This window comes from Lepidochelys kempii, chromosome 28 (assembly GCF_965140265.1).
Source record: "Lepidochelys kempii isolate rLepKem1 chromosome 28, rLepKem1.hap2, whole genome shotgun sequence".
Lineage (NCBI taxonomy): Eukaryota > Metazoa > Chordata > Testudines > Cheloniidae > Lepidochelys > Lepidochelys kempii.
In genome coordinates, this window is record NC_133283.1 from 1,377,604 (window position 1) to 1,448,169 (window position 70,566).

The following is a 70,566-nucleotide window of genomic DNA, read 5'->3' on the forward strand; positions in this document are numbered from 1 at the left end:
GCGTCTCTCCCTTGGAGTCAATGGGGCCAGACCCCGGCTGGTGTCAATGGGCGTCTCTCCCTTGGAGTCAATGGGGCCAGATCCCGGCTGGTGTCAATGGGCGTCTCTCCATTGGAGTCAATGGGGCCAGCTCCCGGCTGGTGTCAATGGGCGTCTCTCCCTTGGAGTCAATGGGGCCAGACCCCGGCTGGTGTCAATGGGCGTCTCTCCACTGGAGTCAATGGGGCCAGACCCCGGCTGGTGTCAATGGGCGTCTCTCCCTTGGAGTCAATGGGGCCAGACCCCGGCTGGTGTCAATGGGCGTCTCTCCATTGGAGTCAATGGGGCCAGCTCCTGGCTGGTGTCAATGGGCGTCTCTCCCTTGGAGTCAATGGGGCCAGCTCCCGGCTGGTGTCAATGGGCGTCTCTCCCTTGGAGTCAATGGGGCCAGACCCCGGCTGGTGTCAATGGGCGTCTCTCCCTTGGAGTCAATGGGGCCAGATCCCGGCTGGTGTCAATGGGCGTCTCTCCATTGGAGTCAATGGGGCCAGCTCCCGGCTGGTGTCAATGGGCGTCTCTCCCTTGGAGTCAATGGGGCCAGACCCCGGCTGGTTTCAATGGGCGTCTCTCCCTTGGAGTCAATGGGGCCAGACCCCGGCTGGTGTCAATGGGCGTCTCTCCCTTGGAGTCAATGGGGCCAGACCCCGGCTGGTGTCAATGGGCGTCTCTCCCTTGGAGTCAATGGGGCCAGACCCCGGCTGGTAAATCAGCATTGTTCTGTTGGTAGCAGTGCAGGTCTGACATCTTGATCAGGACTCCCAGAACTGCGAGATACCCTGTTACCCCTCACCGAGGACTTGCCGGGTGACATTTTGATGTCTGTGTTGGGCAGGGAGGTCAGTATAGGTGACCGGAGTGGGATTAACTTCCAGGAATCACTGAAATCACCTCAGTGCTGTTAGCAGCATCCTGCCACCGAGACAAAAATCTCGGTGTGGAATCCCTGTGTGAGGCAAACAGCTCACAACTGAAGCTCTGTTAGGAGATGTACAATATGTATTCCTAGTCCTGTGGCACCATCTAGTGACTGTCCCACAGCACTTCATTCTCTGTCATTTATTATTTCATTGGGGTTTGATTCCTTTCTCACTGCCCCCTTGTGTAAATGAGGAGTAACTCCACTGGAGTTACTAGGGCTGGTTCCCCTCTGCTCACCCCGGCGTGACCCCGGAGTAACCCCATTGCATGCGACCTGGCTCACTGGTTTCTCCTTTGACCCCTACAGCTTTGTCTCTGGCATCACTGAGCTGCACTACCAGATCGACTCCACTGTCGAGAAGGACTCCGAGCGGCAGGCCTGGGTGGCCGAGATCTTCACCGAAGGGTTTATGGGCAGGAAGTGTGGCCGCACTGCCCAGGGAAGGAACCGTGGAGGCCTCTCCTTGTGGTCTCGCTGCTCCGGGTGGAGGCCAAACCAGTGTATAAGGACCCACGTGGGGAACAAAAATTTGATAACAGGCTTTTCGATCTAGCAGAGGAAGATCCAGTGGCTGGAAGTTGAAGCCAAACAAATTCCCACTGGAATGAAGGTGTAAATTTTTACCAGGGAAGGGAATCAACCATTGGAATAACTTCCCAAGGGCTGCAGTGGGTTCTCCACCACTGCTAATTTTTAGCTCAAGAGTGGATGTTTTTCTGAAGGCTCTGCTCTAGCTGAACCAGGAATTAACTCCGGGAAGTTACACAGGTCAGAATAGATTGTCACAGTGGCTTTAGCATCTAGGAAATGTTCCATTTCAACAATCTCCAAAGGAAACATTTTGATTTTCATTATGACCTTTCAGTTCATGAAAAATTTCAGTTTTGGATGGACCTGGAATTATTTTTTCCCCCTTGTATGGCCTGTGAACCAAAAACTCCATTATTTTCCCCATTCCTCGTTGCGGGGAATCGTAGAATCATAGATTAGGGTTGGAAGAGACCTTATGAGGTCATCTAGTCCAACCCCCTGCTCAAAGCAGGACCAACCCACACTAAATCATCCCAGCCAGGGCTCTGTCAAGCTGGGCCTTAAAAACCTCTAAGGAAGGAGATTCCACCACCTCCCTAGGGCACCCATTCCAGTGCTTCACCATCCTCCTCGTGAAATAGTGTTTCCTAATATCCAACCTAGACCTCCCCCACTGCAACTTGAGACCATTACTCCTTGTTCTGTCATCTGCCACCACTGAGACCAGCCGAGCTCCATCCTCTTTGGGACCCCCCTTCAGGCAGTTGAAGGCTGCTATCAAATCCCCCCTCATTCTTCTCTTCTGCAGACTAAATAATCCCAGTTCCCTCAGCCTCTCCTCTTAAGTCCTGTGCTCCAGCCTCCTAAACATTTTCGTTGCCCTCCACTGGACTCTCTCCAATTTGTCCACATCCCTTCTGTAGTGGGGGGTCCAAAACTGGACGCAGTACTCCAGATGTGGCCTCACCAGTGATGTGTACAGGGAATAATCACTTCCCTCCATCTGCTGGCAATGCTCCTACTAATGCAGCCCAATATGCCATTGACCTTCTTAGCAACAAAGGCACACTGCTGACTCATATCCAACTTCTCCTCCACTGTAATCCCCAGGTCCTTTTCTGTAGACCTGCTGCTTAGCCAGTCAGTCCCCAGCTTTTAGTGGTGCATGGGAAGGGGGCATTGAGGCAGCTGTTTGTGGGTGTGTGTGTGTGTAGACGTGTGTTGTTCCCCAGGGCAGAGATGATGCTAGGTGTTAGCTCACTGCTTGTCTCATGTTCTCCGCTCATCAGGTGTCCCCTCCACACTGCAGACCAGAGCTGAGCTTATCAAGTTCCTCGCCATGATCATCTACTGGAGCTTGGCCCAGCATGCCGCTGTCAACAGCAGGCAGGTAGGGGAGAGACTGGGGGAGCTGGGTTTGAATAGTCCTAAAATATGCTGCTGTGCAGATTCCCTCCCCTCTGGCACCCTGGGAAGTTCAGCTGATTTGGCGGGTGGATCTCTGCACTGGTCCAGAGGGCAGGAAAATCAGTGTCACTCCATTGACAGCAGCTGGGGTCTGGCCCCATTGACTCCAATGAGAGACGCCCATTGACACCAGCTGGGATCTGGCCCCATTGATTCCAATGGAGAGATGCCCATTGACACCGGCTGGGATCTGTCCCCATGGACTCCAATGAGAGACGCCCATTTACAGCAGTTGGGATCTGGCCCCATTGACTCCAATGAGAGACGCCCATTGACACCAGCCGGGGTCTGGCCTCATTGACTCCATTGGAGAGACGCCCACTGACACCAGCCAGGATCTGGCCTCATTGACTCCATTGGAGAGACACCCATTGATACCAACTGGGATCTGGCCCCATTGACTCCAATGAGAGACGCCCATTGACACTAGCTGGGGTCTGGCCCCATTGACTCCAATGGAGAGATGCCCATTGACACCAACTGGGATCTGGCCCCATTGACTCCATTGGAGAGACACCCATTGACACTAGCTGGGGTGTGGCCTCATTGACTCCATTGGAGAGACACCCATTGACACCAACTGGGATCTGGCCCCATTGACTCCAATGGAGAGACACCCATTGACACTAGCTGGGGTCTGGCCCCATTGACTCCAATGGAGAGACGCCCATTGACACCAACTGGGATCTGGCCCCATTGACTCCATTGGAGAGACACCCATTGACACTAGCTGGGGTCTGGCCCCATTGACTCTAAACTGGAAGTAAAGTGCCCAGTTTTAGCTGGGTGGGTAATTCAGTTATGGACCTTTAAGACCTTTACCCAGGATCGTGCATCTGGTTCTAGCCCCTCCAGAGGTTGTTGGCCTCCATTCAGGGATCACTGTGCTAGGCAGGTCAGACTAGGAGCTGGGAGCGCCAGAAGCTGGGAGTGGACGGCAGCGTATGGCTCACTCTGTTCCTCCTGGCCTTAAAAACCTACCCGCCCAATCTGCATGGGGTGACCCATCTGGGGAACAGACCTACCCAGCACCCGTCTGAGTGATTTCCCCCGGGTCACACAGGAAGTCCCTTGCATTGAGCCCAAGCCACCTCAGGGCGAGGTGGGTTGTCCCGCTCTGGGCCCATGAAGACGTTGAGGCTGCACCACTAATTCTAGGTTCACAGTGTTGCATGTTTTTGATCCAGTTGACTAGTCAAATTTCAGAGCCATCGGTACGTTCCAGGTCGATGCAGAAATCGATGGAGTCTGGGATTCCTTTTGATGCAGTCTGATTTATTTACCAGGAATGGATAACGGCTGCTTCTCCAAATGTAGGAAGAACCCAGGCTTCCTTAGTGAACAGTCCCCAAAGATCCCTCTCTTTCTAGCTTTTCCCAGGGACACACTGGGTATGTCTACATGGCACATGAAGCCCAGGGTGTAACTCAGGTTTGAACCCAAGCCCCCCTGTCATCCACACACAGACCAATCTGACTTGAGTCAGGACCCAGATCCTAGGACTTCGCTGGTGGGGTAGGTCAGAGCCCGAGTCCTGCTGTGAGTCAGATCCAAGCCCTGTCATTGGGCAGTGTGGACGCAGCTCAAGCCGCAGGCCCGAGTCAGAAGGTTTGTGTAGTGCAATGTGGGCTGGAGGCTGGGTAGCCATCAGTCATAGCTGGTGTAGACACAATAAATGCTGCAGCTCGGCGGGGGTTTGACTCGATGACCCTTGCGGTCCCTTGTAGCCCCGTGGGTCTATGGATGCGCTGGCATGGCTGAGACCTGGGGCCAGGAATTGTCAACCAGGTTTACAACGCAGTGCAGATGCTCCAGCATGGGCTAGGGCCCACCAAGTCCATAAACCAGGGTCCCACCGCCCCAGGGTTACACTGCGGTGTAGGCATCCAGGCCATGTTTGGTTTTCTGGCTTTTTTGCCTCTGTCTCTCGTTCCGTTCTCCTCTGGTCACAGTTTGCGTTCTCTGTCACACACCCCACACACACACAGACACACACGGTGCTAGCCAGGAGGTCAGAGGAGATGATCCAATGTCCCCTTCTGGCCTTAAACTCTATGACGTGGTGAAATTTCCCCACCCCACCCCTAGGACAGTCCCGAGACAGAGAGTGGGGAAGGGACGGTGCAGCACTGGTCTGAGAGGGCTCTGCCCCTCGGCAGCTGCGGCGCATCCTCCGAAGGGAGGAGCTGCTCGAAAGGGGCCGCTGAGGGTCAAGCGGGGGAGAGAGTGAGGGAGACGCTCTCCGCAGGGTGGGAGCCAGTTTGCAGCTTCTGGGCCTGACGTGGTGCACAGGAAAGCATCTGAACCCAACCTGGAGGGCAGCGGCCTGCCCCTTTTCCCTCCCCCACTCTCTGCTGAGGGAAGATAACCGGTCCCAAGGACGGGGCCTGGGAAAAACTCACATGGCTGAGGCTGAGTGGGAGCTCTCCATTGTGGGGGGCTGCGCCCACGCCCCAAAACAGGGAGATAGGAGACTAGTCACTCACATCACTAAGAGGTAAGCGAGACATTTCACACCTCTCCCTCTTGGGCCCTGGGCCCAGACCCAGTGGAGCAGGAGGCCCAGGTCCCCCTACCCCTCTCCACCACCTGTTCGGGAGAACTCTAGGGCTTGACCATCTGCTACTTGCCTGCTAGGCCTGCTGGCCACTAGGCTGGCCCGTTCCCGTGATACACCAGGCAGGGTCTGTTCCCTGCCCTCGCACTGTGAGTCAGCTACCACCCCTCAAGGCATTTTGGGGAGTATGGACTGTCGAGCCTGCGGGCCCCTGAGTGAAACCCGCTATAGAAGGGCGAGCGCTCCCACAATGCACTGCATGAGCATTCGCACGGGGGGCTCAGCTTGCTGTGGTGCTACAGTCCGTGAGACGTGCCCCCCTGAAGCCTCAGCCGCCCCCTCGCACAGGGCAATATGGCAACTCTGCCCATTCTGCAGCACGGTGCCGCCTGACACGAGGGAGGTGGTAAGTCCATCAGTGGCTGTTAACCAAGATGGGCAGGGACACAACCCCATGTTCTGGGTGTCCCTAGCCTCGGAGTGCCAGAAGCCGGCGGTGGACGGCAGCATATGGCCCACTTGGTGATTGCCCGTGCTGTTCATTCCCTCTGAAGCACCTGGCATTGGCCACTGTTGGCAGACAGGATACTGGGCTAGACGGCCCATTGGTCTGACCCAGTGTGGCCGTTCTTATGAGTAAGTCGAGGTTGGTTGGCTTGTGTTAAATCTGTTGCTGCTAAATTGTATAGTCAATTGCTTGACCCCACTTTGGTTCATTATGAAATATACTCAAGAGACCAAATACCCAATGTCAGTCAGGTTTGTTGATATGGTACAGGAAAATGGTTCTGTACACTACCAACCTCTGAGGAGCCATCCCATGCAGTGATGTTACGTTCACCTCATGCAGACGGTGCGCTCCCCGATTTACACATTTCAGCTGGTATCACTTCTGTGATTTTACAAGTTACACCTCTCTTTGCACGTCACAAAAATCCAATCCACCAGGTCATTCCGGTGCTCTAACTTCTTGTTCTGTTCATTTCTTTGTCCGGGATGCTAGCATTCCCAGCACTGAAGATAATTCACTAGCTTGTTTCCCTGTTCCTTCCTCGTCTTTGTTTGGGATGCTAATATTCCAGGCACTGATCCGTGAAGAGAATTCCCTAGGTTGTAATAAGACAGAGAATGAATGTATCTTGATTTTTGACAATTTTCCCGTCTGTGACAAACATTTACTTCACCAGATGCAAGGTGTTATGGGATACTTAGCATCAGTGAACAGGATGATGGTATTAGGCCAGTTTGGGTAAGATCACTGATATAATATCTGTACCTAATGTTATTGGTGCTTAATACATATATATGGTGCGGATAATACATACTATTAATATGAGTTATAGTTATATGCTAGCCACCATATTCTAGTCAGCACTGGCATGCCTTGCTTGCAGTTGGCCGGGGTGATCGGCACTCTGTTTAGCCTAGCCTGGGTGCGAGTGGCCACACTGCAAATCCAGACTCAGGTTACTGGTGCTGTGCCCTCCCGTTTGTGTCTCTAGGGCATATGAGGGGAAGATCCCCCAGTTCTCTGTGCTGTGCCATGGGGTGAGTCCGTCTCAGTGGACCGAGGGAGACCTTGTCTCTCCCTGCTGGGTATGATGGGTTGGAAATGGTGTGACTCCACATTCGGGGCATGGCACTGCTGTCTCCCGTGGGCACCAGAGGGGGAGAAAAGGGAGGCTACGGTCATGAGGGTGCAGGGGGAGTCATGGGAAGGCACTTGGGGGGCTGAGAGCAACCGAGTGGTTTAGCCTGCGTTCTGCTTGCGAAGTGTGTGCGTGTGTTGGGGGAGGGGGCAGGGGGGTTCCCTGCACCAGGATTCTCACCCCCTAGCGAGGCCAGGCACCGGGATTTAAAGCCCCACCAAGCCCAGCTGGCAGCATGTAATCTGTGGACAGGAGGCGGGTCAGGAGGGTGGGGAAGCGCTGGAAGGGGCTCCCCAGGGACGGGGTGGAAACTCCTTGCTTAGCAGTTTTTAAGGTCAGGCTTGACAAAGCCCTGGCTGGGATGATTTAGTTGGGGTTGGTCCTGCTTTGAGCAGGGGGCTGGACTAGATACCTCCTGAGGTCCCTTCCAACCCTGGGGGAGGGGTAGCTCAGTGGTTTGAGCATGGATTGGCCTGCTAAACCCAGGGTTGTCAGTTCAATCCTTGAGGGGGCCGTTTGGGGCAAAAATTGGGGATTGGTCCTGCTTTGAGCAGGGGGTGGGACTAGATACCTCCTGAGGTCCCTTCCAACCCTGATATTCTATGATTCTAGAGCAACACCCAGGTGAAAACCTGGGAGAAGTCTGCTGTGAAGACAAACTACCACCTAAATGCTGTGCCTCTCAGGTCTAATCAGGATCTACAGCCAACTTTGTAGCCTCTAGGGTCCCTAACCCTAACCCCTCCCGCACTCCAAATTACTCAGCGCCAGCCCGGAGCCCCCTCCTGCACCCTGAATCCCTCATTTCTGACCCCATGCCAGAGCCTGCACCCACAGCCTGTACCCCCTCCCGCACCCCAACTCCCAGCCCCAGCCTGGAGCCTCCTCTCACACTCCAAACCTCTTGGTCCCACTCCCCACAGCAGAGCCCCCTCCTGGACCCCTAATCCCTGGCCCCACCCCAGAGCCCACACCCCCAGGCGGAGTCGTCCACCCCCTCCTGCACCCCAGTCCCCTGCCCCCCAATCTGTACTTCACTCCTGCACCCCTAACTCCCTCCCATACCCCCAGCCCCAGAGACCCTCCCGCTGATCCTAGCAGCTGCCCCACCTAGGTGGCCCTTCCCCCCACAAGTGGCTGCTTGGGGAGGAGGGGGTCAGGTGGAGATGCTCCCAATTTGCGGCTCCCATCCCCAGTAGTCCCTACCTTGGAGCCTCCTCATCAGCCCCGCTGAGCTCTCTGAGGTACGTCTACACTGCAATTAAATGCTCTGCTGGCCCGGCTTGGCAGCCAGGGGCTGTAACATGTGGGTTTCTGAGTCCCTCCCCCTTCGGGGTTCTCAGAGCTTGGGGCTCAGCTGGCCCAGACACAGCCCCACAGCGAGCCTGTCAGCGGATGGGGGCAGCCAGCTTCAATCGCGGTGTGGACACGACCACCCACATCAGCTCCCGGCAAGTGGGACACAGCAGCCAGCCCAGACCAGTCTCACCCTGCAGGAGGGGCCTGTAGGCTAGTGTAGTTTGGGGCATGTCTCTGTCAGTGCATCCGGGGCCCTGGGACTGGGCTGGGCTTTGCCACTGGGGTGGCCACTGCATGCCCCAGTCAGCAGGGCACATTAGGAGCCACGCCAGCAGCCAGCCATCGCGGCGTGCCAAGCCTGGCACGTCGCACTGGTGGGAGCCGGCCCGAGTCTGCAAACCGTAAGTGGGTCAGATGGTGCCAACCCCGCGGGCGGCACAAAAGGGGCCTGGCAGCAGGGACCGCACAACTTCCCTAACGCTGATGTTCGCGGCTCGGGTGCGGAATCAAACTTTGTATCTAGAGCCCTGCCAATCTGCAGCTATCCGCTTGATATCCACGGGCCATTTCTGCGGCTCGGACGTGGACAGAAATTTTGCACCCGTGTAAATCTCTAACCATTACACTCATCTAGTCTGACCTTGTGTCTAACGCGGGCCGTAGTAACACACCCAATAATATCTCCGTCGAACCCAGAGCGTCGGCCTAGGCTAGACGATCTCTTTTAGAAGATATCCAGGCTGGATTTATGAAGACGGCGAGGGGTGGAGAATACAGCCGGCCTGCAGACCGGCCCAAAGTGAAAAGTTAGGACCTGACAAATTATTTCTCATGTTAGAAAAAAGCCAGAGGTTGTCACAGAAACGTCAAAGAATGACCGAGATGCATTGGCACACGGCTTCAGGGGAGGTCCAGGAGCATCAGTTGGCTGGATTATCCATCTAGCTGGGTGCACCCAGGCTAAACCTGGGTTCAGAGGAGCCCCTGGCGGAAAGTCACCCTCAGGCGTCAAGCAGCACAGCCCGAGGCTCCCAGCTCCCGGTGGGGAACAAGCCAGACCCTTCTGCGCACTGGATCCGCTGGAATTCAGCTCGGGGGCGGTGAACAGATTTTCATCCTCCCCCGGCCAGGGCAGCTGCTGCAGCTTCAGCAGAGCTGACTGAGCACGTGTGTGAGGCTGACCCTGCTCCGGCCGGAGTCCCCGGGCCCGATCCTGCGGGGGAGGGGCCGGAGTCCCCGGGCCCGATCCTGGGGGGAGAGGGGCAGGGGTCCCCGGGCCCGATCCTGCGGGGGGAGGGGCAGGGGCTGGAGTCACCGGGCCCGATCCTGCGGGGGGAGGGGCCGGAGTCCCCGGGCCCGATCCTGGGGGAAGAGGGGCAGGGGTCCCCGGGCCCGATCCTGGGGGGAGCCTGGGTCCCCGGGCCCGATCCTGCGGGGGTAGGGGCAGGGGCTGGAGTCACCGGGCCCGATCCTGCGGGGAGAGGAGCCTGGGTCCCCGGGCCCGATCCTGCGGGGCGAGGGGCTGGAGACCCCGGGCCCGATCCCGCGCCGCCCCATTGTTCCGGCCGCAGAGACATTTTGTATCTGGAGCCCGGCCAATCTGCGGCTCCGCCCTGGTCGCCTGGCTCCGCTCGCCCCGCCCCAGGCCCGGGCCGCGCCGGAACAGCTGGGGGGGCGGGGCCGGGAGAACAAAGCTCAGAGCCCGGGGGCGGGGCAGCTCCTGGGGGCGGGGCTCGGGCCCGGCCCGGGGGCGGGGCAGCTCCTGGGGGCGGGGCTCGGGCCCGGCCTGGGGGCGGGGCAGCTCCTGGGGGCGGGGCTCGGGCCCGGCCCGGGGGCGGGGCAGCTCCTGGGGGCGGGGCTCGGGCCCGGACCAGACGCTGCTGCTGCCTCCGTGGGACCCGGGAGACCGGGCTGGGCAGCGGCTGCTCCCCCCCGGGGTCCCTGCGTGGGGGGCCCGTCATTAACCCCTCCGTGCCCGGCCGGGGGGGGGTTTCTCCAGCCGGGACCAGACCCCGGGCAGCCCCGGGCTCTGCTTGCCCCAGCCGGAGCCCCCCCGGTGAGTGAGACCCCCCGGTGGGGGGAAGCGACTCTCTGCCCCCGGGAACCGGGGAGAAGCCTCGGGGCTGCCTCAGCCCCAGCGGAGCCGCCGCCAGGATCTGCCCCCGGCCCCGCTGGGATGGGGGGGGCAGAGACTGGGGCCCGGCGGGGGGGTCCCCTGGGGGGTGTCGGGCGGGGGGGGAGAAGCCGGAGTTGCGGGGGGGGGGAAGGTGGGGGGGGGTTGAACTGTCTCTGTGCAGCCAGGAAATTCCCGGGGGGGGAAGTGGGGGGCGGGGGAAGGGGGGAAGTTAATTGGATCCTGTCCCTGTTTGTGCCACTCGCCTCTCAGCCCCGATACAAATTCCCTCCGGCTTTTCCCCTTTTCTCTCTCAGCATCTCACACGTGGCTGCAAACTCCGGGGCGATTCCCCCCCTTTCCCCTCAAATGATCCGCTCTCTCCTCTCTCCTCATCCCCCCCGTCTCTCCCTAATTCTCAAATGTCCATTTAAAATCTCCTCCCATTTGGGGGGGTTTTCCCACCCCTTTTATCTGCACTAATTTGTGTTTGTTGACGTGGGAGATCGTTGCCCTGGGTCAGGGATCGGGGGCTGTGTGGGGAGCCCTGAGACAGGCTGACTCTGGGGTGGGGATGGGGTGTCCCTTCTCTGCCAGCAACAGGGCCGGGGTGGGGAGGGGGGAAGGGAGGAGCCAGTGTCCCCCATGGAGCCTGCCCAGTCTCTTTGGTTCTGCTCTTTTCTAGCATTTAATTCAGAGAATTTGTTACTGGGGAGGCTGAAAAATCTCTCTGTGGGTTTAGCCTGGCAGGAGGGGCCAGGTCTACACTGGAATAAAGAGATCAAGTATTTTACCAGCATGGCAGAATGTAGGGTGTCTGTCTGCAGGGAAAGGGCCTGGGGGAAGCCTGATGTGAAATTCACTAAAGCCTGTTCTGAAACCCCCACAACTGCCCTTCTCATCCAGCCAGGCCGTAGAATGACATCCATGTTTCCCTCCAGTTCATCCGGTACTCCCACGGGACAAGGGAGAGAAATGGCTGCAGAGGAGCCCGTTCAGGTAGGGATTATTGGGGGGTTGCTGGTGGGGTCCTGCAGGAGGGAGAGGGACAGCAAATACCCCGGAGAGGGGAAGGTTTGCACCGTCTGGGTTGGAGCGGGGCAGGAAATGCACAGGGTGAAGAAAGGGAGGAGGCCAGGGAGTGGCAAAGCTGCCAGGACCAGTTTAATAAGTGGCCTAGATTCTAGGAACAGACCCATGAGTTCAGCGGTGGAAATGCCCTGATTTGTGGAACAGGAAATAACCCACCTACATGGGGCTAGGAAAACTGACCAGACTCCCAGTGCTGGAGCCTGACCCGACTAACCAGCGGGTGCCGTGACTTATGAAGGGGGCCCCCACTAGTCAGGTTTGGGGAGCTTCCCCTCCCTTCATATCCAGCTCCATACAATGCAGAGGGTGTTGGGCTCCTTACCAGGGAGCTCTCCCTGGACCCTGCTAGGGGCTCCATCTCCTGTATCAGTCTGTGGCTAGTCGGCGTGTGATGGTTCTGCTGGGCGTGTGATGATTCTGCTGGGAGAGAGGAGGGGCTCTCTCTTCGTCCCCTCACCCTGGTGTTTCCTGGATGCTCTGAGCATGTGGTCGGACAGAGACATCCCTTAGGGGAGGATCTATTAATGGAGATTCTCTATGTCCTAGTAAGGAGGAGAGGATGGAAGGTAATAAAATACAGGTAGGATCTGATGAGAAAGAGTCAAATGGAAAAAAAAGAGACCCTTTCAATTACATCATATAATGGCAGACAGCTAAAAAGTGACACGTTTTTAAAGTGCTTATATACCAGTGCTAGGAGTCTAAATAATAAGATGGGTGAAGTAGAGTGCCTTGTACTAAATGAGGATATTGATATAAGGCATCACAGAAACTTGGTGGAATGAGGATAATCAATGGGACACAATAATACCAGGGTACAAAATATATCGGAAGAACAGAACAGGTCGTGCGGGTGGGGGAGTGGCACTAGATGTGAAAGAAAGCATAGAATCAAATGAAGTAAAAATCTTGAGTGAACCAAACTGTACCATAGAATCTCTATGGATAGTAATTCCATGCTTGAGTAATGAGAATATAGCGGTAGGGACATGTCACTGACCACCTGGCCAGGATCATGATAGTGACTGTGAAATGCTCAGGGAGATTGGAGAGGCTATTAAAATAAACTCAATAATAATAATGGGGGGGTTCAGTTATCCCCATATTGACTGGGTACCTGTCACCTCAGGACGGGATGCAGAGATAAAGTTTCTTGACACCTTAAATGACTGCTTCTTGGAGCAGCTGGTCCTGGAACCCACCAGAGAAGAGGCAATTCTTGATTTAGTCCTAAGTGAAGCACAGGATCTGGTGCAAGAGGTGAATATAGCTGGACTCTTTGGTAATAGTGACCATAATATAATTACATTTAACATTCCTGTGGTGGGGAAAACACCTCAGCAGCCCAACACTGTAGCATTTAATTTCAGAAAGGGGGACGACACAAAAATGAGGAGATTAGTGAAACAGAAATTAAAGGGTACGGTGCCAAAAGTGAAATCCCTGCAAGCTGCATGGAAACTTTTTTAAAGACCCCATCATAGAGGCTCAACTTCAATGTACACCCCAAATTAAAAAAACATAGTAAAAGAACCAATAAAGAGCCACCGTGGCTAAACAACTAAGTAAAAGAAGCAGTGAGAGGGGAAAAAGGCATCCTTTAAAAAGTGGAAGTGAAATCCTAGTGAGGAAAACAGAAAGAAGCATAAACTCTGGCAAGTGAAGTGTACAAATATAATTAGGAAAGCCAAAAAAGAATTTGAAGAACAGCTAGACAAAGCCTCAAAAAGTAATAGTAAATATTTCTTTAAGTACATCAGAAGCAGGAAGGCTGCTAAACAACCCGTGGGGCGACTGGACGATCAAGGTGCTAAAGGAGCACTCCAGGACGATAAGGCCATTGCGGAGAAAGTAAATGAATTCTTTGGATTGGTCTTCACGGCTGAGGATGTGAGGGAGATTCCCAAACCTGAGCCATTCTTTTTAAGTGACAAATCTGAGGAACTGTCCCAGATTGAGGTGTCATTAAGGGAGGTTTTGGAACAAATTGATAAACTAAACAGTAAATAAGTCACCAGGACCAGATGGTTTTCACCCAAAAGTTCTGAAGGACTCAAATGTGAAATTGCAGAACTGCTAATTGTAGTCTGTGACCTGTCATTTAAATCAGCTTCTGGACCAAATGACTGGAGGGTAGCTAATGTGACGCCAATTTTTAAAAAAGGAGGTGATCCTGGCAATTACAGGCTGGTAAGCCCGATATCAGTACCAGGCAAAGTGGTTGAAACTCTAGTAAAAGAATAAAATTGTCAGACACAGATTAACATAATTTTGTTGGGGAAGAGTCAACATGGTTTTAGTAAAGGGAAATCATGCCTCACCAATCTACTAGAATTCTTTGAGGGGGTCAACAAGCATGTGGACCAAGGGGATCCAGTGGATATAGTGTGCTTAGATTTTCAGAAAGCCGTTGACAAGGTCCCTCACCAAAGGCTCTTACACAAAGTAAGCTGTCATGGGATAGGAGGGAAGGTCCTCTCATGGATCGGTAACTGGTTAAAAGATAGGAAACAAAGGGTAGTATAAATAGTCAGTTTTCAGAATTGAGAGAGGTAAATAGTGGTGTCCCCAAGGGGTCTGTTGTGGGACCGGTCCTATTCAACATATTCATAAATGATCTGGGAAAAGTTGTAAACAGTGAGGTGGCAAAATTTGCAAATGATACAAAACTACTCAAGATAGTTAAGACCCAGGCAAACTGTGAAGAGCTACAAAGGGCTCTCTCAAAACTGGGTGACTGGGCAACAAAATGGCAGATGACATTCAATATTGATAAATGCAAAGTAATGCACATTGGAAAACATAATCCCAACTATACATATACAATGACGGGGTCTAAATTAGCTGTTACCACTCAAGAAAGAGATCTTGGAGTCATGGTGGATAGTTCTCTGAAAACATCCACTCAATGTGCAGCGGCAGTCAAAGAAGCCAACCGAACGTTGGGAATCATTAGGAAAGGGATAGATAATAAGGCAGAAAATATCATGTTGTCTCTATATAAATCCATGGTACGACCACACCTTGAATACTACATGCAGATGTGGTTGCCACATCTCAAAAAAGATCTATTGGAATTGGGAAAGGTTCAGAAAAGGGCAACAAAAATTAATAGGGGTATGGAACAGCTTCAGTATGAGGATGTGCTGCATCCGAGAGTGCTAAAGGAGTTGGCAGATGTGATTGCAGAGCCATTGGCCATTATCTTTGAAAACTCATGGCGACTGGGGGAAGTCCCAGATGACTGGAAAAAGGCTAATGTAGTGCCCATCTTTAAAAAAGGGAAGAAGGAGGATCCTGGGAACTACAGGCCAGTCAGCCTCACCTCAGTCCCTGGAAAAATCATGGAGCAGGTCCTCAAGGAATCAATTCCGAAGCACTTAGAGAGGAAAGTGATCAGGAACAGTCAGCATGGATTCACCAAGGGCAAGTCATGCCTGACTAATCTAATTGCCTTCTAGGACGAGATAACTGGCTCTGTGAATGAAGGGAAAGCAGTGGACGTGTTGTTCCTTGACTTTAGCAAAGCTTTTGACACGGTCTCCCACGGTATTCTTGCCAGCAAGTTAAAGAAGTATGGGCTGGATGAATGGACTATAAGGTGGATAGAAAGTTGGCTAGATTGTCGGGTTCAACGGGTAGTGATCAATGGCTCCATGTCTAGTTGGCAGCCGGTATTAAGTGGAGTGCCCCAAGGGTCGGTCCTGGGGCTGGTTTTGTTCAATATCTTCATAAATGATCTGGAGGATGGTGTGGATTGCACCCTCAGCAAGTTTGCAGATGACACTAAACTGGGAGGAGAGGTAGATACGCTGGAGGTTAGGGATAGGATACAGAGGGCCCTAGACAAATTAGAGGATTGGGCCAAAAGAAAACGGATGACGTTCAACAAGGACAAATGCACAGTCCTGCACTTAGGACGGAAGAATCCAATGCACCGCTACAGACTAGGGACCGAATGGCTCGGCAGCAGTTCTGCAGAAAAGGACCTAGGGGTTACAGTGGATGAGAAGCTGGATATGAGTCAACACTGTGCCCTTTTTGCCAAGAAGGCCAATGGCATTTTGGGATGTATATGTAGGGGCATTGCCAGGAGATCGAGGGACGTGATCGTTCCCCTCTGCTTGACATTGGTGAGGCCTCATCTGGAGTACTGTGTCCAGTTTTGGGCCCCACACTACAAGAAGGATGTGGAAAAATTGGAAAGAGTCCAGCGGAGGGCAATAAAAATGATTAGGGGACTGGAACACATGACTTATGAGGAGAGGCTGTGGGAACTGGGATTGTTTAGTCCACGGAAGAGAAGAATGAGGGGGGATTTGATAGCTGCTTTCAACTACCTGAAAGGGGGTTCCAAAGAGGATGGATCTAGACTGTTCTCAGTGGTAGCAGATGACAGAACAAGGAGTAATGGTCTCAAGTTGCAGTGGGGGAGGTTTAGATTGGATATTAGGAAAAACTTTTTCACTAAGAGGGTGGTGAAACACTGGAATGCGTTACCTAGGGAGGTGGTGGAATCTCCTTCCTTAGGTTTCAGAGTAACAGCCGTGTTAGTCTGTATTCACAAAAAGAAAAGGAGGACTTGTGGCACCTTAGAGACTAATCAATTTATTTGAGCATGAGCTTTCGTGAGCTACACTTCATCCGATGAAGTGAGCTGTAGCTCACGAAAGCTCATGCTCAAATAAATTGGTTAGTCTCTAAGGTGCCACAAGTACTCCTTTTCTCCTTCCTTAGAAGTTTTTAAGGTCAGGCTTGACTAAGCCCTGGCTGGGATGATTTAATTGGGGATTGGTCCTGCTTTGAGTAGGGGGTTGGACTAGATGACCTCCTGAGGTCCCTTCCAACCCTGATATTCTATGATTCTATGATGATAAGACTGGGACTTTTCAGCTTGGAAAAGAGATGACTAAGGGGAGATATGATAAAGGTCTATACAATCATGATTGGTATGGAGAAAGTATATAAGGAAGTGTTATTTACGCCTTCTCATAACACAAGAACTAGGGGTCACCAAATGAAATCAATAGGCAGCAGGTTTAAAACAGACAAAAGGAAGTATTTCTTCACACAACGCGCAGTCAACCTGTGGAACTCTTTGCCAGAGGATGTTGTGAAGGCCAAGGCTATAACAGGTTTCTAAAAAGAACTAGATAAGTTCATGGAGGACAGGTCCATCAGTGGCTATTAGCCAGGATGGGCAGGGATGGTGTCTCTAGCTCTGTTTGCCAGAAGCTGGGAATGGGCAACATGGGATGGATCACTTGCTGATGACCTGTTCTGTTCATTCCCTCTGGGGCACCTGGCATTGGCCACTGTCGGAAGGCAGGACACTGGGCTAGATGGACCTTTGGCCTGGCCCAGTGTGGCTGTTCTTATGCTCCTCTCCCCCACAACCAGTGGGGCTGTGAGTGGGGCAGCAGGCACTGAGTGTGGGACTCTTGCTCTTTCAGGGGCCAGTGACCTTCGAGGAGGTGGCTGTGTATTTCACCAGGGAAGAGGGGGCTCTGCTGGACCCCACTCAGAGAGCCCTCTACAGAGACGTCATGCGGGAGACCTATGGGAATGTGACCTCGCTGGGTAAGGATTCCTGTCCCCTCAGTTCTTAGAGGGGGAAATGCAGAGTTAAGGTTCACAACACCCCACAATTACACACACACTAACATGTACTTCCCTGCTACAGAACACTCTGGGTACTGCACAAAGTCCAACACCGTCTCTTTGCTAAAGCCAAATAAGGATTTAGGTCCAGCGTAACAAACCGAAGCTTCCGCACTCAAACACTGAGCCTACTCTACACTCACCGGCTCAGACTTGCAAACCAATACCACTGTGCAAGCCCGGTCTCTCTGGGTCTAGCCCTGGGGGAGGCCATGTTTCCGCGCTGTCCAGCCCTTAGCACTGCAATCAATTAGTGGGGAATTAGCAGTCTCTAGACTGCTCAGTCCACTTGATCCTGGCTGAGTAACAGTGAGTCTGTGAACACCTGTCCTCAGGCAGAGCGGGGCAGCAAGCAGTTAGGGGCTCTGGCTTGCAAACAGGGCAGAGGACCACAGTCTATGAGCCCAGGCCCTTAGTCAGGGTGGGCTAGCAGGCAGTTAGGGGCTCTGGCAAGGGTAAGCACCAGACACAGGCCTCTGGCCAAATGTGGGGAGGCTGCCACCCCAGGGGTGAGGTGGTAGGGGGGACCCAGGCCAACCCTGCTCCACCGGGTCCCAGCCCACGGCCCTAACAGTGGCAGAGTGCTGCACCACCGGGTCAGCGGGGATCTACCCACAACACGCCAACCTGTCAGGCCAAGGCCCAACCAGACGGTCGTGTAGTTTCCCTGGGCTACTTCCTACCTCCCCATAGTCTGCTACCTCCATGCTGTAGGTGTCCTCTGTCTCCCCGGGATGGGTGGTCAGCAGTAGCCCCAGGCATTTGTCAGCACCTTGCTCAGCCAGCGGCCCTGGGAGCTCTGGCCAGGCATCCTGGAGCTCCCCATCAACGTCCTGCTCCGGCAACAGGGGGGAAGCGTCCATCTCCCTTGGCAGCTCCAGCGCAAATAACGGCCATCCTTTTGTACTTCCACTTCCTGTCCTGCCCCTCCACGTCCGGTGGGGTGGGCATGGCTTTCCTGATTCTGAAGCCCAAAGGGCGGGTTATGGTCCTTCCAGGTCTAGCTCTGAGGGAGGCCAGGCCTCCTCGCTACACACTCCCCTCCCCTCACCGTGAGGTTTCCTTCTGAGTCATTGTCTTCACTTTGCCATTGATCAACCTTGGAGTCTTCTAGAAGTATGCCCCCAGGCTGCTGGCAATCTCCGTGACAAGAACATGCCCTGGTGCACCTTCACTGACACAACCTACAAACACAGCGCGGAAATGAGGCACGCTTGGTCCCTCAGGGTTCACATGGACCTCTCTTCATCCCACAGTCACAGCTCTGCCAAGCTGCTCCAGCTAATCCCTCCACCTTTCAATTACGGCTATGCTTTCTGCATGTGATCTTTAGAGCACTTTAAAATAGAACTCTGAACCCCCATATTTTGGAGTCAGAGGGGAAAACTTCCAAGAGGAACTTCTGCAGAATGCAAGAAAAAGGCACAACACACATTGTCTGAAACTATCAGCGGTCGGGCTCCATCTCAAATTCATGGGTGTGGTTTAGGTTCAAAGGCCGCAGCATAAACCCTCTTGAGCCAACTCAAAGAGGCAGTGGGGGCTACGTACTACCTGAGATAAATGCCAAGTGAAAGAAATCAGTCCGGGGACAATGAGAACCATCGTTTCAGCCCCAGCTGTGGGTAAGAAACTATGACAAGAGAAAGATGATTTTGTAAAACAGCTGCCAAAGGGAATGGGGGGGCCTGTATCTTAGGTATCTCTTTAACAGATCTCCCCCAAGTTGAGCCACTAACCCTTCCCTGAATGCCCATGAAAAATGTACCCTGCTAATTTCAAGAGACTCCAAATACACATGTGGAATTCAGGGTAGTTCGAATAGTTGGTCTTTAAACAGAAAATAATGCTTCCATCGAGCTGCTGCCTCTCGCGGAGGTGGATGGCCTACGCTGATGGGAGAACCTTTTCCGTTGCTGTAGCGAGTGTCTACACTGACGCACCACATCAGGACAGTCGCAGGGTCTCAGGTGTAGACAAGCCCTGGGATACGACATTCAGTGACACCCCCAGTCCCTCCTTTTCCTGACTGCGCTGAATCCCTTCAGTCCGTGCTCACCAGTCCCGGCTTTCCTACACCTCTCCCATTGTCTCTGGGTTTCTCTCTCTGATTCAAAAGCAGGACTTCCCCTCTGGCTGGAGTCTTTAATTCCTGGAACAGGGAGTTACTGACTCTGTGTTTTAGGAGCTGCCTTGCCAAGATGGCCAACGGCATATTGGGCTGCATTAGTAGGAGCATGGCCAGCAGATGGAGGGAAGTGATTATTCCCCTCTATTCGGCACTGGTGAGGCCACACCTGGAGTTTTGGGCCCCCCACTACAGAAGGGATGTGGACACATTGGAGAGAGTCCAGCGGAGGGCAACGAAAATGATTAGGGGGCCGGGGCACAGGACTTACGAGGAGAGGCTGAGGGAACTGGGGTTGTTTAGTCTGCAGAAGAGAAGAGTGAGGGGGGATTTGATAGCAACCTGCAACTACCAGAAGGGGGGTCCCAAAGAGGATGGAGCTCGGCTGTTCTCAGTGGTAGCAGATGACAGAACAAGGAGCAGTGGTCTCAAGTTGCAGCGGGGGAGGTTTAGGTTGGATATTAGGAAAAACTATTTCACGAGGAGGGTGGTGAAGCACTGGAATGGGTTCCCCAGGGGGGTGGTGGAATCTCCTTCCTTAGAGGTTTTTAAGGCCCAGCTTGACAAAGCCCTGGCTGGGATGGTTTAGTGGGGGTTGGTCCTGCTTTGAGAAGGGGGTTGGACTAGGTGACCTCCTGAGGTCTCTGCCAACCCTGTGATTCTATGAGCAGTGTCTGGCTGTGTGTGTTCCCAGCAGAGATGGGGATGGTTAAATCCCTCATACGCAGAGCGTCCTGCACCTTTGAGCACCTGAGGAGCTGCCCCCAGGATTTGACTGTTTTAAAATGGGCTGGGGTTAAAGTAATAGACTCTTTGTGACAAATGTCCCATGAACTCCCCTGATCTCCCTTGTTTTCTATCCCCTGAGCAGGGTTTCCCGTTTCCAAACCTGATGTGATCTCCCAGCTGGAACGAGGGGAGGAGCCGTGGGTGCTGGATCTCCAGGGCTCTGAGGAAGGAGAGATCCCGAGAGGTGCCTGCGCAGGTGAGGGATCATTAAACCAATTCAAATACACTCTGTGGCTGAAGGAAATACCTGGGACTCGCTAAAAAGGCCTTGGGAGCTCTCGGAGTTCAGGAGTATCCCCAGGAGGCCTTGTACCCTATGGGCAGCTATCGCTCACGGCTTCCCACCCATCCTGACTGACACCCAGCAGCAGCTCCCTCCCTGATGGGATGTGGAGGCAGAATTGTTCCCCTCCTCTCTCCACTAAGGAGAAGAGTTTTGGAGAATTCAGCTACTAGATTTTTTTCTGTCTCTCCAGCTCTAATTTTGATTTGTTTTCCCCTTTTCCATCCCTGTTTCTGATGTTTCTCCCTGTGTCCTAGCAGGTGCTTGGATGGTGAATGAGAACGAGGAGCTGAATCCTGAGCAGGAAGATGCTGAGCAAGTGGAAGCGCACAGGGAATTATCACAAGGATCGAAAGGGAATGTGTCCAGGTGTTGTGTGAGGGGGAAAGCCTGTGAGAGCCAGCCCAGGCCAGAGAGGCAGCAGGGAAACCAGCCCAGGGAGAAAGTGGGTAAATCCATTAATTGTCAGGGGACTCACCAGGACTCCAAGGAAATCACAGCCGAGCAGAGAATACCTACAAGAAAACACACATGCACTGAGTGTGGGAAACACTTCAGTAGCCACTCAGACCTTATGAAACACAAGCGAATCCACACGGGAGAGAGGCCCTATGGATGCGGTATGTGTGGGAAAAGCTTCAGCCAGAGCTCTCACCTTATTCGGCATCACAGGATCCACTCAGGAGAGAGACCTCACGAGTGCAGCAAGTGCGGGAAAAACTTCACTCTGAGTTCTGCCCTTATTAGACATCAGAGGATCCACACGGGAGAGCGACCCTATCAGTGCTGTGAGTGCGGGAAAACCTTCACTGACAGCTCAGCTCTTATTAATCACCAGAGGACCCACACAGGAGAGCGACCCTATACATGCTGCGAGTGCGGGAAAAAGTTCACTCGGAGCTCAGGTCTTATTATACATCAGAGGATCCACACAGGAGAGCGACCCTATGAATGCTGCAAGTGCGGGAAAAGCTTCACTGTCAACTCAGACCTAATTAATCATCAGAGGATCCACACAGGAGAGAGGCCCCATGAATGCTGCGAGTGCGGGAAAAGCTTCACTCAGAGCTCAGCCCTTATTAGACATCAGAGGATCCACACAGGGGAGCGACCGTATAAATGTTGTGAGTGCGGGAAAAGCTTCTTTGTCAAGTCAGATCTTATTGGACATCAGAGAATCCACATGGGAAAGATCCCCTATAAATGCTCTGAGTGCGGGAAAACTTTCACGCAGAGGTCAGCCCTTGTTACACATGGGAGGATCCACACAGGAGAGAGACCCTATGAATGCCATGAGTGCAGGAAAAAATTCACTGTCAAGTCAGACCTTACTAGACATCAGAGGATCCACACAGGAGAGCGCCCCTATGAGTGCTATGAGTGTGGGAAACAGTTCAGTCAGAAATCAAACCTTAGCGCTCATCAGACAAGCCACACAGGCGAGACACCTTATCAATGCTGTGAGTGTGGGAAAGGCTTCAGTGTGAGCTCTGCCCTCATCATACATCAGAGGATTCACACGGGTGAGAGACCTTATCGCTGCTCGGTGTGCGGGAAAGGTTTCATCCGCAGCTCACACCTGAATAGACATCAGAGTCTCCACAGGAGAGAGAGACAGCACAAAAACTTTGTGTAGGGCTGAGAAGTTTTTTTTGTTTGGTGGTGGTTTTTTTAACCATATTTGCTAATTCCCACACAGCAATCTTTTGGTTTGTTTGCACCATTTGCATCACCCTGTTCTCTCAGCTCCCCCAGGTTAGTTGCCCTCTTTTGCCTTTTCACAGATCGCCCTTCTCTGGGGTGACTCCCGTGGTCCTTTCTACCAACTCCTTTCTCCCAGGAGTCTTGGGAGCGTGTGTCTCTCTGGCCAGGAGTTTCCATCAGCCCCAGGTGGGGGAAATAGGGGTGACCTCAAGTAGCTACACTGAGCGAAAATCAACCTGGGCTTTGTCTCCTCTAGGATTTTCCAGCCTGCTGGAGGTAGCGATCCTCATGTAAACACCCTGCTGTATGTGCCGTGCTGACATAGCCCAGGGGCTGGGGTTAGCTCGCACCTTCCCCTTTGACCTGTCCTAATCGACACCAATGTTCCTGCTCTGGAAAGGCCCTGACCATCACCTTTATACTGGCCCCGCTCTAGCAGAGCGAGTCTTAGTCACCAAGTTCCCCCTTTGGCAACAGATTGTCTCATCCCCAGTTGTTCTCACGCTGGTCCAGGTTGTGCTGGGCAGCAGGTATTTTTCTTTTTACCATTTTTCTTATTGAAAATCTATTTCAATATCACAAAGAGGAGGAGCAGGAGTGGGACAAATGTATCATTTCAGTCTTTGCAACACTGGCAGGAAATGGGGTGAGTCGACGGGATTCCCTCCTTCCCCATCACTGTCACTAGGCCCGCTCACTCCAGCAGCGCTGGGGTCTGTCTGAGCCACAATGGAGCTTATCCACCTATATTCTACCCCTCCACCTCCCAAACTTAATAGCACCGATTTGATCCTAAATTTGACTCGTTATGGAGATGAAAGATGAAAGTGTCCCAGACCTGGCTGGGGAATTCCAATGGATCCCAAACACCATGCGATCATTCCCAGTTTAAATCCCAGTTTCTGTCTATTGACAAAGCCACTCCTGGGCTTTTTCCCTCTTGAGCTGGGCTCATTTGCAGATGAGAAGGTCAGCAGTTTTTCCCTATTACGATGCTTTTTTCTCAATAACACAACTCTATAATAATGAAGGGCTGTTGAGTGAAGCAGGTGTGAATGGATCAGTGGAGAAAGCGATGGGGAAATCGGCTGTCTTGATTTCTGAGTAATCAAATGTAACCTGCTCTGGAATTTCATGTTGTATGAACAAGAAAGTGACTTATACCGCTCTGTGTTGCAGGTTTTTCTCTCTCTCCTGGAGGCCATTTGGTCACATATCTGAATATTAGTTTTGTAGCTCAGATTTATCAGGGACTTTTGGAGAAATGACTGTTTGCTAAACAAGTACTGTCTTATTTTATTTTTGTCTTTTCCCCACCACTGCATGAGGACATGGAAGAAGCTCAAGTGGTGTTCACTCACCAGGAGAGGATGCTCCGAGCCATCCAGCTTGCTAACAAGGAAACAGTAGTGGGTTTAGGGCTCTGCTCCAAAATGGTGAACAACAGCACACCCCAGATTGTGCAACTAACTGAAATAACTGGGTGCGTGTGGCCTATGATTTGGGAAACGCTGTCCCTGCCTGTGTTGATGTGGAGAAAACAAAAGTGGAATTTTTGGCAAACTTGCACTTGGGAGATGCTGCAAATATTCATTACAGTGAAATCAGTAGCTACACACTGTCTTTTTTTATATATATTCTGCTCCTTTGGTGACTTATAGGGATTCTGCTGCAGCTGTATATCATTCTTGGGGGAATTCTGCACCAAAAATTGAAAATTCTGCACACAATAGTTTAAAATTCTGCATATTTTATTTGTCAAAATAAGACAATGTAATCATGCCAGCTTCAATTATTTTGGTAATTTATTTCCAATTATCTGTCAGCAAGTATGTCTCTAACAATACAGACCCAAAAAAAAAATTCTGGTGATTTTTTTTTGACAAATAGATTCTGAAGTACAATATCACTCCAAGGCTGAGGTGGGGGGAATGTGAAAGAGAAATAGTGTATAGGAGAACACCGACCCAAGCTTCAGTTATTTCAAATGGAATTTGTTTTGACAAGCTCTAAAGTAAAATTACTGAAGGAGACAAGTTGTGTAAACTTTTACTCAATTAGACTGTACGGGTCACTGAGTTCCTCGCTTCTCTGCAAAGCAAAGATGTAGAACGTCTGTCAGGAGAGGCCCACGGTGCTTTTTATGAATGGCAATGGATGCATGAGGAAATAGGTAGCTTGGTTTGGATTTTTTGGGGGTTTTTTTTTTGGTGGGGGGGGTTGGCTATCCATTATTTTTATGGGAGCCGAGACCCCTTTTCCTTTTTTAACAAAGCCCATTGTCACAGCTCAGACTTTTAACCCTCAAGCCGGGCTACGGAAACCTCCCCAAAACTTTCCTTGGTGTTTTCACTTTGGAGATCTTTGGGGTTCAAACCTCAACAGTGCCTGTGGTTCGGAGCAACCGATATTTTAAGAAAACTGCTGGGTTAATTCAGACTCTTCCATGAGGCAGACTTTGGGCTATCGTCAGTTTGGATCAGACCGTGGTGTCTGTAACCAAGGCGTCCTTCACTCCTCACATGCCTGGAGACTTCAGGGGAGTGACCGCAATGTTGGGTGAGCTGGAATCCTCAACCATAAAGACCAAGGTAAAGGTGGAAGCCCTTTTGCACCAGCACCTGCCTAAGAAAGACGGACATTCCAGGACTCCCAGACTGATCCCCTCTGGGGAAGGAAGTTGTAACCTCAACACCAGGCTGTGCCAGCCTTGACTTGTCTCCTCGTACCTGACACAGCTTGCGAATGTGGAGTACTGAGCCGGCGACCCCATCGCCTGGTTCCTTGACTGCAGCTCTAGATCCTTCTCCAGGGGAGTCGAAAGAGCTGCAGAGTTGGAATCACTTGTCAGTTTCAATCTCAGATGGTTACTTGTTCTATTTTTCATGCTTTGTTTTTATCACGTGGGAACTATCCCAGCCTTTCTATTCTACTGCGTTGCGTGCAGGTGTGTGTGTGAAACCTGTCGCAGCCACTCAAGGAAGGAGCTAAAAACAATTCCCAAATCTAAATAACCCTAAAATGCTGCCCTAGAAAATGGTTGAACATGTGCTCCTCGTTCGGTGAAAGTGGTCAGAGAACCTGAGCTGGCGGATACATACCGTTAAAACTCTGTGCATTAAGGTCTGTGTCTATTTTAAGGTTTTTAATCTGTAGAAGCCACCGGGAGGTTAGCGATATGCTGGTGAGGTCTAAGATGGACGCTCCAAAGTTGTGGCTTAAATGTGAACAATGTGGACAGCTGCCTCCTTGGGTTCCTGTTTCAGGGTTTATAAGGGCTGATTTTCTGCTTTATAATTCTGATGATTTGGCTGAACTGATGATTTGATTCCAAAGCAAGATCATTGTTAACTGAGTGATTTCCGGATCTGGCCTGATCGAGATCCCAGTACTGTGTGCCCCAGAGTTAGCTGAGTGGTGTTAATAGTTTAGGTTTAGTTAGATGTGGTGTTCATTTTTGTTTGTTCATTTTAATGAAATGTATAAAAGGGATATTGAGTCTTGTCTTCCACTAAGCTACATGGCCAGAACCGTAGAGATCAGCCAGCCCGACTCGGAGCCTTATCAACTTCCTCAATATTAACTCTTAGGTTCTCAGATGGGACCAGCTGGGGGAGGCCACACGCATCTCATCCTAGGGGGCTCACACAAGGGAAAATGAGCTCCCAGCGCAGACTTTCAGGAGTAGTGAGGGTGGGCGTGGGCCAGCGTGTCTGTCTGCATGATGAGAGGTTGGTGGAAGGGGGTATCTCAGCCGGTGGGAGAAGTGGCTCCGTCCCATCCCCTCTGCTCCCCATATGTGCCTGGAGCAGGGTCTTTCTGCTCAGCCAACTTAGGGACATTTCCTGCCCCCCTCACCCTGCTGAAGTGCCCAGGTGTGCACAGGAGCTCCAGGGAGACACTGATGCTGTGAGTCTCCCTGAGCCAGGGATGTGGGGCTGGAAGGTTCCTCCCAGAGGTGACACAGGGGGAGCTCATGTCCTCCCCCACCCCTTTACATTGTGCCCTTCTAGTATCACAGGTACAAATCGTCTCTACTGGGAGGGGCAGACTGTCCTTGTCACAGTGTATATATACACTGTGCCAGGGTGTACATGTACACCCTGGCCCCTGGCAGGGTGGGCAAGGAGCATGCGGTTACCGCAGTTACAGCCTACCAGCCTGTACTGGGTCTTGTCATGATGAGATTCAGAGATCAGGGTCGCATGGCAGCCCTCAGGTACAGGGCAGCATGGCCTAGAGGCCAGCATCAATACTGCGGCCCTTGAATTCAGGACAGCGCGGCCTAGTGGCCGATACCCAGGGGTGCCACCACCAGGGGTTGTTGGTCCAGGTAGAGGGGCACCCGACTCCACCAGGCCCCAACCCAGAGCCCTAGAGTGGTCTGTCAGCGGGGAATCCCACCGAAACATGCTGACCTCACGCAGGTGGGAGACACCACTCGCTCACCCGCCTGCTGTCGCTTCCTGCAGCTGCAGTTCATGAAACATGGGGGTCTCCAGGCTCCTGATGGCAACAGATCTCTGGTCCAGCTCTCCAGTGGGCACCTCCCACAGAGATCCTTCTTCTCCAGTGGTCAGCCCAGGCTGCTCCCTTTTTATACTGAGCATAACACCTGGAGCATGCCCAGTACGGTCTGAGAGGCGGGAATTCCTTCGCCCGCAGTGTGAGGTTAACCGCTTCCGGCCCAGTGTGCGGTGTGTACGCCCCATCACACATCCCCCCTGTCACATTATTGTGGGGCGGGGGGGAAGGTACTGACTCCATGGCAGATGACTGCTCTCCCTCCCCTGCCCCTGGAGGGATGGGAAACCCTTTACCCATGTCTCCAGCTCCCTTTCTTCCACAGCTGCAGGAGATCTCGAGGTTGTGTTAAAAACACTGCATGGCAGTTCAGGCCAGTGGGTGATTGGAGCTGGCCATGCTGGCTGCAGGGTCCCGCTGTAACCTCCAGGGCAACTGCACCTGGATTCCCCCTCCGTGGTCCACCAGTGACACCCACCCTTAGACTTCCCAGATGTCACCTCTCTTGGGCAGAGACACGTGTCTCTCCCTCTCCTGAACAGCGTATTTCCAGGCTGCACCAGCCCTGTTTACACTGTACGAGCTCTCAACAAGTCCTAAACGGCCAGCGCCTGCCCTTTGCTGTCTCTGCAGTGACTAAGGGCAGTGTCACGGCCAACACTGATACCCACCCAGCTCTTTGGTGCAAGCACGTTTATTCTTCAGGGGAAAGCACTGCCCAGAAAACATTAAAAACAAGGAAAGAACCAGAGATCACCCCAGCTCCAGCAAGGGCTCTGGTTGGGGATTTGTCCTTCAAACCCCACTATGGCTTTTTCTGTGGTCACAACAGCCTTCGCTCAGCACGAGCCCCCACCCCGTTAATCTGTAAATCTCTGCTTCGTGGGGTTCTGTGATCTGGGAATGGAATCACAGGGTCACCAAAGCACAAACCTATCCGAGGGGGGGTGGTGTCAAACGGCACATTCTGCCCCAGCCTGACTCTGGTTCCCCCAATCCCATGAGCTTTGCCTGCACAGGTTCAAATCCTGCTCACAGCAAAGGGCCAAGCGCCAGTCCCATGGAAGGGCAGTGGGGGTTTGTGCTCCTAGGTCACCTTGGTGCTTCTCAGAATCCAACCTCGTGGGCTTCCCGGGAGGATGCTCAATGCCGAAGGAGAAGGGGGGGATCCTGGAGAGAAAAAGCCACATCAACACAGACTGAACGGTGAGGAAATGGGGTGGGGGAAGCAGGCAGAGGTTACAGAGAAGTCTCTTTACACACAACAGGGAGCAGGAGGCAAGTGCAGCATGTTTAGGATGATGGTGGTGGAGAGAAAAAAGGCTGGATTCAATGCACGATGAGACCAAAGGAGGGGAAGGCGAGTGGCAGCCCACACAGGACCACAGCGCTCAGAGACCCCAGTGCTGGGCACCCTGACTGTCCTAGCTAGAGAGAACTGGCTAACAGGGACCCATCCCCCCGCCATGCTCCTCTCCTGGCAGAAGGCCCCTTGGAGCAGTAGGAGCTGGATTGGGAGTGGGGGGCCCTGGGGACAGAGGGCAGCTGAAGTCCCTCAGATATCTGGGAACTAGGCACTGCACAACGAACGGGCTTCACACCCCTCACAGCCGGGACTGAGGGGCAGCAGCAGCTGGTAGGGTCTGCGAGCAGGATTGGGGAAAAGACGAGCAGATGGGCCAGATCCCCAGCTGATGTTAATCACCCTGGCTCCATTGGAGTAAATGGGCCAGAACCTCAGCCGCTGTAAACGTCTTTTACTCCAGTGGTGACAACTTCTCTATTTCCCTCATGTCCCATTGAACCAGCTCGCTTCCCTGTTCAGGCTCAACGTTTTGTCATCTCGGTGGTAGAGGATCCCCCTCTAGTGGCTGGCCCACATGCAGGACAGCCTACAGCTCTCAGTTACTACTTGCTCAAGGCGCAGAGGTCTGTATGCGGTGGATCGAATGGCCCTGTTCTGCTGATGACCCGTGGGGAGGTCATAACGGCTCCCCATGGTGCAATCCCTCTTTGTTCAGGTTGTGAGCTTTAAAATTCTAGGAAAGGACACAAAAAATGTCCTGGCACCTTTTCTGTGCGGGATTCTCTGGGCAGGAAGAAAAGGCCACTGTCTCTTACCAAGAACCAGCCACGTGATGGCTTGGTGCTGGACGTGCAATGAGCACAAAGACTCCTCTCTCAGCCTGCAGTAACCCCTCTGCATTGCTCCTTCTTCAGCCAGCCCCAGCGAGCTTGTCTCAGAGACACAGGCTGCTTGGTCCCCAGACAGCTCCCCAGTGCCGGTGACCCTTAGATTCAGGACACCCAGCAGGACCTGGGGGTGGCTCCTCTCTCAAAGGGCTGGCAGGCTCAGGCCAGGCCCCTGGCATGGGGTTCACTATCTACTTACCTAGATGCCAGGGAAACCCACAGTCCCTTTGTGAGCCAGGTGAGGGATGGGTCTGGGCCCAGCTGAGCTGCCCAGAGAGAGGGGGCAGGAGAGGCTGGGGGCTGCTTGGCTCTTCTTGGGGTTTTGAAACTGATGGGAGACTTTGAAAACGTGTAGCCCACAGATCTGGGCATTAAACCCTCCACCCTGTGAAGGGATCCGAGGAGACAGACAGTAGAAGAATGGACAGAGCATGGGTGGACAGACCCATCAGCAGGGAAAAGCTCTAGGTACACACAGTCATAGTGGCAAAAAAACCCCACTGAATAAAATCAAGGTAATTAAATGCCCATAAACTACATTAATGCAGAGTAACAGTGGCCCAGTGCTTCCTCCTGCCCTCCAAGCATGTGGATGGGAGCTAAAGTTAAACCTCTGAAAACTAGGAAATGAAGAGTTAAAGTACATGCCATAACCACAAGACGACCTTAACTCTGCCCCTCCCCTGTCCCTGGAGTTGGCACTCGCCACTGGGAGTGGTTCAGTAGGGCTGGTGCAAAGGTTTACAAACTATGAAGGGAGGCGGAGAATGCTCCATCTCAGGGAGTCTTCAGGTCAAGACTAGATGCCTTTCTGGAAGATGATTTAGTCAAACACCAGGTACTCAGCTCAACTCGGCAGCAAATGGATGAAATTCTGTGGCCTGTGGTATAGAAGAGGTCAGACTAGATGACCTAATCGTCACATCTGGCCATAAAAAACCCATGAATCTACCATAGATACAAGGAAGGACTAAGAGAACATGCCACTGTTTGTGTTGTGTTGCACAGACGGGAATACCGGCATTTACCTGCATGCCCTCCAGCTGTGTGCACTCCGTCATCTCTAGCTAGAATTTGTTGCTGGAGGGATTACTGGGAGCAGCTTGGCAGAGCTGTGACTGGGATATGAAGGGGGGTGCGTGTGAAACTTGGGGCACCAAGTCTGCCTCATTTCCATGCTGAGTGTTGTAGGTTGTGTCAGTGAAGGTGCACAAGGATGTGTTCTTGTCACATAGACGGTCAGCAGCCTGGTGGCGTATTGGTAAAGAGAAGTTGTTAGACTTTGTGCTGTACTGCTCCTGTTCCCAAAGTGTTGTGTAGCAGGGGAGGGCAGAGGGTGTCACTCTGTGTGTCACTGGCATGCTGGGGTGATGCTGAAACAGGACAGCGTAGAGGCTGTATTGTGGGGTATTGTGAACCTTAACTCTGCATTTCCCCTTCCAAGAACCGAGGGGACAGGAATCCTTACCCAGCGAGGTCACACTCTCATAGTTCTCCTGCATGACATCTCTGCAGAGGGCTCTCTGAGAGGGGCCCAGCAGAGAGAAAAGGGGAGGAACTAGAGACGATTTGTATCAGTGTGTGAGAGAATCATAGAATATCAGGGTTGAAAGGGACCTCAGGAGGCCATCCAGTCCAATCCCCTGCTCAAAGCAGGACCAATCCCCAATTAAATCATCCCAGCCAGGGCTTTGTCAAGCCTGACCGTAAAAACTTCTAAGGAAGGAGCTTCCACCACCTCCCTAGGTAACGCATTCCAGTGTTTCACCACCCTCCTAGTGAAAAAGTTTTTCCTAATATCCAACCTAAATCTCCCCCACTGCAACTTGAGACCATTACTCCTTGTTCTGTCATCTGCTACCATTGAGAACAGTCTAGATCCATCCTCTTTGGAACCCCCTTTCAGGTAGTTGAAAGCAGCTATCAAATCCCCCCTCATTCTTCTCTTCTGCAGACTAAACAATCCCAGTTCCCTCAGCCTCTCCTCATAAGTCATGTGTTCCAGACCCCTAATCATTTTTGTTGCCCTCCGCTGGACTCTTCACAATTTTTCCACATCCTTCTTGTAGTGTGGGGCCCAAAACTGGACACAGTACTCCAGATGAGGCCTCACCAATGTCAAATAGAGGGGAACGATCACGTCCCTCGATCTGCTGGCAATGCCCCTACGTATACATCCCAAAATGCCATTGGCCTTCTTGGCAACAAGGGCACACTGCTGACTCATATCCAGCTTCTTGTCCACTGTCACCCCTAGGTCCTTTTCCGCAGAACTGCTGCCGAGCCATTCGGTCCCTAGTCTGTAGCGGTGCATGGGATTCTTCCATCCTAAGGGCAGGACTCTGCACTTGTCCTTGTTGAACCTCATCCGATTTCTTTTGGCCCAATCCTCCAATTTGTCTAGGTCCCTCTGTATCCTATCCCTACCCTCCAGCATTTCTACCTCTCCTCGTAGTTTACTTTAGAGAGAAGTGGCACAAACAGGGAAAGGGTGCAATTAATGCACCCCTGCCCCCCACTTCTCCCCCTGGAAATTCCTGGCTGCACAGAGACGGCTCAGTCCCCCCCAGTGTAAAAAATTGCTCTCTGTCTTAATGTGCTAACAGGAGCAGTTACTGATGAGTCAGGTGAGGTGAGGGGGTGTAGGTCAAACATTTCACTGAATCAAGTCTCCTGCAGCCCCCGGTAGGTAACATCAGACAGAGATCAGAGGGGTCGCCGGGTTAGTCTGCATCGGCAAACAGAACGAGGAGTCCTCGTGGCACCTTAGAGATGACCAAAGTGGGGTCCAGCCCACGAAAGCTTCTGCCCAAATACATGTGTTAGCCTCTAAGGTGCCACAAGGCCTCCCTGCTCTTCCTTCACCAGCCAGGGAGACGCTGCCGCGACTGGGCCGTGCCCCGCCTGGGCCTTGAAGCACCAGCCCCGGGAAGCCCATGCTGGGAGGTGCTGTCTGGGGGAGGGGAAATAAAGAAGCCCCTCTGCCCCCCCCCATTGCAAACACTGGTGTCGCACTGGAGTGTAACTGGCCCCCCTCTGCCTGTGCCGGGCTTTTGCCCCCCTCACCCTCAGGCAGGCCTCACGCCCGGTTCCTCCCCCCACGATTTTGCCCTCAGCCCCCTCCTAACCCTGCCTCCAGCTGCTTGACCCCCCCCCCCCGCTCCGATCTGCCCCCTGGCCCCTTTCTGAGCCCGGTGAAGGGCAGCCGGCAGAACCGGGGGCCACGGAAGGGCAGAGGCAGAAGGGCAGCGGCTTCCGCAGATGTTACTGAGCATGCGCCCTGCCCCCTAAGTAGCCAAAACAGAGATGCCAGATAACAGCCCTGTGAGTCTGTATTCACAAAAAGGAAAGGAGGATTTGTGGCACCTTAGAGACTAACCCATTTATTTGAGCATGAGCTCACGAAAGTTTCCCCTTTTCCTTTTGCGAAAGCAGAGATTTTCACACTACGCCCCCCAGGCTTGCAAGGAGCGGGGGCTCTGCGCACTAGGGCCCCGCTGCAGCGCCCCCCGCGGGCTGAGCCTCCCCCTGGCCCCGCGGGGCTGGGGCGCCCTTCGCAGCCCCCGGGACCAGCCGCCCGCGGTCTGGCGCCAGGGCCGGAGGCTCAGAGCCGCACAAGCCCCGCGGGGGCCGGCTGGGGCGCTTGGAGCAGCCGACCCGCCCCCCGCAGGCTCGCCCAAAGCTCGCGGGGAGGGAGGAGCCCCGCCCCCCCGCAGCCCGAAAAAAGGCGACGGTCGCACCGACCCCCCCGCAGCACGGTCCCGCCTGCACCGACCCGCCGCCGCCTCCCCCGGCCCGGCCCGGCCCGGCCCGGCCCCGGGCTCAGCCCCTGCAGCGGCTCCGCGACTCACAGGCACGCCGGGGCCCGGCGTCTGCAGGACCCACAGGAAGGGGCAGGAGCAGCCGGGAGCGGGGCGGGCTGGAGGAAGCAGGAGAACAAAGCCCGGAGATCGGGCCCGGGGCAGGTCCGTTCCCCGCGGGGAGCCAGCCCCGGGCTCTGCCCCCGTCCGCTCCGGAGCCAGAGACTCCAGGTGCCCGAGAGCCCCCGGGGGAAGCGTGACTCTCTGCCCCGGGGAGCCCCAGACGCTGCAGCCCCCGGGGGTCGGCCCCGGCACGGCTGGGATTGGGGGGGGGAGAGAGACTGGGGCCTGGCGGGGTTCCCCTGGGGTGTGGGGAAGGGGAAAAACCGGAGGTGCAGGGCGGGGGAGGTCGGTCGGTCGGGGCCTTTGAACTGTCTCTGTGCAGGAAATCCGAGGAGGAGAAGTGGGGGAGGGGGGGGGAGTTCATTGCACCCTTTCCCTATTTGTGCCTCTTCGCTCTCTCACACTGCTCCAAATTCTCTCTAGTTCTTCCCCTTTTCTCTCTCATTATCCCATGTGGCTCATCAATTCCAAGGAGATCCTTCCCCTATTTCTCTTAAAATGATTGACGCTCCATTCTCTTCCTACCAGGCAGCTCTGCCTAGACCCTGCTCGGGGCCCCATCTCCTGCATGTCTCTGGTTAGTCTGTGTGATGGATCTGCTGGGAGAGACGAGGAGCTCTCTCTTCGTCCCCTCACCCTGGTGTTTCCTGGATGCTCGGAGCCTTGTGGGGGGTTGAAACTCTTTTGACAGGGAGCCTCCCGGAGCTCCAATTTGATTGGCTCCTCTCCCCCACGAATAGTGGGGTTGTGAGTGGGGCAGCAGGTCCTGAGTTTTGGACTCTTGCTCTTTCAGGGACCGGTGACCTTCGAGGAGGTGGCTGTGTATTTCACCAGGGAAGAGGGGGCTCTGCCGGACCCCGCTCAGAGAGCCCTCTGCAGAGACGTCATGCAGGAGAACTATGAGAGTGTGACCTCGCTGGGTAAGGATTCCTGTCCCCTCGGTTCTTGGAAGGGGAAATGCAGAGTTAAGGTTCACACCAGCCCCAGAATGCAACCTCTACTCTGTCCTGTTTCAGCATCACCCCAGCATGCCAGTGACACATAGAGTGACACCCTCTGCCCTCCCCTGCTACACAACACTTTGGGAACAGGAGCAGTACAGCACAAAGTCTAACAACTTCTCTTTACACATACACCACCAGGCTGCTGACCGTCTATGTGACAAGAACAGATCCTTGTGCACCTTCACTGACACAACCTACAACACTCAGCATGGAAATGAGGCAGACTTGGTGCCCCAAGTTTCACACGCACCCCCCTTCATATCCCAGTCACAGCTCTGCCAAGCTGCTCCCAGTAATCCCTCCAGCGACAAATTCTAGCTAGAGATGACGGAGTGCACACAGCTGGAGGGCATGCAGGTAAATGCCGGTATTCCCGTCTGTGCAACACAACACAAACAGTGGCATGTTCTCTTAGTCCTTCCTTGTATCTGTTGTAGATTCATGGGTTTTTATGGCCAGATGTGACGATTAGGTCATCTAGTCTGACCTCTTCTATAACACAGGCCACAGAATTTCATCCATTTGCTGCCAAGTTGAGCTGAATGCTTTGTGTTAGATTAAAGCATCTTCCAGAAAGGCATCTAGTCTTGACTCAAAGACTTCCTGAGATGTTGAAGCTGTCACTTCCCTGGTAATTTGTAAACCTTTCCACCAGCCTTCCTGAACCATTCCCAGTGGCGAGTGCCAACTCCAGGGATAGGGAAGGGGCAGAGTTAAGGTTGTGTTGCAGTTAGGACATGTACTTTAACTCTTCATTTCCTAGTTTTCAGAGGTTTAACTTTAGCTCCCATCCACATGCTGGGAGGGCAGGAGGAAGCACTGGGCCACTGTAACTCTGCATTAATGTAGTTTATGGGCATTTCATTACTGTCATTTTTGTTCAGTGGTTTTTTTTTTTTTGCCACTATGACTGTGTGTACCCTAGAGCTTTTGCCGTCCTAGCTATGATGGTTAGCGGTATAGTTCTCTCTAAGGTGCACCCCTGGGCAGCTGCCCATGAGAGAATGAAGGGCCACGCACCTAATTAGATGTGCCGCACACGCATGGCTCCACTAATTAGGTGCCCCTGGACAGGACATGGAAAAAGGTGAGGTTATGGGGGGGAAATAGGGGGTGGGTGGAGTGAGGTTGGGGAGGGGAGTTTAGGGTGTCCCAACTCCCAGCTGGGCTGCAGCTGCCGGTGCGGGGGAGATGCAGAACTCACTCTCCGCTCCAGGCTGGGCTGGGGGAGCAGGCTGCACGGGTCGGGGGGTGGAGGGGCTGGTGGGAGTAGGCTGCACGTGGGTTGGGGTGCTAAGATTTTGGGCGGGTTGCTGGCATTTTGGGGCATGCGGGGAATGTGGCTACATGGGAGGTGGGGTGCTGGGGAAACTCCATTGTCTGATTAATGCATCAGAGCAAGATCAGTCCAAGCACATCTTGCCTTTTCTTGTTGTTGAGGTAACTATAAGGCTAGGGTGAGGAGCTGGTATTAATTACCACCTGATTGTTGATATAATTACGAGATCTGAAATATCCCAGGAATAATCTGATGGGGAAGGAATAATGTGGCACCCCCGCTATTTTCCCCTGTTAGAATTAGGGAGCAAACACAAAACAGTGAATCCTCTGCGGTTCTAAACCAAAATATTTTCCACTTAGTATTAGCAGGGAAAGATGAAGAGCTTGCTTTGGGCCATGTTGCATTTCAGTTGACAGCTGGTGGACATCTGCCAGAGATGTGAGAAAGACTGGGCTAAGATTTAGTTTGACTGGAGGGAGACAGATCCAGAGCAGAGCAGTAAAGAGGGCGGAGGGATTCTGCATTAGCAGATCTTAATGCAGAATACGACTTGTACTGGTGTTTTTTTTATTGTAAAGCCTTTAGGCTGCTTTTGTAGATACGTGTAATTAATCTGTCCTCTTCCTAGAGTTCTGAGGAGGTTATATGAGTATTTTTAAAGAGTGCAGACTGCAGATTAGGTTGCAGTGAGGTCTCAATAACTGCAGGATCAGGCTCTAAACTGCTGTCCAGTCCACACACTGAAGAAACTGAAAAAAGGTTTCAGAGTAACAGCCGTGTTAGTCTGTATTCACAAAAAGAAAAGGAGTACTCGTGGCACCTTAGAGACTAACCAATTTAGCTCACGAAAGCTTATGCTCAAATAAATTGGTTAGTCTCTAAGGTGCCACGAGTACTCCTTTTCTTTAAACTGAAAAAACACTTTGATCTTTCTGTCGTAGTGATCTGATGGGTAAAGTACAGCAATCCAAGGTTAAAAGAAATAGATCTGTGATTTTTATTTTGATTGGTGTCTGCAGGGGCAAGGTTGCGGAAGATTGGCGAGGAGCTAAGTGGTCGACTGAGTATGTGACTGGATGTAAGTGGAGGATGCAGGCGGTTTCAATGAACTTTGTCCGACAGATCCTGCCAAAAGATATTGTAGCCTAGCTCAGCATATTTTTGCCTGTAAACGAGTCAGTTTATGTAACAAGCATAAATTGTACATATAAGAATGTAGCCAGCTGTTGACCGCATGTAACCCCGAGATAAGTGCAGAGAATACAGTGCCACAGAGGACTCCCCACTGGTGGAGTCCTGCCTGGTCAGCTGTCCCGAACGGCCAGAGTCCCCTACAGTCCCTCTGCGCATCCTAGGGGCTCCCCATGCAGATTGGAGCGTAAGTTCTTCCTTCCTTCAATAAAGCATAGTTTGCTATTCTTAGGCCTGAGTGTCCTCCTTTCGCTGATATCTTCCCCCCCCCCCCCAGCCCTTGCGGGCACAGTGTCGCTTTAAGAAGCTGCTTTCATGCTATTTACTCTCTCTTAGGTACTGATCCTGCAAACAGTTATGCCTCTGGAGGGCATCCATACATAGGCGTTTGCGGGATTGGGGCTTTAGTGAATAAATATTGGAGCAAAAGCACCTGGCTAGGCCTAGCTCGTGACATTGGCATGGTTACATTTCAAACAAAGTTTACATGGGTGTTAATGGCTTAAGGTAAGAAAGAAAAAGAAAAAAGGATTCTTTTACAACATAATTCTTGGGAGGTATCTGAACACGGAGATCTTAATGATTTTTTAAAAAATATCCTGTGTTACTAATCAATACATGGGAAATTGTTAAAACTGGAAGAACTTGACCATGGATGCTGTTTGGCCTTTCAATTAGAGTTGGATTCCAGACAAGTGATTCCCATTAAGTTTTAGAATTTGTCTGGGGAGAGGTATTAGCAAAGATCTGGCCTTAATGCTTTCCATCTGGTATAGTTCTGGCATGTCAGAGTACTCCCATTGACTCAGAAGTAGGAATAGGTGTTTTGTAGGATGAAGACCTTACTTGCAAGCTCTCTGAAGCAGGGATCTGTCTGTAAACTCCGAAGCCATGTGTCAGTCTGCTCCAGGGCTTCTGCTCTGAGTTTTTGAGTTGGTGACACACACACACAATGTGAAAACAGGAGAACTTTGCCTGTTTCTGCAGGGCTCTGTTGCACTTGCATAGGTCCTGGACACTCATTTAAAATACCCATCACCAGCCAGTTGCTGTTTTACTTCCCTTTGTATTTTCAGTGTTGTCACTTGTTTGTTCGGGGTTTTGTTTGCTGTGTGTTGCTTTATTACTTCTTTTTCCTGTTCTACGTGTGTGAAGTATTCACCAAGTTAAGAATTGACATCCCATAGAAATGGTATAAGCCTGAGTGAAAACCTTCTACTCTCCTTTCCAGTATCAGACAATATTGTATTAATATTTGCGATGAGAGCATGACTGTTTCTAGTTGACTCATAGATTTGTTTAGCATCTTAAAGCTGGGCTGTGTGCGCAGATAATATGCATGCAAGAGGGATAGTTTGGGGAACTGCGAAAGTCGGTAGCATGCTAGTGTTTTGGCAGATGCTTCATTTTTTGAGAGCAGCTTTCCCTGAAGATTTAGTGATCAGGCTGTATGGTAGGAGGAGGTTATTAAATTGGGTCTCCGGTGCATACTTTTTATGCTTTTACTAAGTGGCCATGGCTTTGTTTTATTTCTATAGCTGTTTTCAGTAGGCCACATTTGGGTGTGTTTACTAGCTTGAGTTGTTAGAAAGGATGATAAAATACATGTACTCCAAGGGCAGTGTCCATTTTCTTTTTATTTGATTTCATATTAAATACACATCTTAAGCAGTGCACCTTGATAATTATCCCTTGTTTAATATTCTCTCTTCTTCCTCCATACCTAGGAACTGTTTAAGAATATATATTCTATCTAGGGTTTTGTTTGAACTGGTAGCGCGCACCCACACATTACCTCAATGCTGGTGGAGCGCATAACAAAATTCAACCCGCACGTGGATGGAAAATATTCGAGGGAACATTGGTCAGTGGTGTGATTTTTCACACCCGTAGCTGACACAGCTACGCTGGAAAACTGTTAAGTACAGACCGAGCAAAGGTCTGCATGTGGATTTCAGAGCACTTTAAACTATTACTTTTAACACAAACATGTTAGTATCAGAGAGAAAACTTCCAAGAGGAACGTCTGCAAAAAGCAAGAAAAATGTCCTGCCCCTGGGGAGCTGCCTCCAGGATTTGAGTACTTTAAAATGGGCTGGGGTAAAACCGATAGACTCTTCTCGGTGAGAAATGTCCCATGAACTCCCCTGATCTCCCTTGTTTTCTATCCCCTGAGCAGGGTTTCCCATTCCCAAACCTGACATGATCTCCCAGCTGGAACAAGGGGAGGAGCCGTGGGGCCTGGATCTCCAGGGCTCTGAGGAAGGAGAGATCCCGAGAGGTGCCTGCGCAGGTGAGGGATCCTTAAATCAATTCAAAAACGTTCCGTGGCTGAAAGAAATACCTGCGACTCCCTAAAAAGGCCTTGGGAGCTCTCGGAGTTCAGGAGTATCCCCAGGAGGCCTTGCACCTTATGGGCAGCTGTCGCTTACGGCTTCCTACCCATCCTGACTGACACCCGGCAGCAGCTCCCTCCCTGACGGATACAGTTCTGCCTCCAAATCCTCTCTTCTTGCCGCTGTGGAGAAAAGTTTAGGAGAATTCACTACCAGGGGTTTTTTTTCCCTGTCTCTCAAGCTCTAATTTCAGTTTGTTTCCTTCTTTTCCACCCGTGTTTCTGAGGTTTCTCTCTCTGTCCTGACAGGTGCTGGGATGGTGAATGAGAACAAGGAGCTGAATCCTGAGCAGGAAGATGCTGAGCAAGTGGAAGCGCGCGGGGGATTATCGCAAGGATCGAAAGGGAATGTGTCCAGGTGTTGTGTGAAGGGGAAAGCCTGTGAGAACCAGCACAGGCCGGAGAGGCAGCAGGGAAACCAGCCCAGGGAGAAAGTGGGTAAATCCATTAATTGTCAGGGGGCTCACCAGGACTCCAAGGAAATCACAGCCCAGCAGGGAATACCTACAGAAGAGAGAAAAAACACATGCACTGAGTGTGGGAAACACTTCACTCTGAACTCCACCCTCGTTAGACATCAGAGGATCCACACAGGGGAGCACCCCTACAAATGCTGTGAGTGCGGGAAACAGTTCAGCGAGAAATCAAACCTTATTACACATCAGACAAGCCACACAAGAGAGAGACCCTATGAGTGCTGTGAGTGCGGGAAAAGCTTCACTCGGAGTTCAACCCTTATTAGACATCAAAGAATCCATATAGGGGAGAGACCCTATGAGTGCTGTGAGTGCGGGAAAAGCTTCACTCGGAGTTCAACCCTTACTAGACATCAGAGAATCCATACAGGAGACAGACCCTATGAGTGCCGTGAGTGCGGAAAAAAGTTCACTCAGAGCTCAGTCCTTATTAATCACCAGCGAATGCACACAGGAGAGCGCCCCTATACATGCTGTGAGTGTGGGCAAACATTCGCTCAGAGCTCAGCCCTGTTTAAGCATGAGAAGATCCACACGGGAGAGCGCCCCTATGAATGCTCTGAGTGCGGGAAACAATTCATTGAGAAATCAAAATTTATGAAACATCAGACAAGCCACACAGGAGAGAGACCCTATGAATGTTGTCAGTGCGGGAAACAGTTCAGTGAGAAATCAAGCCTTACTAAACATCAGGCAAGCCACACAGATGAGAGACCCTATGAGTGTAGTGAGTGCGGGAAAAGCTTCACTCGGAGCTCATCCCTCATAAGACATCAGAGGATCCACACAGGAGAGAGACCGTATAAATGCTGTGAGTGTGGGAAAAGCTTTGCTTTCAAATCAGACGTTAATAAACATCAGAGGGTCCACACGGGAGAGCGCCCCTATGAATGCCGCGAGTGCGGGAAACAGTTCAGTCAGAAATCAAACCTTAGGGCACATCAGAGAGGCCACACAGAACAGAGTCCCTATGAATGCCGTGAGTGCGGGAAAAAGTTCACTCAGCTCTCAAGCCTTATTAATCACCAGAGAATCCACCCGGGAGAGCGCCCCTATCAATGCTGTGAGTGGGGGAAACAGTTCAGTGAGAAATCAAACGTTCTTAAACGTGAGGCAGACCACACAGGAGAGAGACCCTATGAGTGCTGCGAGTGCGGGAAAAAGTTCACTCAGCGCTCAGGCCTTATTAATCACCAGAGAATCCACACAGGAGAGCGCCCCTATACATGCTGCGAGTGTGGGAAAAAGTTCACTCAGAGCTCAGGCCTTATTAAACATCGGAGGATCCACACAGGAGAGAAACCCTATGAGTGCTCCGAGTGCGGGAAAAGTTTCACTGAGAGCTCATCCCTTATTAGACATCAGGGGATCCACACGGGAGAGAGACCCCATGAATGCTTTGAGTGTGGGAAAAGCTTCACTTTTAAATCGGACCTTATTAATCATCAGAGAATGCACACGGGAGAGCGCCCCTATGAATGCTGTGAGTGCGGTAAAAAGTTCACTCAGAGCTCAAGTCTTACTATTCATCGGAGGATCCACACACGAGAGCAGCCTGTGAGTGCGGGAAAAGTTTGATCCGGAGCTCACACCTTAATAGACATCAGCGATTTCACAGGCTAGAGACACACCATAAAACTTTGTGTAGGCAGAGAAAAGATTTTTTTAAAGACCTTTGCTAATTCCCACATAGCGACTTTTTTAGGGCTGTTTGCACCATTTGAGTCACCCTGTTCTCTCAGTTCCCCCAGATGAGTTGCCTGCTTTTTGTTTTGCAGGTCGCCCTTCTCTGGGGTGAATCCCGTGGTCCTTTCTACCTACTCCCTTCTCCTGCGAGTCATCATGGGAGTGTGTCCCTCCTGCACGGAGTGTCCGTCAGCCCCAGGTGGGGGAAATAGGGGAGACCTCAAGTAGCTACACTGAGCGAAAATCAACCTGGGCTTTGTCTCCGCTAGGATTTTCCATGGGCTCGGCCTGCTGGAGGTGGCGATCCCAGTGCCAACACCCCGCTGTATGTGCCGTGCTGACAAAGCCCAGGCTGGGGTTAGCTCGCACCTTCCCCTTTGACCGGTCCTAATCAACGCCAATTTCATAGTCGAGACAGGCCCTGAGCAGCACCTTTATACTGGCCCCGCTGTAGCAGAGCGAGTGTTAGAGTCACCAAGTTCCCCCTCTGGTGACAGATTGTTTCATTCCCAGTTGTTCTCACGCTGGTCCAGGTTGTGCTGGGCAGCAGGTTGTTTTTTGTTTTGTTTTTTTTTTACCATTTCCCTTATTGAAAATCTATCTCAATATAACAAAGAGGAGGAGCAGGAGTGGGACAAATGTATCATTTCGGCCTCTACGACACCGGAAGGAAATGGGGTGAGTCAGCGGGATTCCCTCCTTCCCCATCATCGTCACTAGGCCCCCTCACTCCAGCAGTGCTGGGGTCTGTTTGAGCCACAATGGAGCTTATCCACCTATATTCTATCCCTCCACCTCCCAAAGAGTCTCTGCACTTCATAGCAATTTGATCCTAAATCCAACTAGTTAGGGCTGGAGATGAATGTCCCAGACCTGGATGGGGAATTCCAATGGATCCCAAACACAGTGCAATCATTCCCCATTTAAATCCCAGTTTCTGTCTGTTGACAGAGCCCCTTCTGGGCTTTTTCCTGCTGAGCTGCGATCGTTTGCACAGGAGAAGTTTGGTAGTTTTCCCCTATTACGACAATGCTGTTGTTTTTTGTCAGTAACACAATTCTATAACAATGAAGTGCTGTGGAGTGAGGCAGGTTTGAATGGATCAGAGGAGAAAGCGACGGGGGAATCTCCTCTCCTGCTTTTTGATTAATCAGACGGAACCTAGAATTTAATTTTATATGAAACTGAAAGTGACTTATACAGAGCTAGCTGAGTGGTGTTAAAAATAGGTTTCGGTTTAGTGAGCTTCTTCATTTTATTTGTTTTATACATTTCATTAAAATGTATAGCAAATCATGTCTTTCAATAAGCTCCCGGCTCAGAACCATAGAGCATCTGGGTGGAGATCAGCCAGTCCAAGTCAGAGCCTTATCAGCTCCCTCTGTGTTAACCCTTTGGTTCTCACAGAGCAGCTGGGGGGGTGGGGAGAGAACCCATCTCAGCTCCCACTGCATCTTCGGGGGCTCAGAGCATCGCAAGTGAGCTCCCCTATGCAGGCTTTCAGGAGTAGGGAGCTGGGAGGGGAGAGGTGGGCTGAGGCTGTGTTTGCCTCATGAGGGGTTCGTGGAATGGGGGGCATCTCTAAGTAGGGATGGATTGGTTGTAGATTTCTCTGCTTTCACTGTAATGGTCAGGGCCAGTCACCACTGCCATCTGGCTTGCCCTGGCTTGGGGTTGTGTCTGCTCAGGCCCAGCTGAAGTTGGGGGTCTAGTTCGGAGGGTTGTAAATGGAGGTAAGGAGATTGTGCCTTTCAGCCATTGTGGTGTTGGCTGAGTGAAGATGTTTGTGTTTGAGGGGAACATTGGGGAATGACTGAAAGAGGGCAGAGTTAAGGTTAAAAGAAAAGGAGTACTTGTGGCACCTTAGAGACTAACCAATTTATTTGAGCATAAGCTTTCGTGAGCTACAGCTCACTTCATCGGATGCAACAGCTCCGATGTAGCTGTAGCTCACGAAAGTTTATGCTCAAATAAATTGGTTAGTCTCTAAGGTGCCACAAGTCCTCCTTTTCTTTTTGCGAATACAAACTAACACGGCTGTTACTCTGAAACCTAGAGTTAAGGTTGTGTGGGCAACCTTAACTTTGAGTTTCCTAGTTTTCAGATGTGTGAGTTTTTCAGAAGCTGAGGTTCTGAAGGCAGACAACATTCCACTGGGTAACCTTAACTCTGCATTAATGAGGTTTTTTTGCCCTTTAATTACTCTGAGGGGAATTCTGTGCCAAAAAATTAAAAATTCTGTATATTTGATTTGTCAAAATAACACAATATAATCACTCCCGTTTCAATTATTTTGGTAATTTATTTCAAAATACCTTTCAACAAACACAGACAACAGCAAAAAATTATTCCCCCAGGAGTGGAGAGTTAAAGAAATTCCTACAACACCCCAGTTCCAGTTGTGGGGGTGTTGGAGGGGTTGTGTGGGGCCCCTAGAGCCCAGACACCTGCACTCCCATCCCCCCCAGAGCCCAGCTGCGGGGCATCCCCCAGCCCAGAAACCAGAACCCGCTCCCTGCAGAGTCCAGCCACGGGGCAGCCCCCAGACACCAGCAGTCCCCTCCCCACAGAGCCCAGTCATGGGGCAGCCCCCAAACACCAGCAGTCCCCTCCCCACAGAGCCCAGGCATGGGGCAGCCCCCGGCCCAAACACCAGCACCCCCAGAGTCTTTACTTCCTGCAACTTCTTTACTGTCCCATCGGGAGACATGGTGTGGCAGGGTCTCCCAGGCCCTACGAGTCGGAAGAGTCCACCCTAGTGGCCAGAAATTCCACAGGGAAGACAGGGAATTCTGCAAAATTCTGCATGGTGCAGTGGTGCAGAATTCCCCCAGGAGTATTTAATCAATATAAAGCGGATAGGCTCTGGCTGCCAGCTAGATATTAACCAGCTAGCAAAGCCAACTCCAGGTGTAAACTCTTAGAAAGAGAGCAATGAAAATTCCCTTTGACCAGGCATCCTTTAAACCCATCAAACCCCAAACGCAGGTTGGAAGGGGACATTAAATGCACAAGAAACCTGCCTGTGTCCGAAGCAGGAACTTCCAGGCTGTTCTTGGGGCTCCTTTCACCATAATCCACACACCCTGTTGCTCCCACATACTGCCCAGTGCTGAAATTTTAACTTTACACCCTAAGGGCCTGACATGATGAAGAGGGACTGTTCTTAATGTTTTCTCTGAATATTGTGGGGGTGTCTCAGTTTCCCCTCTGCAGTTCTTAAGTATCTAGGTGGTAGGATAAGGGTGTATGATCGTTGCAGAGCCCTAGAGGGCAGGTGTGTGCAGGGGTCTGGACACACAGAATGGCCAACACCCTGTTTCCTGGCAACTGATGGCCTGGGCCCTTCCCTGCTGCAAGGTGAGAGCTAAAGGGTTGGAGAACAAAGGAAACAAAGGAATTTCTCCTGGCCCGGGAAAGGGACAAAGCCCAGAGCAGGAGGGTCTGGGGAGAGTTTCAGTTGGGGGCTGGCTGGGGACGTGGAGTGAAGTGCAGACGTGGTTGTCTGGCTCACTGCCCCCCAGAATGGACCCGGCTGAGGGGTCCTGTTCTCTGCACCTGGAAACTCTGTGTTAGACCATGTTCCTGTCTCCTGACTCCCGGATCATGAAAAGCCAAAAAGCCATTTCTTTTTATGGCCGGGAACACTAGGAGAAAAGAGTTCCAATAATTCCTGCCCGTTTACTTATGAATTCTTTTATATTATAAAGAAAATTGTCACAAAATTTAGTCTGAACGTGAGCTGCCCGTTATTAAAAACTGGTTTCCCAAATCAGTTCCAACTGATCTGCTAGAAACCCCCCCAGGTCCCTGCTCACCCCAGTGGGAGCAAGACGAGAACGCCCCACTGGATGCTGCCCTTAACCCCACGCTGCTGTCCCAGGGTGGGGACTGATTGTTTCCTGCTGAGGAGGGAGCCAGTACAGGCCTCTGGTGCTGAGCTCCTGGCATCTGCCCAGCCCTGTCTGTCCTCTGCCTCAATTGTTCCTTCTCCACACTCCAGAGTCAGACATGCAGGGCCCCCAGAAGCCTGGGTGGGCTGGGAAGATGCTGGGAGTTCTTGTTCCCCCAAAACTGGCCTGGCTCCCTTCTCAATAGCAAACAAATCAATTCCATGTCCCCTCCCCGGATAAATCAGCCTGGAGCCAAGGGCAGCCCGGGACGATTCCCTTTAGTTCCCACCGAGGCGTGAGGGAACCCAGGGTGTTTCTAGAACGTTTGGAACTGACCTGGGGAAACCAGCTGTTAACACCAGGCAGCTCACATTTAAATTAAGTGGGTTTGGTTTTTTTACAATTCATTAGAGCACTAACTAATCCTTCAGTCCTAGTGTAACCACACACAGAATTGCTTTAGTCTTGTAGTTTTCCAAGGGCTAAATTAAACATCTCTTCAAATCCAAGGGCGTGGAGATCAGTCAGTGTGCAGAGTCATCCCACATAACAGAACCATGTTGTGGTTCAGACCTGCCCCATCATGTGGCCATCACCTTTCCCTCCTCTCCCTTAAAAGTTTTAGTCTTTTGCATCAAAACTTTCTTCCCTCAGGAGAGACCTGGGAACCAGGGCTGCCTGCTAGACAAACACCTTTAAGAGGATGGGTGCCGCCCAGTCAAAAAATCATCTCCCTCCTTCAGTTCAGTGACAGCCTGAATTGTTCCTTATTCTGGCAGAGCCAGAGGATTGAAGGCAGCAACATCAAACCCCTGTGTAGCTCACAGGAATGAACACAAACACTCCCTTGTGTCTGAAGAGCTGTTTAGTTTTACCCTTGGTAAATGACCAGGCTAAAGGGAAAGACAGTGGCACCAGATATAAGGACTGAAACACGACACAGTCAGCATAGTTAAGCCCCGAGTGACTGCAAAATCTTTTTATATACTTCTTATTATCATCAGTGTATTATTTTTTCTGGAGTCTAGACCTTACAATCATAGAAGATTAGGGTTGGAAGGGACCTCAGGAGGTATCTAATCCAACCCCCTGCTCAAAACAGGACCAACCCCAACTAAATCATCCCAGCCAGGCCAATCTTAAAAACCTCTAAGGAGGGAGATTCCACCACCTCCCTAGGGAACCCATTCCAGTGCTTCACTACCCTCCTCGTGAAATAGTGTTTCCCACCTAGAGCTCCCCCACTAAAACTTCACTATACCTTGACTAGGAAATTTGGATCTTGATAAAATAATCGACTACCCCTGGTTAAGGCCACGGACTTGACACCCACAGGTACACGTACTAACAACAGCGGCTGCCTTTTAGCCATAGATTTTAATCAGGGCAAGAAATTGATACAAACCCGTTAAATCATTTCTCAGCCCGAGTCCTTCACCCACATTCCTTAGGCTAGGGGTGGGCAAACTATGGCCCATGGGCTGGATCCAGCCCACCAGCTGTTTTAATCTGGTCCTCGAGCTCCTGCTGGGGAACGGGGCCTGGGGCTTGCCCCGCTCCAGTGCTCCATCCAGGAACAGGGTCGGTGGCCTGGAAGCAGTGGGATGGACCCCACTGGCTCCTACTCGTATGCTCCATATGGCTCCTGGAAGCAGTGGGATGGACCCCACCAGCTCCTACTCATAGGGGCAGCCAGGGGGCTCTGCTCTGCATGCTGCCCCCACCCCAAGCGCCACCTCTGCAGCTCCCATTGGCCGGGAACAAAAACTCACCCACCCCGGTCTACTCCAGGGTGCTAGAGCCATGTCACAAGCATAAGCAGCCTAAGACTGAGACGAGATCTGGCCCCAGTTAGCACTGTGACAACAGCAATGACAACACACCGGTGCTTCCGGAGTCAGGAGGATTCGAACCTGCGCAGGGAGACCCCAATAGATTTCTAGTCCATCCCTTAACCACTCAGCCACAACTACTTGATGGATGGTTACTTCCTGACACTACGATTCTGTTCTCACTGAATTGTCACTTCAAATTGTTTGCTCAGACCAGCTTCCCCAGCACACTCATGGCTGTGCGGTTGTGTAAGTGTGTCCATGGCTGAACAGCGAGAATTCCTGCCCATTTCCCTTCCAGCTGGAGCATGATCGGAGTGTGTTTGTGTTAACGACATCGCTGTAGATTGTTGTTTGTTCCCCACTCTGACAATTCAGACAGTCCCGTTCCTGTTCCCAGAGCAGGGGGTCAGGATTTCTCTGTTAAATAATTTCTCAGCCCAAGTCCTTCACCCACATTCCTTAGGGCATTGGGCCACCATGGGGATGTCTCATTTCCCGCCTCAATTTCACACAGAGACACAATTTCCTTTGCACAGATCCATGTACAGCAAAACCTCCCTGTGTCTCTTGTCTGAGCCAGGGCATTCAATTCCAGTGAACCCGTCTCCCCTGCAATGGCAGTGGTCAGACAGAGGGGACGTGGCCACCTTCTGCCCTGACAGTGCCCCAAAGAAATCCTGGCCCCGGCTATTGGAATGATGTGCTGGAGATTTAAATAGGAAAGATTTGAATTGTCAGAGTGGGGAACAAACAACAATCTACAGTGATGTCGTTAACACAAACACACTCGAATCCCACTCCAGCTGGAAGGGAAATGGGCAGGAATTCTCGCTGTTCAGCCATGGACACACTTACACAACCGCACAGCCACGAGTGTGCTGGGGAAGCTGGTCTGAGCAAACAGTTTGAAGTGACAATTCAGTGAGAACAGAATCACAGTGTCAGGAAGCAAACATCCATCAAGTAGTTGTGGCCGAGTGGTTAAGGCGATGGACTAGAAATCCATTGGGGTCTCCCTGCGCAGGTTCGAATCCTGCCAACTACGGAAGCACTGGTGTGTTGTTGATGCTGTTGTCTTAGTGCCTGGGCCAGATCTGGTCTCGCCCTTAGGCTGCCTGCACTTAAAATGTTGCCATTACCCTGCTCTAGCACTGTGGATTAGACCGGGCTGGTTGAGCTTTTTTGGCCTCACAGCCACATCTGGGAATAGAAATTGTGTGGCGGGCCATGAATGCTCACAAAATTCGGGTTGGGATGAGGACTCTGGCTGGGGGTGCGGGCTCCGGGGTGGGGCCAGAAATGAGGAGTTCACGCTGTGGGAGGGGATCCGGGCTGGGACGGGGGGGTGAGGGCTCGCAGGGGGGCTGGGGATCAGGCGTTTGGGGTATAGGAGGGTGCTCTGGGCTGGGACTGAGGGGTTTGGAGGCTGGGAGGGGGATCAGGGCTGGGGCAGGGGTTTGTGGCTCAGGGCTGCAGGCTCCAGGCAGTGCTTACCTCAAGGGACTCCCAGAAGAAGTAGCATGTCCCTTCTCCGGCTCCTACGGAGAGGCGCAGACAGGCAGCTCTGCACGCTGCCCCATCTGCAGGCACCACCCCTGCAGTTCCCATTGGCCATGGTGCCCGGCCAATGGGAGCTGCGGGATCTGCACTTGGGGCAGGGGCAGCACAAGAGCAGAGCCCCCTGGCTGCCCCTACATGGAGGTGCTGGAGGGGTCCATTGCTGGAATCATGGGTCCAGTTCTGAGGTCCATAGTCAAGAAGGAGGATGAAAAACTTGAGAGGAGTCAGCAGAGCCACGAGAAGGATGCCAGGCTTCGAAACACGGCCTTGTCGTGACAGACACAAAGCGCTCAGAAAAGGTTAGAGGGTGACAATCCCAGTCCAGAAGTACCTACATGGGAAACAAATACTTTGTAACAGGTTCTTCAATCTAGAAGACAAATGTATAACATCAGCTGATGGCTGGAAGTGAGGCTAGACAAATTCAGATTGGAAATTAGGTGTGCTTTCTGACAGGGAAGGGAATTAACCATTGAAAATCTTACTCAGAGTCCTGGTGGATTCTCCATTCCTGGCAATTTTCAAATCAAAATTGGATTTTTTTTTAAAAATGTGTTCTAGTTGAAAAGGAATTCTTTGGGGGCAGTTCTCTGGCCTGTGTTAGACAGGAGGTCAGACTGGGTGTTGCAAAGATCCTGTCTGGTTTTAAAATGTGTGAAACAAACCCTTAAATAACACTCTCTTTATTCATTCCAGGAATCAAAAAGAAGTTGTACTTTTCCTGGCTCTGTTTCTCATTTTGTAAACCAGGGCGTGGAAGTTCAACTCTCAGTGAAGCTTTGCCTTTAAAGTGAATTAGGTTAATTTTCCAACTCTTGATCCACTGAGTCTAAGGAAGAATCCCTGATAGGGGATGAAGTTTTTAACCTCAGAATTTCATAGGTTAATTTGATGCCATCCAAGAGCGAATTTTTTGGTAGGGAACGTTGGAGAATTTGTTGATGGAGAAAAATTCCTGGTGAAAATAGGCAAATGTGTGGATTTTTTTAAAAGTTACAGTGAATTTTCACATGAAGATATAAACACACACACACACACACACACACAAACCTAGAGAAAACCACATAGTGCACAGACATAAACAAAAACCACACACACACATAACCAAACAGTACACAGAGCCGTATGCACATAAAGCAAAGCCACACAAAACATGCATATAACAAATCCACCACAAAAACACAGAAAAAGCACACAAGAAAGCTCAAAAACCACAAAATAAAAGAATACCAAGTTACACCATACAAAAAACAATTCACATGCAAAAATCATATACACAGAGAGAGAGACAACTATGCAACACATCCACAAAATCACACAGGATCCACATACACATCAAGACAGCAGACAAAAAAAACACCCCAAACCCATCAACATACAGAAAGCCAGGCAGGTTTTGGGCCTCACAGCCTAGGGGGAGTGCAGGAGGGTGGTTTGGGGAGCAAAGATTGATACTCCCAGGGGAATTTGGTGCCAAAAAAATAAAAATTCTGTGCACTTATATGTCAAAATAACTCAGTATAATCATGCCAATTTCAATTATTCTGGAAATATATTTAAAAATATCTGTCAGCAAGTATTTCTGTAACAATACAGACAAAAAAATATTCTGGTAATTTTTTTTGACAAATAGGTTCCTTACTAGGCATATTGATAGAGAACAATGAGTAATTCATTGAAATTACAGTGCAGAACTGTATTTCCTGCACCCATCAGAAGCGGTGCAAAGGCTTGTGGGAGTCAGGGGTAACAGAGGAACAGAGGGAGAGGGAAGTAGCCTGGGGTGAACCTGGAAGGTTGTTGGATGTGAGTGGGAGAAGTATGGAACAGGCTTTTTTTTGGGGGGGGGCGGGAGTCAAGGGTGGGATTGTTAGGGAGATGGGGAGCCTCTCCCATGCAGACCCTGGCTAACCCCAAGCCTCTCCCAATCAGTCAGGCACATCTGCCCTTGTCCCCATGTGTCTCTGCACCATCATCCACATGTATCCCAGCACCCCCACTCAGCCACCCTCTCTCCCCATATCCCTGCACCCCCTCCCTCTGTCCCTATGTGTCCCTGCACCCCCACTCAGCCAACCCTCCTCCCCCCTTCCCCATGTGTCCCTGCACCTCCATTCCCATTCAGCCTCCACCCCAGTCTATCCCCCCTCCATGAGCTCTTCTGAACCCCAATCTGTGACACCCAACAGCCCCATGTGCCCCGCGATGTCCAACCCCCATATCCCATGCCTCTTGACCTGGTCCCACAGGCAGGGCACTGTGAGGATCCCAGCTTCTTCTCTAGGCTATCTGCGGCTGAAGCTTGAGAATGGCTGCTCTCTGTTCTGGCAGGACAGCAGCCCCTGTTGGCTAAAGGTAGAACTGTAGCACATTTCCAGCAGGATGTATTTTCTGCAGAGAAAAAAAAATTCTGTGTGGCCTGTCAGGGTTCTCTCCCCACTCTGAACTCTGGGGTACAGATGCGGGGACCTGCATGAAAGACCCCCCTACGCTTATTCTTACCAGCTTAGGTTAAAAACTTCCCCAAGGCACAAATCCTTCCTTGTCCTTGGATGGGTACTGCTGCTACCACCAAGTGAGTTAAACAAAGATTCAGGAAAAGGACCACTTGGAGTTCCTGTTTCCCTAAAATATCCCAACCCCCCAAGCCCTTCACCCCTTTTCCTGGGGAGGCTTGAGAATAATCTACCAACCAGATAGGTAAACAAGGTGAGCACCAAACCAGGCCCTTGGGTTTTTAGGCTCCTAAAAACCAATCAGGTTCTTAACAACAGAATTTTATTATAAAAAAAAAAAAAGAAGCACCTTGGTAAGATCAGGATGGAAGGTAATTTTATAGGGTAATCAGATTCAAAACACAGAGGATTCCCCTCAAGGCAAAACTTTAAAGTTACAAAAAATAGGGATAAACCTCCATCTTAGCACAGGGAAAATTCACAAGCTAAAAGAAAAGATACTCGAACGCATTTCCTTGCTATTACTTACTATTTCTGTAAGTTTAGATGTGTCATTCAGTACGGGCTAGATTACTTGCTTGGTCTCTCTCTTCGTCTCCCGAGAGAACACACACAAAGAGCCAAAGCCAAACCCTTCCCCCCACAGATTTGAAAGTATCTTCTCCCCTTATTGGTCCTTTTGGTCAGATGCCAACCAGGTTATCTGAGCTTCTTAACCCTTTACAGGTAAAGCAGGGATTTTATGCTACACTGAGCTGTACGTTTATGGCACGGCCCATGAATCTGCACATGTGCAGTGCCGCAGAATTGCCCCAGGAGTGAAGTTCCTACTGCTGGCCGTTCTGGTGCCAATGCAGCTTCTGGTGGGCAAAAGGCAGAACAGCAGCATTTCTTGGCCAGAACGTATTTTCTGAGGGGGAAAAATTCTGTGCCAGACTTGAATTCTGCTTGTGCGCAGTGGCGCAGAATTCCCCCAGGAGTAGATGGGGGCGTGGGTCAGGGGGTCAAGACTCTCAGGATGGGCAGTGCTCTGCTTGAGTCATTGTGACCCAGAGGGTTGGTGAACAGCAGAGTATCATAAAGCTGTAGATTCTGCCCAGCACTCTGTGGTTCTCCACCTGGGGCCCATTGGCCACTTGCGGCCCAATCAGCACACGTGCGGCCCATGTGACATCCTCAGCGACATACAAGGAGTATATATATTGTGTGGATGTGGCCCACATAATACACAGAGAGTTGCATATGTGGCCCACAATGGCAAGAACCAAAGGTTAAGAACCACTGCTGCGGACAAAGTAACAAGTGAAAGGGACAGACCTTGATGTCTCCTTTCCTCCGTGTCTTCTGAGCTGGACAGAAACCATTTGCTTAAGGAAAACCAGTGCTCCAGGTGAGGCTTGAACTCACAACTTCAACCTCAGCCTCGCTCCCCCAGCACTGCTCCGTAAGTACTGTGCGTTAACCAATTGCACTACTGCAGCCCACATTTGGGCCTTTGTCTCATGGATGGATTTGGGGGCGGGGGTGTTTGCTACAACAAATTCATGTTCAAGTCCCCAGGAAGACAGCAACAGTAGTGGGTGGCCATCCTTCTGCTGTAAGGCTGGTTCCTGCTACCAGCTGTTTATGGGGAGGTGGGTGGTTTGAGCCCACCCAGTGCTGGAACTCTTCAAGGGTAAGATTAGGGTGTCTTTTAAGAAGAGGTGGAGGAAGTGTCTTTTCCATTCCTGTCTAGCCCCACCTATCTCCTGTGGTCCTTCAGCCTCCCTCCTTCCCTGCTGGGGAGATGCAGAGACAAGCCCCCATCTGGGGGAGTCACCGAGAGGCTGTATCCAATGGAGCGTGTGAGGGAAAGGGAGAGGGGGCGTGACTCTGTGTGCGTGTGTGGAGGGTCTGTTTGCTAGGGAATGAGTGATGGAAAACAGAGGGGAAGTGAAAGTGAGGCCCCAGGTCTGAATATTATGACCCTGTGTGGTGCTGCCATTCACCTTCCCCTCCTATGGTCCCATCTTTCATTGAACCCAGCGTTTTGTAACCGATCATCCTCACAGAGGTGTCCCACGTGCCTCAAATAGAGAGTGTCCCTCTTGGACAGCAGAAGCAGATCACAAACTCATGCAGGAGCTATGGGCAGGCTACCTCGTCAGTGCTTCACTCACCTGGGAGGTGTTTCACTCAACACAGCACCTCCCCTCTGGGAGACAAACACCCGCCTCTCACACACCCCGTTGCCACCACCTTGCTTTACTCTCCGTGGGGTGGCTCGTCCTGGGGGATCTGGCTCTTTCTGGGAGGTCCATGGTCATTCTTACAAGAGCATCTGGGGAGCAGAAATCTTCCCCCTGGAAATCTCTTCACTCCTTTCTCAGGGCCACCTTCTTAGCCTTGGCTTTGGGGTTGGTTTTAGCCTGGCTCTCTCCTGTCTTGCTTTCCGCTGGCTTCTTGACCACCTTCTGGGGCTTGGCAGCTTTGACCTTTTGGGGGCTATTCTCTGCTGTTTTTTGTCCCTACTGCAGCCACCACTTTCTTCGGACTATTCCTGGACATGGACATGGTGGCCTTTCTGGGGATCCTGGCAGCTCTGACCAGCTTCTTGGGGGCTCTTTTCCTGCTCAGAGCCACTGGCTTGTACTTGTGCCTTGTCCTGGGGGCCCAGCTGCTGCTGGATGAATGTGAAGGAGCCTGCACAAAGGTCCCTTTGCTCGTCAGACTCCTGAGCCCCAAATGGATGTGGTTCTTGTTCTTCTGCACAGCATAGTCCCTGCAGAACAAGGACCTGCAAATATGCATCATATTATACCTTTGTTTAATCCATGAAAACATAAACTAGAGCCTCAGAGGACTGGAATTAATTTCAGCTGATGGATGGATTTGCTAAGTTTTTATACATTTGCACAGGGAAATGTTAAGTGTCCCAATTCTTTTCAAGCATCCCCATTCAGTGGAATTCCTGAACATAGCGCAGATGGAGATGAAAATATATTTCCATTTTTAAAAAATAAAAAATTCCAAGGGAGCACCTGGATTTGAACCAGGGACCTCTTGATCTGCAGTCAAATGCTCTACCACTGAGCTATACTCCCTGTAACACTGTCTTGTTGGATCTAGTTTCTTGAGGATTATGAAGGACACACCCCATCTCAAAGAGCTTCTGTTCCATGCCCAGACACGGGTGGTTTTAAAAATGGCATTTTGTTAAACATTAGATGTGCATGTAAACACCACACCTTGCACAATCCCCACATCTACGCCATCTCACCAACGCACAACAACTTCTGAGGGACCACACCCAGCTCCCCAGCTCTGTGGCCTGTAACCTCTTCACTGTTAGCTCCAATCCCTTAAAGGCACAGGGCACATTCAACCCATTAATCTCCATATCATTAATGACTTAATTCCCAAAGAATTCCAGTCTGACCAGCAGCAGAGAGGATCAGCCACACTCCTGCGCCATGTAGCAGAGAGGGGCTCTGGCAGTAGGCAGTGCACAGGTCACTTTTAATATTTTGCACACTTGTGGTTCAGTGGGAGAACTCTTGTCTCCCAAACAGCAGGTCTGGGCTGAATTCATGGCCAGGGTGGACCTGAGTTTTATGCTTAGATGTAGAAATTGCAGAATTTAAGCCTGAAACACGGGCCAGTTTTCCCCCGTAGCATTTCACATCTTTACATCCAAACACGATGACTTTCTGAGTGATCTGTCCTAGTTCAGCGGGAAGGTGTTGGGGGTCCATGTAGGACTCACAGGGTAAAATTCTCTGGACAGTTATGTAGCAGGTCAGATCAGATGTTCACAGAGATTTAACCTGCCTTTAAAATCTATGAACAAACACAAAATACGGTGCTAAATTAAGCCTGAGACGCTGCCTTTTCCCCTATCCAGCTCCCAAGCAAAGTGCAATCCAATGTCTGCAGTGCCTGGACACTTCTTGGTGATATGCATCCAGGGTGGTTTGGAATTCCCCACCCGGCATGTCATCAGGTACAGAGGGGAAAGGGAAAAACTGGGAGTTGTTAATTGGCTTTTAGCTCGTTTAGCGCTTCTTTAACGCAGATCTCAGGAACACCAGTTTGATACCTTGTACACTCTTTAGTAGAGATCAATGAAAATAAATAGAATCTGCTGAAAACCTGCTTGCTTTCTCGAACAGGCACACCCTGGGTTACTGCCATTACCACCTCTATTTTAGTCAGTTGTTTTTCACTCCACTAAAAATGTATTTACTTAGTTTTAACATATGTGATTAAGGGATTTTTTTTCTCTTTATTAAGAACAGGAATTTATTTGTCTAATTATTTTGGCGTTTAGGTTTCATAGGAATTCTCAGGTATTTTACAGATATAACTAAAAATACAATTTGAAAATAAGCAGCCTTCAGCTGTAGAGTCTCTACAGTTATGGGTTTAGCTAATGGGGTGAGCCAAGATCAGCCCCCCTTCTCCACTCAGCACACAGGAGGCTCCCAGGGGCAGCTCCAAGTGGGGGGAGGAGGCAGGAGCAGGGGTGCCAGACACGGGGGGCACAATCACTTCTTACTGGCTGCAAGGGTGAGCAAAGAGGGAAAGGGGGTGGGGAGGAGTGAGTGGGGGGGACTTTGGGGGAAAGAGGAGGTGTGAGGGTGGGGTGTTTGGGAGGAAGAGGCAGTGTGAGGGTGGGAGCTTGGGGGGACCCACCCTGAGCAGTCACCCAGCCCACCCACCCCCAAGGCCGGCCCTAATCCTCACTCCTGAGATCTACCCCCCGAAAACCCTCCCCACAGCGTTCCCCACGCCCAGCTAACCAGATTGTGTATCCAATTCTCCCCCCACCATCAGCACCACCGCTGGGGTCTCCCCCATTCAGTCTCCCACTCCCCCAGCCCACCCCACTGCCAGGCCCCAGGGGCTCCTGTCCCTGACTCCTTCCCCCGTTTAAAAAATACAAGTCAACATACCGCAGCCGGGTCCCCCTCTGCTCGGTGCTCCCCAGATCTGCCTCCTCCGCTTTGCCTTCCTGGGGGCTTGGACACGTTCTTGCCTGAGAGAGAGCAGGGATGGGGGGTCAGAGCCATGCCCGGCCTGGCTGCCCGCTTCAGTCTCCAGCAGCAGCCGGAGCCCATGTCTGAAGGGCTCAGCGAGGGAAGCCGAGGCAGCCCAGCCCCTATGGGGCTCGGCCCAGTGCACACCCGCAAACCCCACACCTGCTGCCAAGGGCACACTGCCCCCGGGGAGAAAAGGGCAGGGGCAGAGGGAACAAGCCAGCCTGGCCTTAGGGAGCAGGTGTCCGATTCCCTCCCCACTGCAAAACATGCCTCATGGACTCCCAAAATATGTCCCAGGCCACCCAATCACACCTCCCCTATCCTAAAACATCCACCCCACACACCCCCATTACCATCCACCAGCACCCAGCCCTCCATACACACCCACGTCACACCCATCCACACCCCATCCATCCCCACCAGCACCCAGCCCTCCATACACACCCACCTCACACCCATCCACCCCCCATTACCACCCAGCCCTCTATACAGACCCACGTCACACCCCCATTACCACCCACCAGCACCCAGCCCTCCGTACACACCCAAGTCACACACATTCACACCCCCATTACCACCCACTGAAGGGTTCATGTAGCGTTCATGCACCTGGAAACAGTCAGGGCACACCCTGACTGTTGTGTAGGAGCAATGCACACATTGCTCTGTTCTGTCCAAGGACATGGACCATGAAAACATGGACCATCTGGGAAGTCAAAATAAGGACATCAGCCGTGGGAAGCTTCCTCGGCCGAAGCTGAAGGCCTGAGAATAAAGATTGTAGTAGATAGAGGCTAGTAAATAGGAATATTAATCAAAGTCATATTATTTCCTTTGTTGATGCCTTTTGCGGTCGGTTGGGGTATGTGATACGGGGGGGGGGGAGAGAAATAAAAGAGGTGGAAAAGCTGACAGGGGCGATCCCATCAGCAGACCAGCCTGCTTGCTTGCCTAAAGCCGTGTCCTGTCTTGTATTGAACTGCCACAACCCACCAGCACCCAGCCCTTCATACACACCCACCTCACACCCATCCACACCCCCTACATCCACCCAGCCACTACCTGCACAGCCTGCCCCTATCCAGACCCCCCCTCCCTGACTCACACAGCTTCTACACCCCCTTGGGCTCTCCATCATCCATTAGCCATGGCCCCAGAGTGGTCTCCAAATAGATACGCTGAGCCGCTCTCCACCGCCTGATTGGTGCTCCCACGTGCCCATCACACCAGCTCCGTTCTCCGATTGGTGTGCAAGGGAACATCTCACCTCCCCCTATTGCTCTTAAGCCACCCGTTTCCACCGGGGAAGGGCGTTTAAATGTGCATGCCCTGGTCACTGATTGGCCCGTGTCAAGAGAAGCTGGGGCTGTGATTGGAGGCCAGACCAGATGCTCCCCCTCCTTGACTAGGGTGGGTGGGAGTCCTGGGTGAGAGTCCTGGATCCCAGTGGGTGAGAGTCCTGGATCCCAGTGGGTGAGAGTCCTGGATCCCTTGCCATATCTTCACGGACTCCCCAGCCACTGTAAGGGGGGGCGTGTTTTCCAGCAGGCTGTACATACCAGCCCCTGTAGCTGCAGGCAGCAGACGACAATTAAGGGTGCCAATCCCATACCATGGGAGACTTGATTCAATGAAATATTTTACATACAGCCCCCAAAATTGGGTCACATATTTTGAGTGTTTAAAAGAATCCCTTATCCCAGTTTTCAGAGTAGCAGCTGTGTTAGTCTGTATCAGCAAAAAAGAAGGAGGAGGACTTGTGGCACCTTAGAGACAAATTTATTTGGGCATAAGCTTTCATGGGCTAAACCCACTTCATTAGATGCAGCATCTGATGAAGTGGGTTTAGCCCACGAAAGCTTATGCCCAAATAAATTTGTTAGTCTCTAAAGTGCCACAAGTCCTCCTCCTTCTTTCTTTTTAATCCCAGTTTATGTGTCTGCATGAAGTCTCCTAGCAGGTCACAAATGTATCTTTGCTGCTGCTGGGGTTCCCTGAATGGCACTCCCTTCCTTGGACTCCGTTTTAAATATAGTTTTGATCGTTCTGTTTACTTTTTAAAATGATATTTTTATGACTCTTATTATTCTTAGCACTTCATCATTTACCTTTGTGCAGAGGGATGTCACTGTGCTATTTAATTTATATTTTAATAGCAAATAATCATTGAAAATATGCGCAAGTAAATAGTTGGTCGTAGCTTTAGCAATGACATCTATGTTTCTAGTATAGCACTTCCCACACATAGGCACCGACTCCGTGGGTGCTCCACGGCTGGAGCACCCATGGGGAAAAATTGGTGGGTGCTCAGCACCCACCAGCAGCTCCCCACCCTGCCCCCCCACTCTAGCTCACCTCTGCCTCCGCTCCGCCTCCTCCCTTGAGCACGCTGCTGGGTCCTGCTTCTCCCCCCTCCCTCCCAGCGCTTGTGCCACAAAACAGCTGTTTCGTGTGGCAAGCCCGGGCGGGAGGGGGGAGAAGCAGGACCCAGCGGCGCGCTTCGGGGAGGGATCCAATAGGGACAGGGAGGAGTGGAGTTGGGGTGGGGGGACGCGAGCACCCACCGGGGCCGACAAAAGTTGGCACCTGTGTTCCCATGTTTTTACTGTGACTTTTAATTTGGAATTTTTAATTCTACATTTTTCTTTGTACTTTCATAGCAGATGTTTATTCTGTGGGATCATGTGACTTCCCATCAGGCTGATTTCCTGGCCTGGTGTCAAAACTTCTTCATTTGCATTTGATGCACCAATGGGGATTGCCGTTCTCCACTGTTATTTTGCCTTTCAGTCCAGCCCTTAGTGTTTTTTCACACGTCACTGCTTGTGTGTGGAACTTGGTTCCCAAATATTCACTAAGGGCCATATACGATCTCCTATTAAATCCTTCTCAAAGGCAAAAATCTACTATAACTTTTACTGAACATAAGAACGGCCATATTGGGTCAGAATAACGGTCCATCTAGCCCAGTGTCCTGTCTTCCAACCGCGGCCAATGCTGGTGCTTTGGAGGGAATGAACAGAACAGGTCATCATCCAGTGATCCATCCCCTGTCACCCATTCCCAGCTTCTGGCAGCCAGAGATTAAGGACACCCAGAGCATGGGGTTGCATCCCGGATCATCTTGGCTAATTGCCATCAATGGACTTATCTTCCAGGAACTTATCAAATTCTTTTTTGAACCCAGTTCTAGTTTTGGCCTAATGAACATCTATAACCGCAAGATGGCTCGATGACCAGAAGAATGCAAAACTCATGAGTTATACACCCCCAAGTCACGACATTTAAAAAAAAGAAAAGAAAGAAATGATACTCAGTTCTTTTTAGGTGCCTTTTTTGTTCCAGAGCCTTTCGGGTGCAGGACGCCCAGAGTAGCAGCCTCAACCCCTGGGGGAACCTTGGCCTAGCCTCGGACATTTCCTGTTGCCTCCCCACGTTTATCCATGTACCGAAGGCCATATCTGCACTAAAAACCTACGTTCATTCCTGTCCCGTCAGCGTCCAGTCTCTGCAGTTAGTGTGTTACTCGGGCTTGTGCCCACTTGGCTCCTTGGGCCAACGGTGAGTGCACTCACCAGGAGCCTGTGTACTGATGCAGAATGTGGTGCATTGTGGGTAGGTATCTGTAGCAGATTGAGCACTGACCACCATGGCGCCTCCTGCTGGTCGTCTGGAAATTAGCTATTTCCAGCCTCGGACGGTGTCTCGCCTACTGCTGGCCCCGTGTCCCTCCTGGACCCCAGCGCCCTTTACCTCAGGGTTCTGCCCACAGCAGTACCCCCACACTCTGGGTCTCCCCTCCCAGGGGAACCCCCAACCCTCTATACCCACCTTGCCTCAGTGGCTACTGCCAGTCATCATCTAGCCCCATTCTCTGGGGCAGACTGCAGTGTGATGGCCACTCATCACAGGGAAGGGGGTAGGACCAGCAGCCTCTGCCTATCCCCGGGCTACACCTCTGTAGCCCCAGGACCTGCTTAGGCCCTAACCAAGGCCTCAGCCTGGGGAGCTGCCAGGCTGGAGCTCCCCAGCCCCTCTTGCCTTTCTCCAGCACTGTTCTGCGGCAGGTACCCTCAGCTCACAGGCAGCCAGGTCCTTCCCACTCCAAGGCTGGAGTGACGCTGACCCAGCTCCTCCCTGAGCCCTTATATGAGGGCCAGGTGTGGCCTGATTGGGTGCGGCCCCAGCTGTGGCTGCCTCCCCAATCAGCCTCCCTTTTCCCCCAGGAGCGGGGTAACTGCCCCGCTACAGTATCCCACTGTGCAACTCACCGCTGCCCACTGCACTGTATTTTGGGAAGTTTTGGCAATGCTTGGTGGGGCCCAAGCAGGTTGCACAGGGGTGACTGGGAGCATGGGATCAACTTCCCATAATGCAATGTTCACCATCCCATAATTTTATACATCTTCCATAATTTTCACACCTTTCCCCCTGAATCCCACAGACCCCACTCATTGTCTGCCGTCTCTGACAGACCCCCGGAGCCTGCACAGCTGCCCTATTGTTACAAGCTTTGCAAGCCCAGGGTGCACAATCCTGCAATGTTTGCAGGAATAGACGTGCGGGTGATGACAACTCCGTGCAGAACAGATTGCTGCGGGACACAGCAACAATCAATGCAAGCTTGATGGTGGCATTCACTGAGCAGCTGCAGATGGCAGAGCTCCGGTTGTGGGCCCGAGAAACAAGCACCAACTGGTGAGATTGCATCGTCATGCGGGTTTGGGATGATGACCAGTGGCTGCAGAGCTTTCGGATGCACAAGGCCACGTTCCTGGATCCGTGTGCCGGACTCGCCCCAGCCCTCCAGCACAGGGACAGGAAAACGAGACTGGGACTGACAGTGGGGAAGGGAGTGTCGATCACATTGTGGAAACTTTCAGTGCCAGACTGCTACCAGTCAGTGAGAGTCTCACAACAGAATACACGGTGGGGTAGATTTATCATAAGGCGTTAACAGACGGTTCCGTGTTAAGTGGCCTGTTAATGCCTCTCCAGTCAAAGGGGCACTAGTGGGTTACAGACTGTTGTCTCTTACAACTCAGGGTAAAGGGAATTGGAGCAAGAACTCAGATCCTTTCCCTATCCGATTCCACCGGGATCGTGCAGAAGCCAGGAAAGTTCCCCACAATAGCAGGACCAAGCCCCGTTTGCATAATTGGCATCATGAACAGGATAGCGTCTGTAGGCTCCACCCCATTAGTTGACTGGTTGGGTTCTGGAGGCACTGGCCAGGCCCGGCTGAGAACCTACCATGGTGGAACAGAAGAACGACAGGTCCAGTTTGCTGAACTTCAGTGCTAATTATCAGACAAGGCTGGGGCATTACAACAAGCTAGATCTGAGCAGAGAGAAGTTTTTTGTCGGCCAGAGAGGTAACAGACCTCAGCTTGCCCCCTCCCAGCCCCATGGACCCCCTGAAAAACCAGCCTTTCACTCCCACTGCCATGTGCGGGGACCCCAGGGGGGTTTCATTTGGAACTGAACTGGGGACACCAGCCTTTCATAACAGACAGCTCAAGTTCAGACTATTTTTAAACACTCGTTTCATAGCATCACAATCGATACAATTGTGTCAGCCTTGTAGGTTGCCATGGGTAAAACTAAACAGCTCTTCAAATACAAGTGAGGGGAGATCAATCACTCGTCAGAGTCACTGTGCCTAGAGGAATCCTGTTGTTACATTCCTTATGTCCTGGCGCTTTCCTGTGGCCCTTCCCTTTCCCTGCCATCAGTGAAAAGTTTTGTTATTTTGCACAAAAACTTTATTTCCCCGGGAGAGACCCAGGAGCGGGAGCTGCCTGCGTGTAGCAAACACCCCGAGAAGGTGGCAGACGAACACCCTTAAGACAAGCTGGCTCATCCCCACAGACCCCAAGGATTGGAATCCGCAGCAGCAACAAACCCTTGCGTGTGCAGCACGAGCTAACACAAACCTTGACTTTAAAAGCAGCTGTCTCAGCTAAGGTTTGTCATTGGGGTGATTTGTCTTCATTTCCCTTCTCTGAGAGGAGCAGTGGGGTTGGTGCCACCTTACCCTGGGATGTAGCACCTCCCTCCCCATATTTCAGCCGCTCTGGGAACCTGTCTGGGCGTAGAGCTGACAGATTGCCTCCTTCCCATCCATCCTGCTCACTAGAGTTGCCGGAATGAGTCATTTTGCTAGTACCTGCTACACCTGGGCAACTCTCCTCTGCCAGATGCATTGGTGGTATAGTGGTGAGCATAGCTGCCTTCCAAGCAGTTGACCCGGGTTCGATTCCCGGCCAATGCAAGGCTGTGTTTTGTCCTTGTCTGGAATTGGCTTCATTTCAATCACATTGTCTTCAAATCACATGGTCAACGCAATTGTCAAAGAATTTATGTCCCAAATCCCAGCAGGTCGTTAAAGACACAGTGGGGGGTTGCAAGGAACTATAGAGCAAGCGGTAGGAGTCTTCCTTGTGTCTAGATCCCTGTGCAGATACACAGTTTGTATCCACAATCTGCAAAAATTGTCCGCAGATTTGCAGGGCTTCACCAGGCACCTGTGCCAAGCCAAGTGCGTTTTTTACCCACGAAAGTTTATGCCCAAATAAATCTGTTCATTTTTAAGGCACCACCGGACTCCTTGTTGTTTTTGTGGATACAGAGTAACACGGCTACCCCTCTGAGACTTGTCTAATTCCAGCTGCTGGAGGTGTTTGTCTCGTGCTCATGCATGATGGGGAGAAAGTGGAAATATAAAGTTTTGTGTCCATTTCTGGTGCTGCAGATTCTCTTGTGTTACAAAAATAAGGATGTAAACAAAAGGGTGTAAAGGAAAAATAAAAATAAACCAAAAATTGTAATACAATTAGGTAAGCAGAAGAACGAGGTTAAGCCAAACCTTTCTAGAAAGGGGGGAGAGAAAGAGCTCAGGTATGTTGGGATCCCACCTATAGTTGAACTCAGATTGCTAGAACTAAGTTCAGACCATTACGCTGTAGCCTATAGGGCTAGTTTACTCTTTATTATATTCGACAGGAACAGAAGGCACCTTCAGGCCTGTATCCTGTAAGACATTAGCATAAGTATTGTAGGCCTGTGACCCTTGGCATGCCATAGATAAATGGCCTGGCAGTTACCCTTAGATTTAGGGGACCTAGGAATAGCTTACTCAACAGCAGAAGTTGGGAACTAACAGTACCAGGCAGGAACACTGAAGTGACCCTGGGCTTGGACATTTTAGGATAGAATCGTTGGCAAATATCAAACCATCAACTCGCCTGAGCAACTGGTGGTGTGGGTGATAATGAGTTAAATGGCATTAATATGTATTAATAGGTTAACCTATCAGATAGGTGCACCCCAGTCTTACGAGGGCGAGGAAGTTAGATTTGGACATGGAAGGCTGGGCACGAGAATGAATATTCATGGCAGCGCTCAGGCCCTATAATAGGGCAAACCACCGTGTTGAGGGTGTTTGCTTTGCATCCTCTGACCCTTCAGCTCTGTTGTTATCTACCATCAATCTTGGGCACTGAGGAACCTGGACCGTTGGACTCATTGGGCAGGCCAGAGACAGGGCTGGTCCTTTGTCTCTCACCACCAGGTCCTCAAGGAAGGATGTGAGTACGTAAGTCCAAGTTCATATGCAAAGAATGACACTCCCGATATCCCCAATCCTGGATTCTTGCTGTCTGGGCCTGTGGTTTGGAGCTTTTCTGTCTCTTTTACTGATTCTAGTAAAAATCACGATGGCTTGGCTTTGCCCTCAGTGCAAGCATCCTCACCGTACCCCTGGAGGTTCCCGACAAGAAAGCAAACGCATCGGTTTTAGTTCTGTGTAGCCTGAATCAGGGACAAGAACCTGACTAGCCCTGGTTGGGATGATTTAATTGGGTATGGTCCCTTCCAACCCTGATATTCTATGATTCTATGATTCTATGACTACCCTCAGCTCATTAGTCAGGATCAATTGGCAAGCAGTGCAAGGATTAACCATTAAAACCGGTCAGGCATCAATGTCATAGGAAACCTGCTACTGCCCCTCTTGCTGAACACCTGTGATGCGCAGGATTGAGTTGGGACAACCTCTTGGCTTCAGCCACTGAGTGTTTCTTTGTGCTCCTAGTCCCTTTCTTGCCCCTTCCGTGGTATTTCTCTCCTTCACTCTCTCTGCCGTTCCCCCCTGCTCTCTCTTCCCCTGCACTTTCTCAGGAACTTGCCCCACAGCATTTAGGAAAAGCCAGAGATTCTATAATCTGCACAAGTCAGAGGGGATGGGACCCAGTTCATAACCACTCACCAGGAGAAAATGAGCCTTTATGGGAAACTATGTCACACAACGCACAGTCAACCTGTGGAACTCCTTGCCAGGGGATGTTGTGAAGGCCAAAACTATAACTGGCTTCAGAAAACAATTTGATAATGTCATACAGGATAGGTCCATCGATGGCTATTAGCCATTGATGATCAGGGATGCAGCCCCATGCTCTGAGAGGCCTCAGCCTCTAGCTGCCAGAAGCTGGGAGTGGATGACAAGGGAAATGGTTTTGTCTGGCTATGTTACTGGCCACAGCAATAAAGTGAGTGGACCCAAATCCCTTTTCAGAGCCCAGGCACCCAGAGGAATCATGGGGCTTTTCAGTCCTTAGGTTCTGGCACTGGCGAGTGCATGCTGTGTTTCATAAAGCTTTAGCATCTTGCAAAGACGTGTTATCGCCGCAAGCGAAACCAAACCAACCAACCAACCAAAGAAAGATCAAGATTGAAGTGTTCTCCAGGTTCCTCGGTCCCAACCTGCCGCCCGTTCGGCCGCCAATGCAGCTCCATCCCTCCGTCCCCAATAGATGCCGATTCCCTCCGCCCCAGCTGGGCAGGGTGTGAAGCCCTGTCACTCTGCATTGCCTAATTCCCCGAACTCTGGGGGACTTCAGCTCCTCTGTGCCCCCAGGGACCCTCCACCCCACTCCCGACCCAGCTCCTACTTATCCCTGGGGCTTTCTCCCAGCAGAGGGACATCGTAGGGGGCTGGGTCCCTGTTTGCCTTTGCTCTCTCCCCGGCACAGTCCAGGGCAAGGGTCATGGATTCTTCCTAAAAGTGGGGGCCAGGGGGCTGGGCCCGTGGCAAAAAGTGGATGGGCCAAGCCCGTCCACTTTGAAAAGTGCGAGGGCCTTGGCCCCTTGGCCTCCCCTGTTCCGGCACCCCTAGTCTGAGCCCCGTGGCCCTGGGTGGAGCTGCCATTCGCCTGCCCCTCATGCGGTCTCAGCTTTCTGTTACCCCAGCATTTCTTCTCGCCATCTGCAGCAGCATCCCAAACCCGTTGCACTTGCCTTCTGTCCCCTCAAGGGGGCAGTGTCTCTGCAGTGTGAACATCACCTGCAGCTCCGCTCTCCAACACCGAACGACTCCCATAGGCGCGGGAAGAAGGGGTGCGGAGGGTGCTGCCGCACCCCCCACGTTTTGAGCGGGATCCCAGCCCCCCCCACCCCCAGACCTGGGGCTCCGCTCCTGGCCCTGCACCTGCCCCCAGCTGTGGCCCCAGCCTTGGCCACCTTACCCCTGTCCGTGTCCCCCGGTCCCGGAGCCACGGCCCTGCTCCCAGCCCGAGCTTTAGGGGGCAGTGAGGGGTGCAGACAGCAGTAAGGGGGGTGCAACTCAGCACCCCCACACTAACAGCTGTTCCAGCCCCACTGACTACTCCCCTTTTTCTTGGCATTCAGCCTGTGCTTTGGCAACCTTTCCTCCTTCTCCATCATCAACCGGCATCCCAAGAGGCACTGGGCACAGGAATCTCCATAGAGCCAAGGGGATTTAGGAGCACAAACCCCACTGACCTTCCATGAGACTGGCGCGTCCCTCCTGCAGTGAACAGGAATTGAGCTTGTGCAGGGAAACCCCACTAGATATTGAGTGCAATGCCGTAACTAGTAGATCATCACAGCTGGGCAGGACAAAAGACATTGGAGACACGAAGGATTAAATCCAGGGCCTAGTGTAGGCAGAGCTCGTACCCCACCACCGAGCTACGCGGCCCTCCCAGTAGGTTTCACGCAGCGTAGCGCCCCATGGGCTTTCCCCAGGCCAGCATCTCAACCCCCTTCCCCAGCCTGGGCAGCGCTTTAATGCCACTAATTCTGTACAGGCCACGGCAAAGCGAGAGGCCCCTCCTGATTGTTTAATAGCAACTGGTGACCCCTGGGGATGCTTTACTGTGCAGATTGTGGGCAGCCGAAACAGCCCACTCCCCAACACAAGGTTCAACCCAGCACAGGAAACCCTCTTTGCAGTCTAATTATCATAGAATCATAGAATATCAGGGTTGGAAGGGACCTCAGGAGGTCATCTAGTCCAACCCCCTGCTCAGAGCAGGACCAATCCCCAATTAAATCATCCCAGCCAGGGCTTTGTCAAGTCTGACCTTAAAAACTTCTAAGGAAGGAGATTCCACCACCTCCCTAGGTAACCCATTCCAGTGCTTCACCACCCTCCTAGTGAAAAATTTTTTTCTAACATCCAACCTAAACCTCCCCCACTGCAACTTGAGACCATTACTCCTTGTCCTGTCCTCTTCTACCACTGAGAACAGTCTAGAACCATCCTCTTTGGAACCACCTCTCAGGTAGTTGAAAGCAGCTACCAAATCCCACCTCATTCTTCTCTTCCACAGACTAAACAATCCCAGTTCCCCCAGCCTCTCCTCATAAGTCATGTGTTCCAGACCCCTAATCATCTTTGTTGCCCTTCGCTGGACTCTCTCCAATTTATCCACAACCTTCTTGTAGAGTGGGGCCCAAAACTGGACACAGTACTCCAGATGAGGCCTCACCAATGTCGAATCGAGGGGAACGATCACGTCCCTCGATCTGCTGGCAATGCCCCTACTTATACATCGCAAAATGCCATTGGCCTTCTTGGCAACAAGGGCACACTGCTGACTCATATCCAGCTTCTCGTCCACTGTAACCCCTAGGTCCTTTTCCGCAGAACTGCTGCCGAGCCATTCGGTCCCTAGTCTGTAACGGTGCCTGGGATTCTTCTGTCCTAAATGCAGGACTCTGCATTTGTCCTTGTTGAACCTCATCAGATTTCTTTTGGCCCAATCCTCTAATTTGTCTAGGTCCCTCTGTATCCTATCCCTGCCCTCCAGCGTATCTACCTCTCCTCCTAGTTTAGTATCATCATTCGCCACGCACAGAAGCCTGCTGCCGGGGGCGTCACATGCTCGGCTCCCGCTCTGTAGCTTTCCCAAGGGTGAGAATACCAACATGATTTCTCTGTGTTCGCACTTCCCCGGCCACTGCTGCTGCTGTTTAGAGTAATGAATGATGCATTTTCCCAAGGACTGAACAACCCCCGACCCTGCTTTGCTCAAGCGGAATCGGTTACTGTGTCCTGATTTTTGCCTGGCCTAGTAAGAATTGACTTTTGTAGCTTTTAAATTTGGGGACTTCAAGCTCTGTGTTTGTGGTGGGTGTTTTACTCTCACCCTTCCGAGCACACACCAAAATACTCATGGGGCTCTAGGGAGGGAGAGTAGACCCAGGTCCAGTGGCGGGGGGGAAAGGGGGTGGCGGATGGTCAGACACTAAACCACAGCAACAATAACCTGGATGTTCCTTAGTCAGCGGGATTCAAACCTGTGTCGGGAGACCCTAATGGATTTTTTTAAGAGGGGGGCCTTAGCAACTTGGCCACCAGAACTTGACACCCAGTTTTCTCACTATGCTGCAGTTGTGTTCTCTTGGGAAGTCACTTCTAGCCATTGATATTCCCAGCTGCCTTGCAGCATCACTGTGTCTATTAGTTGGTGGTGGTCCTGCTTTGAGCAGGGGATTGGACTAGATACCTCCTGAGGTCCCTTCCAACCCTGATCTTCTATGATTCTATGAAGAACAAGAATTCTTGTTCTTGTGGATAAATTGGAGAGTCCAGCGAAGGGCAACAAAAATGATTAGGGGACTGGAACACATGAGTTATGAGGAGAGGCTGAGGGAGCTGGGATTGTTTAGCCTGCAGAAGAGAAGAATGAGGGGGGATTTGATAGCTGCTTTCAACTACCTGAAAGGGGGTTCCAAAGAGGATGGCTCTAGACTGTTCTCAATGGTAGCAGATGACAGAACGAGGAGTAATGGTCTCAAGTTGCAGTGGGGGAGGTTTAGATTGGATATTAGGAAAAACTTTTTCACTAAGAGGGTGGTGAAACACTGGAATGTGTTACCTAGGGAGGTGGTAGAATCTCCTTCCTTAGAGGTTTTTAAGGTCAGGCTTGACAAAGCCCTGGCTGGGATGATTTAACTGGGAATTGGTCCTGCTTTGAGCAGGGGGTTGGACTAGATGACCTTCTGGGGTCCCTTCCAACCCTGATATTCTATGATTCTATGATTCTATGAATTCTTGCCTTGCAAGTTCCCTTCTGTCCAGAGCATGATTAGAGGGTGTTGGGGGTCAGTGACGTTGCTGTAGATAGTTGTCAGTTCTCCAACTTGGGCATTCAGACAGTGCCTTTCCCAGTCATATCTCCAGCACACCAGGGATTTCCATAGCAAGGGCCAGGCTTTCCCTGGAGTAAAGTCAGCCTCTTCTTTCATCCCATATGTTCCATGAAATAACAACAGCAGCAGGAAGAAAGAGGAGAGTCATGATCCCACTTTCAGGGCAGAAGGTAGCCGTGTCCCATTTGCTATTTGCATTGTAGGAGAGAAAGTTCCAATGGAATTTAATGCCCCTGGTCAGAGAAGTGACACAGAGAGATTTTGCTATTCAGTGACTTGTGCAAAGAAAACTGTGTTTCTGTATGAAATTGAGGAGGGAAATGAAAGCCACACGGTGGCACCGTAAGCTAAGAAATGAGCGTGACGGACTCAGAACTGCTCCCCAGGAGAACTGAATTCTCCCATTCACCTGGGACTAAGGAGACATTTGGTTCTTCCAAGGAGACATTGGGAAATCAGGACATTAAGTCAGACCTGGAGGGTTCAGGCTTCTTTATCTCTCTGTAACAAAGGTTTTAGAGTAACAGCCGTGTTAGTCTGTATTCGCAAAAAGAAAAGGAGTACTTGTGGCACCTTAGAGACTAACCAATTTATTTGAGCATAAGCTTTCGTGAGCTACAGCTCACTTCATATCCGATGAAGTGAGCTGTAGCTCACGAAAGCTTATGCTCAAATAAATTGGTTAGTCTCTAAGGTGCCACAAGTACTCCTTTTCTCTGTAACAAAGTGACCTTGATCCCCAGGAAGGGAGAAAAGGCCTGGAGCTGCCTTTCATCACATGCTGGAGTCTCCTGGGTAGGGTTATCAGACCTCCAGGTTTTCCCAGACATTGTCAATAAGAGTTAATGTCTGGGTTTTCACAAAGCAGATGTAGCTCAGAAAGAGCCCTCTTAGGTCCAGTTCCCAATTGGTCCATTCCCCTGCATATGCAGCTGTCAGATCCCACCCATCCAGGCCCTGCTCCCAGCCCTGCGGAGGGGGGTTCTGCAGGGATGGCTGTTGCTGCATCCTCTGCTTGCACCAGCCCCTGCCACCGGGACAGGGAGTGACACCTCCAGTGAGTACCCCCCTCCAGCAGCCCCAGCACCTTGCACTGCATCCCCACTGTGATTCACCTATTTTTCTCTTACGTGTGGTAATGGGGAAAGACTCATTTATTTGCTATTCTCAGTTTTGTATTTGTCTTGTATCAGGTGTGACAAAGCTCTGTCCTTGCCTCCGTGGGTCCCGCATTTCCTGGCAGATTTTGCTAGCCTCAGAGGCTCACTGTGACCCTCCATGTAACCCTTCTCTCTCTAGAGACAAGGGTCACAGTCTGCTGAGCCATTTTCATCATAAGCCAGCGAGGGAGGTGAGGAGAAGTTATCCTTCCTTGCACAGTGTGACAAAGTGGGACTGTTCTTAATGTTTCATCTGAATAGTGTGGGGGTGCCTCAGTTTCCCCTATGGAGTTCTTAAGTATTTAGGTGCTGGGGTAAGGGTGTATGATCGTTGCAGAGCCCTAGAGGGCAGGTGTGTGCAGGGGTCTGGACACAGAGAATGGCCGACACCCTGTTTCCTGGCAACTGATGGTCCTGGGCCCTTCCCCCCTGCAAGGTGAGAGCTAAAGGGTTGGAGAACAAAGGAATCAGGTGACCTCCTGGCCCGGAAAAGGGACAAAGCCTAGAGCAGGGTGGGGCTGGAGGGAGTTTCAGTTTGGGGCTGGCTGGAGACATGGAGTGAAGGGCAGACGTGGTTGTCTGGCTCACTGCCCCCCAAAATGGACCCAGCTGAGGGGTCCCGTTCTCTGCACCTACAAGCTCTGTTTTAGACCATGTTCCTGTCGTCTAATAAACCTCTGTTTTACTGGCTGGCTGAGAGTCACGTCTGACTGCGAAGTTGGGGTGCAGGATGCTCTGGCTTCCCCAGGACCCCGCCTGGGTGGACTTGCTGTGGGAAGCGCACGGAGGGGCAGAGGACGCTGCATGCTCTGAGGTCAGACCCAGGAAGGTGGAAGCTGTGTGAGCTGTGTGTCCTGCAGACAGGCTGCTCACAGAAAGGAGACTTCCCCAGAGTCCTTTGTGGCTTCGTAGGGAGCAGTTCCAGAGCATCGCCCAGGGACTCCGTGACACACAATCTCTGTTGTCTCCCAGTCTCAGTGATTAATCAGGGGGCAAAAGGGGGGGGAGCCCAGGCCCACCCTCTACTCTGGGCTCCAGCCCAGGGACCCTATTAGTATCAGCTATGGCAGTTGACCTTTTAGAAACATGACATGTACAATTCCCTGGGCTACTTCCCCCACAGCAGCCCTCACTTCCTCAAGCTCCACTTCACCCTTACCTCAGGGCCTCCTTCCTTGTGCCTGATATGGTGTGTACTACTCAGCCTCTCCAACAGCGCAACTTCCTCCCACAGCTCCTGACATGCACACCCACCTGACTGACTGGGAGGCTTTTAA

At 51.6% G+C, this 70,566-nt stretch overlaps 1 protein-coding gene and 3 non-coding genes across 4 annotated transcripts; 3 read left to right on the forward strand and 1 right to left on the reverse strand.

Moving 5' to 3' along the window:
- The first annotated feature begins 10,321 nt into the window (after positions 1-10,321).
- Positions 10,322-40,880, forward strand: LOC140904144 (uncharacterized). Its single transcript, XM_073326456.1, has 11 exons — positions 10,322-10,517; positions 11,481-11,573; positions 17,120-17,246; positions 20,327-20,440; positions 20,785-22,159; positions 24,687-24,822; positions 26,704-26,806; positions 32,381-32,979; positions 33,665-33,791; positions 38,528-38,641; positions 38,993-40,880. Exons 2-11 carry the CDS (start codon positions 11,493-11,495, stop codon positions 40,795-40,797), a joined length of 4,581 nt encoding a protein of 1,526 aa, XP_073182557.1. The 5' UTR covers positions 10,322-10,517; positions 11,481-11,492; the 3' UTR covers positions 40,798-40,880.
- A 6,716-nt stretch (positions 40,881-47,596) lies between these two features.
- On the forward strand, positions 47,597-47,678 carry TRNAS-AGA (transfer RNA serine (anticodon AGA)). The gene has a single exon. It is a non-coding gene; the product is annotated as a tRNA-Ser (tRNA).
- A 5,982-nt stretch (positions 47,679-53,660) lies between these two features.
- TRNAC-GCA (transfer RNA cysteine (anticodon GCA)) lies at positions 53,661-53,732 on the reverse strand. The gene has a single exon. It is a non-coding gene; the product is annotated as a tRNA-Cys (tRNA).
- Positions 53,733-61,872: 8,140 nt separating this feature from the next.
- On the forward strand, positions 61,873-61,944 carry TRNAG-UCC (transfer RNA glycine (anticodon UCC)). The gene has a single exon. It is a non-coding gene; the product is annotated as a tRNA-Gly (tRNA).
- The last annotated feature ends 8,622 nt before the right edge of the window (positions 61,945-70,566 follow it).

Excerpts from the sequence above, each read along its gene's own strand:
- LOC140904144 (XM_073326456.1), top strand. The coding sequence starts at position 11,493 with ATGACATCCATGTTTCCCTCCAGTTCATCCGGTACTCCCACGGGACAA. Across the intron at positions 22,160-24,686 it reads AGACAGCACAAAAACTTTGT|ACTTTGGGCTATCGTCAGTT; the intron begins GTAGGGCTGAGA and ends TCCATGAGGCAG. Across the intron at positions 33,792-38,527 it reads TGAGAGTGTGACCTCGCTGG|GGTTTCCCATTCCCAAACCT; the intron begins GTAAGGATTCCT and ends TCCCCTGAGCAG.